Consider the following 72089-nt stretch of genomic DNA (forward strand, 5'->3'; position numbering starts at 1 on the left):
CAAATGACTCTTGCGCCAGGCTTGAAGCCACTGTTGACCCACTGATGGAAATGATGTTTCCTGCCTCTGACGTATTTCTGAATGGGATCTGTATTTCGGTGCTGGGATCATGACAGCTAGCTTCAGCTCTAAACAAACCAAGGATGGCCTAGCAAAAGTGCCCTCAAATCCCTCTAGGAGGCACATTGATTTCATGGAACTGCAGAGGCTTTCAGTATTTGTTCAATACAAGTAATTTACAATTGAGGGAAGCCCAGATTATTTGCCTACAAGAAACGTGGCGAAAACTGCTGCCGGTTTATGAAGGATTCGAAGTGATGATAAACCCAGCAGAGAAGGGACGTAGTGGACGACCATACTCCGGCCTGCTCATCTTGATCAAACAAATAGTATCTGTCAGTGTTGGAATATGACACTCCAAATCCATACATAATGTGGACAATTTTACAAACCTCAAAAGAAAAGTTCAAGACATCACCAGTGCTGGTGGTTATTAATGTCTATTGGAATCATATGAAATCAAAGGGGAAAGAGATGCAAGACACAATCTCATTAATAATTGACAATGCACAAGTCCAATACAAGAGCCTAATGTTATTAATTTGTGGAGATCTGAACATGAAATGCTTAGACACTGATGGGCGGTCGTTCAGAAAGTCTGCAGTTACGGGAAATGGAACTCTAGCATCCTGGATGAGTGCAATGAAATCAAGAAACTTGTATATGCTAAATGGGCATATGGAAGGAGATATTCCAGGTAAATCTACATGGTCCAATAGACCCCAAGGTTACATTATTGACTATATATGGACCTCGAGGAATCATCTCGACAAAATAGGAAGACTGGACGTATTACCATAAGATCTTGAAAGTAGCTTGGAACTTAACCTGTGGGTATGGTGCAAAATCTGATAACCAAGATGTCAAAATAAATCAAGGCTGGCTTTCAAAAAAAGACATAACACATCTAAAGGACAGGGATTCGGATACAACAAACTTAAGACACACAGATCCCTCATATGATTCTCTTCTTGAAGCCTATAAGACTGAGAACTGGATTGAAACAACTACTACTGATTCCAAGATACACATTCAGTAGTGTGGTTGTAGAACAACGAAAACGCCTAAGGAAAGCTATCAGAACAATTAAGAAATATTATTTAAAAAATGACGAAGATGAAATAAAGCATTTGATTAATGCCAGAAAACAACGCTATTATTGAAATTGGCTATAGGCTTCAGAATGACCTGTGTACAAGAACAGGGGGAAGCAATGCTAAAAGCCAGGTCAAGTTCAAACTCACGCAAGCATCAACAGTCAGAAAATGTCAGCAAAATTACGATCTCTGAATTGCCCAGAGGAGCTGCTAGGACTCATCAAAGCTTTACATCGAGATACAACTTTGTGTGTGAGGTTAGACAACAAAGGGACCTACACAGCAGCATTTAAGATTAACAAAGGAGTTAAACAGGGGTGTCCCCTAGCAGTGACGTTGTTCAAATTATATATAACAGACTTACCTAAAGACCTTCAACTTATACCTCATTTTCCTTCAAAGATGGAACAACACAGAAGTTCCCGTAATCACATAGGCCGATGATTTAGTGATCATGGATCAAACACAAATCGATCTACGCAGCGCCTACTGGACAAGTTACAGCTATACATGAGTGAAAATGACCTAACCATAAATAGTGTTAAAACAAAGGTAATGATGATTGGGGCCCATCAAGGGAAAAGATCCAAATCCTTCAAATGAGGATTGTGGAAGATTTGCTTGAGAAGGTAACTGCAACACGCTACCTGGGAATAAACTTTAACACATTCATCACCAAGAAGCCAAGAGTCGATGAATTGTATCAGAATGTATCACAGCTAGCATCTCAAGGTGCGGTCCTGCATGTGCGATATGGGAAATTCTCAATGGTGCCCCTGCGAACAATCTACTTAAGCAAGGTGATTCCCATATTGACGTACGGTGGAGAAGTGACATTAAACTTCTTCCGGAAGATATGGAAAATCCTTGAAAGAACATTTCGGAAGACCACATTGAGAATACCCAAGAGCCTTCCCATGGTGGCAATTCGTGCAGAACTTGGGCTGCAATCGATGCAGTCAATAGTTCTTTGGAAAAACCCTTTGCCTTTCACGAAAACTTTCAGAAGAACACCCGGCTCAAGGCTACGCAGTGCTAAAGCAAGAAGGGACAGGGAAAGGGTCTAGAACATTGAGAGAGTGGAAAGTAAAGTGCTAAGTACATCTGACATACTTAAATTCTTCTCTAACATATTCTTCTCTAACACAGTTGATCGAAAATCCTGACAGGGTAAAAGAGAAGGTAAAGCAAATGGACTGGATCCATACATTGGAAGGAAAAATGAAATTACCATGCCAGGAAACATTAGTGGTTTACACAGGAAGAGAAATACAATTCCACGCTATCTGCAGAAGTTTCCAAGTCAATTACATCGAGACTTATTGTTGAGAATAAGACTAAACGTATATTCAACCAATGAATATCGTTACAGGACTCGAAGACGTGGAGAGAATAATGGGCACTGCAGGCTGTGTAACAACTACCAATGTACTGCCAAAAAGTAACTCACGTGAGAACAATGTTTATTGGAAAGCATATGGGCCACTACCGAACCTTAACATCTTGTGAATGTTGGTTGACATTTTTGGAAGGTCATAAATATGCAATGGTATGTGCGGGTATTGATTTCTTGGAGAAACTAAGAAAAGAGCTTGGCAATCCAGAGGAAAGCAAATTAGGTTGATTGATCAACCTCTGCTTGACTAATGAAGAATGGGACAAAAGTGGGCTAATGGCTCAATCCTAAAATAGGGACATTGGAAAGGTAATTGTATTCTTTTTCTTTATCCTTTCTTTCCTTTTCCCTCCTTCTCCTTTTTTTGTTGTTGAGAAATGTGTGTAAAAAGTTTGATAAACTAAACTACACAATAAAAAATTAAAAAAAATAAAGACTGGAGGGGGTTTATCTGCACTCCTGCCCTCGATATGGCAGACTAGAAGCATAGAGCACCACAGCCAAGGTTCTTTATAGGGTAGCAATGGACGAGCAACCAAGGCTTAAGCTCTCAGGAGGTGATGCAGGCTGGTCCTTAAGTACAGTGTAGTCCCCAAGGCCCCCACAAAGTAATGTCCACACACTGGGCCTCATTCCAAGGCTGGCGCAAAGGGATTACCGGCACCGGTAAGGACACCAGTGCCGGTAATCCCTTTGTGCCCTATTCCGAGGTCCCTTTGCGGGTCCCGCTAAGGCCGCCTGGTTTTACCAGGCGGCCTTAGCGGGAGGCGCGAAGGGTCCTGGGAGCAAATAACGGTACCGCAAATTGCAGTTCGTTATTTGCACCCTCCCCATTCCCATTCGAGCCCCATAGGGGCTCGAATGGGAATGGGGAATGGTATTTTCAATGGGGACTTACCGGTCCTGCAAAGGTCCGACTAGACCAGTAAGTCCCCATTGAATGAGGGCGGACTCGATACCATTATTGGAGGTGCCATGGCGCTATTAGCGCCATGGCTACCTCCAATCTCGGAATGAGGCCCACTGTGTTATGTGCTAACACAGTTCTTTATATATAAATAAGGTTCAAGATATATACATCAATAAATAACACACTTTGATCTCTGGCGATTCTAATATGGCAAATATATACAATGGGCCTCATTCCGAGTATGGCGGTAAGAAATACATATTACCGCCATGGCGTAAACACCATGTACGATGTGGTTGGAAGGCGCTATTTCCACCATATTCCGACTTCACGTGCACGAGTATTCCGCCATGGCGGTAAACTCCCTTGCGGCATAGCGCAGAAGGTCCCGTCAAACCCCTTACCGCCATAAACCTAGACGTATTTAACACCATCGCCTTCGATGGAATCCGTAAATAGCGGAGACCGTAATTTACGCTAACCGTAAATTACGGCCACCGTTAAAAACCGGAAACGGAAATAACGTCATCGCACAGGAACGGGAAGCATCACGGCGGCCATATTTAAAATCACAATCCATTGCAATCCTCTCCATACAGGACATACAGGACTCCATACAGGACTCTGATCGACCAAATATACTTCAGAGACCAGCATCATGCCTAAAGTACTGAAAAGGGCGCTGCACGCATCCGAAAAGAAAAATTCACCCAGGATGAGTTACAGGTCCTGGTCGACACTCTGCATGAACATGCAGATATCGTATTCTTCAGCGACATGCGTAGGCCCACCATCCTCAGAAAGAAGGAGATATGGGAGTTGGTCGCACAGAGGGTGAGCGCCGTTGAGAACACCCCCCGCAGCACAACGCATTGCCGCAAACGCTGGGATGACCTCCGTCTCAGGGTGCGGGCCATCCTCTCAGCAAACCGTCAGCAGGCCCTGGAGACAGGAGGAGGCCCAGGCTCACCCATTAAAATGATGCCCTGGGAGGAAACATGTGCGGAGATGATGGGCACAGAAGCCATCGAAGGTGTTGGCGAAATGGATTGCGGTGATCCCTCATCCGCTGATGCAGGTGAGTGTCATGAGTCTAAACAGTACATGCATCCCTAATGTAATTCACCGCAAAGGGCCGGCCAAAGAGTCACATCATGTTTGCTTCGTAGACCCCCCCCCCCTGCAATCATGTCGTAACAAGTGGGACCAGGATGATGTCAGGTGCAAGGCTGACACCCATATTGGCCATGCCACACAGAAAGCTGGTCAATGTCACTCACCACAGTACTCCGCCAACATGATTGACCCCGCCAACAGTATGCTTTTACCATCCAAGCCAAGTTCACTCACCGACCAAATGTCACCAAGACGCTGCTCTCCCAATGTGTTACCATAGGCTTGAAGTCATGATGACACCCAGATCATTGCTCATGCTGTCTCTCTCTTGCCCCCCACAGGTAGCGGTCATGAAAGTGAGGAGCAGGAAGGCTGCCGGCCAAGTACCTCCCGGGGCAGGGGCAGGGTACAGCGCATACCTGCTGGCAGACATAAGGCCCATACTACACCACCTGCTCCAGCAACCCCCATGGAGGGTACACAACCCCCACCCACGCACCTGGACATGCCTGCAGTTCCGCCGGTAACATGCCCCACGCTGCACCCTGAGGAATCCAGCATGTCAGGGGAGAATGCTGCCATGTGCCTCCTTAGTGTGCCAGACAGCCCCACATCCAATTCCGTGGTCAACGTGGAGGAGACCAATGACTACAGCCCTGAGTCACCATCGTACAGCCAGGTTGCACACAGGGACTCCGGGTCGAGTGATGGGCCAGGTCTCACAGGCGAAGGGGTAACACCTGTCTCACATCAGCCCACTTCCCCTGCCGAAACACCTGAGAGGCCTGCAGGCCCAATACCAAGCCTGCCAACCACATCCCCCACATCGGCCGCAGAAGCTGTGCACTCCCAGAACCTCACGGCCATGATAGAGGAGTTTCTCCGGGACAACCGGGAATCAGGGTTGGTGCATCACAATGACCTGCAGGCTCTGGGCGAGGTCATCACTACATGCACAAACCGGCTCTGTGAGGTGCTCGGCAGGATTGCTGATGCCCTGGAGGCAGCAACCCCCAGACCTCAGCCCCAGCAGGAGGAACCACCCTCCCAGTGCTCCTCCACGCAGACCAGCCCGGTCCGCAGGTCACAATGCTCAATGCGAAAATGATACCCCAGGCTCGGGGAGTGCCCATTGACTATGAAGCCACACACATGTGGCCTATGTAGTATTGATGGGACCATTGTGGGGCTGTTGTGGGGGGAGTGTGAGGGGGTGAGGGTGTGCGTGGGAGTTGGGGGGAGGAGGGGGAGGGTGTGCGTGGGAGTTGGGGGGGGGAGGGTGTGCGTGGGAGTTGGGGGGGAGCGGGGTGAGGGTGTGCGTGGGAGTTGGAGGGGAGGGGGGTGAGGGTGTGCGTGGGAGTTGGGGGGGAGGGGGGTGAGGGTGGATGATTATTTGTACACGTTTTCACATGATTATACAATACACAGTTTGGTCTATCCTGGAAAACAGAGTGGACATTGATCATTGCGCATGTGTCTTTTAATGTCTCACAGTGCATGTAGTACATGTATCCCCACACCCAGTGCCCAATGTCCTGTCATCCTCACCCCCTCAGCTGACTTGTGACTCAGAAATATTGGTCAATCAATGCTTGTCGCACGTGATGTCCCTCCTGTGCATCGGCCCTGTGATGCTGTCCTGCCATTCCTTCCTCCTCCTCTTCCTCCTCCTCCTCATCTGGTGGTAGCAGACCCACGTCAGGGGGCAGTGGCACGTTCCGATGGATGCACATGTTGTGCAGCATTGCACATGCCATGGTGATCTTGGCCACCTTCTCGTGGCTGTAGATAAGGGCCCCACCTGACCGGCTGAGGCAACGAAATCGTGCCTTCAAAAGGCCGAAGGTCTGCTCTATCACCACCCGTGTACGGGTATGAGATCTATTGTAGTCCTCCTCGTGCCTGTTTTGTGGGTTGCGGACCGGGGTCATGAGCCACGGCTTCAATGGGTAGCCAGCATCACCTGCATGAGAGTGGAATGAAGGTAAGTGTTCGTGCAATCATGGTGGAGAACTGTGCTAATATAACATTGCAGCAGGTGTTCACTGGCCATGCACACATGTCCCAGGATACAGTCACCCCATTACATCGTACAATGGCGTTGACTGTCCCACCCGTATGCATCTCTCTACCCCCCCTTTACCACCCGGGTGGAGCATGCTGTCAACCTACTCACAGCCCCAATGGCCTGCCATGGCCCATTCCGGTTACTCGCCAAGCAGCCAGGTACGTCGTTCAGCATGTCGCTCCATGTAGCGTGGTAGTGTAGAGTTCCGCAGGACCAAGGAGTCATGAGTTGATCCGGGGTATCGGGCATTGCATTGTGTGATGGCTTTACTGGCATTACACACCATCTGGACGTTGATGGAGTGATATTGCTTGCGGTTGCGATACGGCACCTCCATGGCATGGGGAACCACCAATTCTACGTGGGTGCAGTTGATGGCACCTATGCAATTTGGCATGCCTGCAAGTGCATGGAAGGCAGCTTTGGTATCATATGTCTCCTGGGGAGTCCAGGGGAGGCATATGTAGTCCCTTCTGTGCTTGAGGAGGGCATCGAGCACTTGGTTGAGTATCCGGGAAAATATGGGCTGTGAAATGCCATGCATGTGTCCCACTGTATGCTGGTAGGTCCCTGTGGCAAGGAAGTGGAGCACAGACACTACCTTTAGTTGAGGGGGGATGGCAGTGCTGATTTCTATTAGGCTCACTATGTCGTTATGTATCAGGGCCACTATGGAGGTTATGGTGTCCCGGTCAAGCCGATACAGGGTGTGTATCTGCTCTGGTGTGAGGTTGAAGGGGGTGGGTCTGATGCGTGGAATTGGGGGCTGACGGCGTGGTAATGGTGGCTGCACCGGTAGGGCATGCTGGGCCTGTCTCCGCCCTTCTTCTCCTCCTGTGTATCCTCTGTGGTGGGGGCTGTGGTTGCTGTGGTTGCTGTTGTTGATGTTGTCGTAGTTGCTGCCTTGCAAGCAGGGCCTCCAGCTCCATGAATGCTGCGAGAATTGGTATCATCTTGGTGTGGGAGAGGGTGTGGTGTGTGGGTGTGCTCCTATTGTGCTGTGCCTGACTCTATGGACTCCACCTGTGCTGATTGGGTGCACCTGTTCCTCTTTCTGGCACTGTTCAGGGTTGTTAACACCTTCTCTACGATGCCGGTAATTACGCCATGGCGTTAAGGTACTTTGCGCCCTTGTGGAGCCCGTTTTTACCGTGTCCGCTTTACTTGGGATCAGCACTGGTTAACGCCTTAGCGTTATTTCCGACGTGGTGTCTCGGGCGCGCGACACTGGTCCGCTATTTACGCCGTCGTACTTTACGGCGGCGGTAATTACGGTGTGATGGGTCGGAATAGTCCACGGCGGAAAAGGATGTCGGTATTACTTTACCGCCATCGTTTTTCCATTACCGCCGGACTCGGAATGAGGCCCAATGTCTATGCGGTACCACACTTAGCTATTGACTCCTTTAAAATGGATAAACTGCTGACAGTTCTAATGGCATACAAATCAAACAGTAATGTGGATCAGCATAGGACATAGGAAGGAAGACAAAATAGTTTAAACAATGGCAGAATACTTTGTCCAACTACCAAGACACAGTTCTGTGTGAGGATCCCCACATTGGCAACCTGTAATAAAGAGCACTAACAAGCTCAGTTCATTAATGTTAAAATAGACTTGTTTCCTGGTCAAAATGTTCAACTACCCCAATGTACCTGAGTAAGAAGAGCTTCTTTGACGGTTCGGTGATGGATCCCTCAAGAGTGGATTCCCTTTAAAGCAGGAGCCACAGGGCATTGGGATTCCTCAAAGAAATGTGAATACTGTCATCGAGATGGCAGCTTTGACCTTTGTGGTTTTCTTCGACGATTGATCGTGGAAGTCCTGTGAAGATGAGGCGTGCAGTCCACCGCATGCAAGAGTTTGGTGCTGCAAAGAAGACTTGGTGAAGAACGCAGGCCCAGCAGTGGGTGTCGCGATAGCTTTGGCGATCGGGACTCAACCTCAGGCTGGATTTGAGATCTTCACTTGTCGGTGTCTTTGTGGAATTCGGGTGGTGGGAAACCCACCTACAGATTCTCCTTGGTCGTCTATGACCTCAACCTTCTCAGGCGGGACAAAGCGGTTGACGGTGATGGCAAGGGCGTCCTTCGTTCAACATGTTCTTTAGGCAAAAGGTGGGGCATTGCAGCTCCAGTCATCAAGCAGCACAGCATCAAGCTGTCCCTGCTTCTGGGCACCACACAACTCGATGGGCTTCCAACGATTACAGAAAAACCTCCAAACCTCGGTCAACGGCAATGGACTTTGCCGGCCTCAATGTCCTTGTGCTTTAGTTCAAGATTTCTCGGCGGACCCCATCTCCAGTCGACAGCCTTTCAGGACTGACTTCCAGTGTGCCTCAATGAAGATCAGCTTCTGCACGATGTTCCCTCTTAGCTCGGGGAGAAGTCTCCTAGCCAGGTCCTCTCTTGGATCAGTCCTCGACAGGCTCAACAGCTTTTATATTGGATCGAAGGAAAGCAGCAGAAATTCTTCTTCTTCAAGCTGGGCTTCAAGAATAACAGCTTCAAGTTTCAACTTCAGCTTCTGAACAAATTGGCAAGTGAGAGGTCCCCAGATACACACATCTGTACCTCATTCATACTGCTGAGCCAAGCTCAGTCAGCCAATCAGACAGAAGGGCATTCTTGCAGGAAGGCAGCCAATCAGGTCACAGTTCACTCAGGCCATTCACACCCACCCAGTCAGCCATAACAAGGAATGTGGATTGGGGCAAGCACCCAGCCTTTCAGCACACCATACTGCATTCATATCAGTTTCAGGAAGGGCTGTCTCATTCATTGTGTCACACACACAGAAATCAGACACCCATAACATGGAATGCATATTGGCCACACACTCCATTCACCCAGGTCCCACCCTAAGGGTGTAGCCCCCAACATACAGTCACTGGGAAGGCTTCAGCCAGTCTGGCCTGGACTTACCCACAATACCATATATGGTTCTTCCACCCAACAGCCAGTCAGGGGAAGTGACAGAGTCAGGGCTTCCCAGGATTTTCGGAAAACAAGATAAGAGGTAATAGAAACCAAGAGGCCACAGGGGCCATCTTGCCTTCTATCATGAATCCACTGATTCCTATGGCAGGGCCTTGGTATCCCAAAATGGAGGATGTCAAATTCAGCATAGAGCTGCCACCAGCCCATAACCTGCTCTGTAGAACACACACAGGTGCCGAAAAACATGCACTAGGGATACAGGGTTGTACCCCCACCCATGGGTGCCATAAGGGTATCCCAAGTGTCTCTGTTCACCACAACCAAAAAGAGGAAGGGCTGCACAGCCAGGAGTCCCACATGGACTCCTGTGCAGAGAACAACACAGAACACACATGATAAGGGAGTACAGGACAAGGACATGGAGGCCCTGTCCCCCCAATGCATTTCCACATCACAGTTAGAACATTTACATTTCTTTCCCACTTCATTCCCTCTGTTAACATACGGTTCTATGTGAAAAGACCTCATTATAAAGGTCTCAAGAGAAAAAGACCGATTTACAATGCCTGATTTTCTTTTGATCGTAAAAACAGCATTGTAAAGGTATTTTTCTCTTAGTACCTTTACAATGTGTTAAAAAAAATCTTCAAGTGTTTTCACCCCCTGAGCCCTCCATTGTTCTTCCTGACCCCTGTCCCCCTACTCCCCATCTCCACCCTCTCCTGCATTATTTCAGCCCCCTGCCCCCAACCCCTACCCTCTCCCACAGGATTTCAGCAGTCTTTCTAAATCTGTCTTTGTGAAAAAATATTTCAGAATAGCGTATATTACATGCCACTGCCAGCTCCCATTTGCCTAGCCTTCACTCAATTTAGCTCTTCCCTAGTCCCTACTTCAGGATGGCAGGTGTAGTGGCATGGAATGAGGAGTCTGACCAAACAGTGGCATATTGGTTGTTATGGACTTTTATTTTAAAGCATAACACAAATCTGTCTATCCCTAACTAGAGGTGGTTTTCCTACCTTAAACAAACTAAAACTCAGGCAGTCAGGAAGTCTGTTTAGTCCAAATCAAATGTTCACCATCCTAGACCAAACTCCTAGTCTATCCCTACCACTTAAACACAAATCTTTCTAAAACCATTGAGAATGAATCCCTTCCCCTGGTTATGATTCTCTCAAGGTGCAGCATTCTCAAACTCAGGAAATGTTCCAAGGTTCACAAACAAGGAAAGGTTACCACTTTCAATAATAAAGTTTCACGATTTCCAGGTGGAGCTAGGAGAATGTCTCCCTTCTCCTAGTGTGCTCCGCAGTAAGCCTCTTGCAGGCTATCTTAACTTCAATTTCTTTAACAAATCTTGCATTTTCCTCCAAGAGCCTCTTCCACTCTCTACTTTCTCTATTTTCTTTAATTTGCCCAACTGGGATGAGGAAGAATCTTGTCTATTGCTGTTTGGTCTCTTAAGACAGTATTTCTCATACTGAATAGGAACAAAGACTTCTCTTCCTTCTCATTTAGGAAATACGTGTGTCCCGTTGATTTCAAAGGGGCACTGACTCTTGGCAGGATCCAGTGTTGACGAAAACGAAAGGGAGACACCCTATTGCGCACTGTCGTGTGTCACAAAAAGGTATCCTCTGGCTCACAGGCACATGCCATGGAGGCTAGCAGTTTCCAGGCTGTACGCCAGGAGAATACTGTTCTCAACAATAATGCTCTAGAAGACCCCTGGGTCCAGGAGTTAATTTCCTTGACAACAACTTCCAAAGGAGCCACGCCTTCGATGTTTAGAGGCAATTGTTTTTGCACCAGCCCAAAGTTCAAAGTAAGTCTCTTTTGTATTTGCTTTGAATTTTGTATATGCTTTGACCATTGTATATGCTTCGACTTACATATCCCATGGCTCCCTACTGAACTTTCTCCCATTCCTGTTACCTGTTCTGGGCCGGGAAGGTTTCACTGGTTCTGCCTGGGGCTATTCTGTGATGTTTTGTTTCTTCCTTCTTTCGTTGGGGCCAGCTTGGCTTTGCAGTCCTCGGCTAAAGGCAGTTCAAGCATTCTGTACTGACCCGACCACCAAGCCCTTCCAGGTTTTGCATTTCTCACTCTTCTGGCTGTTTCTCAGGTAATCACCTATGCGGCTTCATGGTAGGCTAGTGCTGGAGATTTTGGTGTGGTGCCCGGATCGCATGATCCACCCACCACAAGTCACGCCCCCACCACACTTTCTTTTGGTTTCCATTATGCCAGCTCTCGGTCAACTTCACTATACCTTTTCTCAATAGATTCACCTTCGTATCAGCCGGTCTTCCTCACCTGGACTGGTAAGACACTGGACCGGTTTCACCTTTCCCTGATCTCTTGCTCACCCTCCCGTTTCCACCTTCTTCTTCTACAAAAACTTCTGTAGATGACCTAATGACTTTCAAGATGGTCTAAACACTTTCTGCTACTACTACTGCTACTTCCGACACTCGGCCAACATCCCTGACGTGCATGTGTGCCCTGACCATGCACCCTTCACATTGGCCTGCTTCTCTGGACCCTCTCATCCTCTCGTTCGATTCCAAACCGACCCAAATTCTTCTTTGATGTTTGGTTTAACTAGTGGGAACTGCCGCAGCGCGTAATGTCAGTTTGATTGACAACAGCTGGTCAAGCACTCTTCCTACTCGATTGTAACATGCTCGGGATCTTCTTCGTCCTTTTACTCATTACAGCGAGTTTGTCTGGCAGTTTATAACAACACAAAGTTTCAAACTGTACCATAGTTAGAAAAGGTTTGGGTGGTGTTACTACTCCATGGGGTTCAGAGCTAAAGGTGATATGTCCCAGACTCACATCCTTATCCCCAAGAAGAGAGTTCCTCCTCATGAAGTCCTGCCACATGTTACCACCCCTAGAGAGACTATTGGTTAGCGGCTGCACCTCCCTAGCCTCATGGAAAGGTTCTCCCCTCTGGGGAGAAGTTATGCCATCTGGAGGATCGTCACACAGGATACTACCCCTCCCGTTAGTAAAGTGTCCTTGGTTGCATCTGTGCTGCTCTAATCCTAATCTGTTCCTTGGCAAGACCATGTATTGAGTCCTAACTAATGTTCCCTCTAATTATGTTTGGCTGTGTTCAGGATTAGAATGCATGTGTGCACTTTTTCTTGGTCATGTATGCAACCAAGTGATGCAACCAGTGAGCTACTGCTGAGAGCAAGTGTGGCTGACGAGCAAACATTTCTAGAACCTTTCTTCATCACAATATTCTAAAATTTCAGGAGATGAGTTCTACCCACAGCATCCTAAAATATGTTTTCAAAAAATGAAAGTATCTTTCCAGCTATTTGCAATTTAAACAGGACCCTTTTCACACTAGTTTTAAACACCATCTTGAGCAAATGCCAACAACCCCTTCTCCCCATTAAACTGGTTGCTTGTCAGCCACACTTGCTCACAATAGTAGCTCATTGCATCACTCCTCATCATTAATGCCTCCCTCACTGAAGGATCTCTCCCAGACAGCCTCAAGACTTCTCTCACGCAACCTCATTAAAAAAATAAAACCAGACAACGTGGTCAAATACCAGCCCATTACAACCTCCCGTTTGTCAGCAAAATCTTGGAAAAAGTACTCACCAGAATCAAACAACTACACCTCCTAAACAACTATCAGACAGGGTTTGGTGCCAAAAGTAGCACTGAGACGATGATGCCCTCCAAATCATGGTAAAGGTGACTCATGTCTTATCCTCCTTGACCGATCCAGCTGCAATCAACACTGTTGACCATCAAATTCTTCTCTCCCCCCTTACCAACAGGATAGGATTCTCAGGCACTGTCCTGAACTGGTTCACCTATTTCTCAAGCAGACACCAAGCTGTCCAGATGACATGTTGCATTCTAACCAACTCCAAATGTCCTGCAAAGTCTCCCAAGGATCCAGACTCTTACTGATCCCTTTAACATTTACATGGAGCCCCTGGGCACACTCCTCTAATATCCTGATTTAGCCACCCATCTATACAGAGACAATTTGCAGTTGTAAATTAGACTAAGAAGCCCACAGGACATCGGTCGTCTACCTGATTACTTAGCCATCAATCTGTCCTGGATGGCAACTGCCTACTTTGCCCATCCAAGAACTAAGTTGTCCTCATTGGTTCTCCTGCTAACCAACATGTCTTTCAACAATGGCTTAATGATATGCACCTACACGGTTTCCATCCACAACTCTTGGATTCAGTAAAATCCTTTGGCTTCACCATCGACAGCATCTTGTACTTCCAGAAACTCTTAGCCAAGACGGCCCAATCAGCCTGGCTACAGACCTCCACCCATTCCAAAATCAAACACTTCATTCCGTCGCAGAAGCTTTGAACCGTAGTGCATGCACTTGTGGGCTCACACATCGATGGGGGAAATGGCCTCCTGAAAGGGCCCACAGCCACTACTTGGCTCCCATAAAACCAGTCCACCGTGCTGCAGCACACCTTATTACAGGTGTATGGAAATTTGGTCAAATCACCCCTGTTCTCAGCCAACTACATTGGCTTCCTGTGCAGGTCAGGATACTGTTGAAGACTGCTTATATGATGATACCCTTTGGACTAGCAAGGATGAACTGGGATTACCGGTATCCAGTGATAAATTCACCTGGGAAAAGGTTGCAGGGGGGCAACATTTCCCCAAATTTGCACTGCTAGGAAATTCAATCACTTTACCAAATATTCTAGGATAGGAGTATAAAACAGTAGTTAGCACCCTGCACGGGTGGGGGGAGCCAATCAATCAGGACACTAGGAAGGCGGGCTGATACTGCCAATCCACGCCACGTTACAAGGTGTCTGATGGCCAGTTTAACCAGCCCCCTTCAACTCACCCCACCCTCTGTTCCCTATTTTTAATGCACCCCTCCCCACTTATCTCATTGCGACAGCAGCGAGTGCCGCCGCAGCTGCTGCTCCTTCCGCTCTGTCCAGTGTGGCTGCCATGGAAATGGAAGAGGGGCTCCGTACTGAGCCCTGCCTTTCTTTTCCATGGCAGCCATGTTCATATAGCATTTTCTTTCCGTGAACGGGATTCCACAAGGTGACCCGTTCACAGAAAGAAGATAAGTTAAATTAGCCCCGTCCCAGCCCATGGGATGGGCGGTAATAGCGTTAACGACCCATTCCAAGGGCTGGAACAGGCACTAACATCCTGGGGCCCTCGTTAAATGCCCTTGCTGTGCTCAGGCTTTTAACTCGGGCCCCAGTCTGTTACCACCCATTCCAGTCCCAGGAACGGGTGGTTAACGCTTAAATAATACCCATCCTAGAATATGTGGGGGAATGCTTTTAGGGGTGCAGGAAAAAAAGTCACCTACCTGGGGACTTTTTCCCAGGCGACATTATCACATGGAACCGGACCGCCAGGGGACTTACAGACAAAAAACGACTTGTTAACATTTTGAAGGAGAACCTTTGAACTGATACCACTGAGAGGAGAGACTGTGTCGAATCTTTGGTTGAATTGTGTTCAATCAAATCCATTGCTTACCAGACACTGGCATCTGGATTCTTTTCTGATCCCCACTCGGCTATATGACACCCCACACATGAGCAATAACTTTAAAATCAAGCCCACGCTCAAGGTTCAACATAAAATATAAAATAATTGAGGGCTTCGGTGAACATTCTTCAATCAGGCTTCTATGTGGAAAATCCCACATTTTATCTTCCATTGTCCAATGTTGTCAGTCCTGTTTTGGCATTAAAATATCTTCCTATTGGCAAGTATGGGTGCTTATGCAAGGAGTGCTTAGAGAAATTAGTGTAGAATGTGATAATGGACTTCCCAGGACTAACACAATTATCCTTACAACACTACCCAAGGAGAGGAGCTGAGGAATGCTTCCTATTTTTCCTATAGCTGTAAAATGGAAAATCATGATCTCAATGTATCTCTTTGGAGCTCTATTTGTTTGGACCATGCCTAAGGCATCAATCTCTACTACCTATGACTGGCTGGAAAATGTGGTCTTCTGGGAAGGAAGGAACCAACCTGGAAGGAACTGAATCTACATTCCAAAAGATAATCTTAACCAAACCGATATTTCTCTACTAAATAGGATTCAGAGATAAGTATATTTCCAAACCTTCATAACTATCAGGACTCTCAATCAAGAAGTATGACCTCTCTCACAAAGTATGACCTCTCTCCCAAAAGAGTGGAGGTAAGGAATGCCCCGATAATACCTTAGGAGATTCATGTAAATTAGAAAGACTAACGAGTGTGAGGGGGATTCTAGTCCCCAGTTAGACTTACAGAAAGGCAACAAGCACAGCCAAAGGGGTTTTCAGAAAATATGTGAAATAAACATGTGGAAACTATGCAGAGAATGCAATCAGTAGCTCCAACATACAGTGAACCATATATGTCCCCAACTAATAATCTTCCAGCTTACTGCAAGTGAAATGAAATAGGGAAGTGGTAAAGTTATACATTTAGAACCAAGAAATGAACCAAAAAATGTGATGTTATTTCCAAGCACGAGGGTCAATGAATTAAAGTGATCAAAAGACGATGAGCATGAAGACGGGAGTCAAGGAAAACCAAAACCCCAACAAACGAAAGGGCAGGCCTGAAAAAACAAGACCATAATGTGCTATTTAAATGTAGGCCCAGGCCAACGTACACCTCCAATAGAGAGGTACAGCGAATAACCCAAAACAAATCGTCAGTGAATGCACAATTAATTTATTGTTGAGTTCGTCGTTAAGAAGAAGAGGCTCACCCAACACATGTTTTGACCTATGCAGGTCTTTCTTAAGGCTGATTTTCTGCAGTAATAAACTAAATGAATAACAAAACAGCCAAGTAATATCACAATGGTCGTACGGAATAAACATCACAAAACATGGTAAAAAAGACATAATCAATAGACAACAATAAATTGAATGGGGGCAGGGGAAAAGAGAGAAAAGTCCACAAAAATACAAGATAAATGTTATTAGTGATATGTCGTTGGGCAAATAAACTACTGATAACAGTATTGAAGATACTTTGCAGAAGCACCATCTGAGTAAATACACTGCTGTTCAGTCACCTTATCACCAATCCCAATGATTAATAAATGTGGATGACAATGCACAAAATATCCCAGTATAAAATCCATTAATGTAATCATGTGGTATCCGAAAGATGTATGCAGCGGGTTAGTTACTCCTCTAAAAGTGCAGTTAGCATGCAGTTAGAAGAAAGAAGGTTGTGGATTACAACGTGCTGCTGTAAGACTGGCCTGCTGTAAAATTATTGGAGGTGTGGGAAACTCATGGTGATCACAAGTAAGACAGACGTAAGTTATCACAGTTCTAGGGTGTTTATTAAACAATGAAAATAGTTTACAGGTTGGGAAAATGCCTAATCTAAACCTAAATCGAAAATATAAAATGGGAACAAACGTTGACCATCAAATGAAAAATAAGGCAGCCCTGGTGATGTCAAGTCAAAATAAAAGGGCCTATTCTAAGAAAACCTATTGCCAATGCCTTATGCTAAATACAAAGGGTGTTGGAATGAGTTTTAAGAAAGAAAGAAGTGTTCTTAAATAATAAGTCAGTATGCAGTGGCTTGGGTCCCCCTTCCCTATGTTTTGATCACCGGGTAAGGTTGGACCCTGGAGCTTGGAGCACAGTATGGTCTCGGGCTTCACTAGCACGGGATGACCGTTCCAATGGTAGAGGATCTCAGGCTTCACCAGCACGAGACGACAGTTACAATGGTAGTTCTTAAGGCATTGATGGACAATTCTCATTTCCTTAGAAAGTCTCTTGCCTTTGGGCCTGAAGTGTTCAAACAATAAAACATAAAAGTTCCTTTGCCAAATGAAAGTTTGTTTTCCAAAACTCAATGGGGGGGGGGGGATTGGTTTCACCCCGGGGCCCCCTCTTCCGGGCTGACCCTGCTTATATCTATAATCCTCTGTTTCGAATGGAGTAACAACTTCACCCCTGGGTTCCCTCTTCCGGGCTGACCCCCTTTTATGTTGTGTTTTCACAATTTCAGATAGGTTGATGGTTTGACCCCTGGAACCCCCTCTTCTGGGGCTGACCCTTACTCAATCAAATCTTTTGATGATAGCTTAACTCCTTGGATATCCTCATTCGGTCTCAGACCCCTCCCAACTGTCAGCCCTTCAGTGACAACTTCACCTCCAGGTCTCCCTCGTGTCAGGCTCGGACCTCTCTCGACTGTCAGTGTTGGAGTTTTAGCTTCACCCCTCCTTCGGCATCCCACCTCCGGGTTCAATATTACCTTCTCTTTATTGCTTTCAACGTAGTTCAAATGTTCACAGGATTCACGTCCCTTTCTCTCATTCACCATGTGGGATAGACTTCCCTTATTTCTAGCCAATCCTCCGGATCAAAGTCTTTGGATTGTACGGGGCTTTGGCTCGACCCTAACGTATGACCACTTTGCTCCCTTTGGAGGCCTTCCTATGGCCTTCTGGTTTCTATAGTTTCTCAATATGGGGCTGGAGCAGAGTCTCTTGAGTTAACACCCACGTGGTGTCAGTTTCCCTCTGTAGCTGGTCTCCCCTTCACATTTTCAACAGTTCAATTATAGTTCACTTGTTTTAATTCAAACTTGCCTTTTTACGATTCTCTCTCAACCCAATTCAGTGCTTATCGGTTCTCCCCACGACTCACCAGCTGTAGGGTTAATCCCTTGGCTTCTCCTTCTGGAGTCAAGGCCAGTACCATGGGCGCGGGAGCTTCCCTCACTGCTGCCTATCGTCATAGGCTGGGCCCATGTACCGTTGACATCTGGTGCAGGACAGTAATGCTATTGTTCACGGTCTTTCCTCAATGAAGTTTCTGCGGGCTTCAGAAGAAAAGGGAAAGTTCACTTCTCTCCTCACACCCCTCTCCACTTTGTCTGCCTATCTCCTTTGCTTAAACTGCTGCTTGGTAGCCGTCTTGTCGTGCTGTCTGCTGTACTCACCTTCACCTTGCTCTGCATGTGCTCGCCGGCTCCACCTTTTATCCCTGTGGGGAAGAGGAAAGGCCATCAGGCGTGTGTGTAATTAGATTTAATTGCCTGATTTTGCCTGAACTTTGTGTCGGGACATATCAGGTAAACAGCTTCATTGCAAAGTCCAGAAAACAGAGTTCATATTTTATTGTCCTACGGGATAAGATGGGGAAACAGGGCTGTTGTAAGGAGGGGTTTGATTGGTTGATGGAGAAGAACGGAATGGATAGGGTTTGTGAAATGGACGAAAATGACCAGGGTGTAGAACCTAACATAGAGGATTGTGGAAATGATGGCATTCTATCCCAGTAGATTGGGGTTTTGGAAAATGATAATCAGAATGACAGGTTTGGTAGGATTTGAGGGGTAAACAGGAATAGCTGGGATTGAGGAACTAACAGAGGGGATTGTGGAAATCGTAGTGACCAAATGGCTGTGGAAAAGATTTCTGCGGGAAAGAATAATCAAAAGGATAGAAAGAGGAATGCTTGGGAGTATTGGAATAGTGAACCGGGGAGAGGGCTTTTGGGAGAGACAGTTTCTGAACCTGACAGGGTTTGAGAGCCTATGGGATCGTTTCTGCCTGGAGGGTTTAATGGATTTGGATAGGAGAGGTTTACTGGGAGGAGGTGAGGCAGGTGTAGTGTAGCCTATAAAAGCCTCTGAGATCTCGTACGCCTCTCCTTCCTCAGCATAATACTGCGTCTCACGTGGGGCATTCCCCTGAACATAGCCCCAGGGCCCCTCACCCAGGTGATGCTCCCTTGCTCGTCCATCCACAGGGTTGGGATCTGAGAGCGCCAGCCCTCCCCTGGCCAACTGAATGTGGGTTTCCCGAGGTCTACCTGGGAGAATACCCTCAGGTTTCAAACAGAGTAGAGTGGAGGCGGGTCAAAGCTACTCAAATCCCAGCTAGAGAAATCGCTAGTGAAGCACAGTTAGCGTGAAGTTGTTTTCAGGAGGTGAACGGCGCAGCTTTGGGATAGTTGCTTGGATTGCCTAGCATGACTGCTAGTGATCTAGCTATATTCCAGCAGTTTATTTAGGCTATTGTCTCCCCATTAAAGAAGAAATGGCAAGTCGCAAGACGAAGGGGAATGCTGTAAAACATTCTCTTCCCCATCCATATGTCTTTCGAAGTAGTGTGAATATTAAATTGGTGGGGAGCCGGACTACTAAATAGTCAGGTCAAGGGATGCCAAAGGCGAGCTGTAAGAGACTTTGTAATCAAGTGAAAATGGGACAGGCAGAGCAAGCCGAGATAATTAGAAATCTATTTTCTTTTTACAGCAAACCCATTACAATCACATCAACGGATAGCTCAGCTGTGAGACATCCACCAAGGAACTCGCCTATCATTACAGCTGGGCTCGATAATAGCAATTCATTATTAAATCATTGCCTCATACTTCAAAGAGAGTTGCTGAGTGGTGCACAACTGGGCTTCCAGTGAGAGGGGGTGCCTGGGTTAAATCCAATTATGAGCACTAATCTATCAGCATCACCTAATTTAGAACAGATTGCTGGTGAATTGGCGATGGAATCAGAAAACCACTTCAGTGGCAAGGATATCTCCTTTAATTCAGAGAATTGGAGAATTAGAGAAACACTGTTTAATCCCAGTTTAAACACTGTAGCAGTGACGGTGGATGCAATGTGTGGCCTTTGCTCTTCGCTGGCGCAAGAACAGTTAGCTATGAAGCACATTTTAGCCCATGTGGTAGATATGATTTTACTAAACAGCCAAGAAGTAAATTGCAAAAATTGAATGGATATAAGTAAAATGAGTTTATGTACTTTGAGTCTGAATTAACTGGATGAGACTACTTCCCCAAGCAATATGGTAAAAACCCAGGTAAATGCTGCTTGACAGAGGCTTTGAGAGATAAGAGAGCTCCTGATGTGAGGAAGCAGTACCCATCATGGTAGAACCAGACGTGGAACCTCCCAGCTTGAATTGTTAAGAAGCAAGAAAGTCAGTCAGTAAATACATTTTATTCAGATACAAAATACATTAAAAACACACAAACAAAAACAATTACAACACTAAAAAGATTACCCTTTTTTCATTATAAAAATCATTTAAAACTAAGAATATTGTTAAAACTTCATAATATTTATAGCCTGAATCTGTTGATTAAGAATATTATTAAAATGCCATAATACCTATGGTGTGAATCTATTAACCACTTCCAACCCCAACTTAATAAAACGGGCGAAATCGTATATAAAAATTCCACATGATCACAGTACAGAACATAAGACAGACTGTCCCTACTTGTTTGCATGAGATTCACCATTAAATTGGGTCTAATCCACTGATACCTCATCTGGATTAAAAATCTAGCATGAAAGGACAAACAGAGTAAACGAAAAAAGAAAAACAAAGCTCAAAATAATCAGGCATCCAAGTCTGTTGCTAAACAAAGTGCTAATGCATTGGCTCTGGCTGAAACAAATACAGTGGATATAATATGCATCGATAAGGAGAATAGTTATGAGAGACACACTAAAGATAATTGGTGTGAGTCTCAGAGAATCAACAAACACCATACACATGGGACATTAGACAAATGGCTGCAAGTCCCGCAGGTTGATGTGGATGGGAGACACCCAGTAGACAAACCTCTGAAGGATAATGCATCCATAGACCATCAGAAGGTTTTGGAGAGGGATGTGGTAAAGACAAACGACCAGCAAAATGCGGGAACTAAATGGGAAACTTTCCCACAACAGGTCAGTGCAGCGGACTTCAGGCCGGCTCATGGCCCACACATGACATCGGTACCGGTAGGATGGAGACAGGGGTGGAAAGAACCATCGCGCCCCTTATAGCATGGTCTTCAGCCTGATATGTTTGGAAGGACATTGTAATTGATGGAAATAGCTCCCACAGATGAGAGTCCCTTTTCTTAATTGGTCTTGGCTACTAAATGTATTACATCATGTCCCGGTGCTGAGAATTATCACCACTACGGACATAGAAAGTATAGAACTTCCAGAATTAATTAATAGCTCTCACTGGACCATAGCTACATTTCAGTGTCTCTAGTGATAATCAAAAAGATTTGTCAATTTGATATCCAATTGCACAATCTTGTATTTGAAGTGATGGCTTTCTGCAGGACACAAAAGACTGCTCTAAATTGTAGGCCTTTGTACACCCTCAATGGTAAAAAAGGAGAATTGGGAGGCATGCAAGCATAAAGACACACTTGGGGAAACAAGTGACCCGAAACCTGAGAATTCCTTGTCTCCCAGGAAGGGAACTGTAATGGCAGAGGGGTTCTGGGTACAACCCAATGCAGCAATACAACAACATTAACAAAAGAATCAGGTGGGTGTGATCCATTTAATAGCTTGGAATACACGTGGACAAAGATCCTTTCTGAGTAATCCTGTTGGATTACATTCTTTAATATCAGCAGATTTGCTTTGTCGCCAAGAAACATGGCTCTTAAATGATTATATTTCGGCAGGAGAGTTGGCAATCTATGGCAGTCTCCCCTTTGAATCTACCTCGATTGCTGTTGAGATCTGTTCTTTGTGTTTTTGACTGTGAGGAGGAGCCAGACCTTAAAACCTGCCTGCCGCTGCGGAGCAGCCACGGAGTTCGGCAGGAGAGTTGGCAGTCTATGGCGGTCTGCCCTTTGAATCTACCTCGTTTGCTGTTGAGGTCTGTTCTTTGTGTCTTGTGCCAGACCTTAAAACCTGCCTGCTGCCGCGGAGCGGCCGTGGAGTTCGGCAGGAGAGTTGGCAGTCTACGACAGTCCACAGCGGGAGATGGCAACAGTACGGAACTACGAAGAAGAAGGAAGGCATCTACACAGTCAGCGACATTGTGTGGAAGAAAACGGATTGGAAAATTGCAGCCCAGTGAAACAAGTGTTCTACAGCGGGAAACCCACGAAAAGAGGTAAGACCTCTGTAGATTAACTTTCCTTGCCAACTGAACGGTATGATCAGCATCTCCTTTTGTCCCTCCCTTTGCCCCAAGAATTGATCCAACTAACTGTAACCGACACATACACTGTGGACTCAAATTCTGATTGCCGAGCATGTCCGCCACAGCCGAGCAGGAGTCTGGCCGGGGAGAGACTGAGGGGGGAGCGTAGAGGAGGACTGCAGCATTGAGAGCCCGGGTGTTGGAGGGGGCCGGTGGTCTTGGACTCTCATTTGGCGGATACCGAGGCAGGGCAGAGTTGTGAACTTGTGCCTCAGCTGAACCTATGTTCGAACTTTTGGGCAGGTGGAGGCAATTATGATAAATTAAAACAGACCCCTCCAATAAATGAGGAGCGGGATCAAACTCAAATGGTGCCTACCGATTGGAACGTTTTATCGGCACCTATATTGGAATCAGAAATGGAAATCCCTAGGGGTAACAACTTGCCAATTGAAATAGACATCCATCCAAGGTCAGAATCTGAAAATCTTCAAAGTCCGCCCTTGAGGGTTAACATGAACATCTCCCAAAACGAGGAAACGTCAGGGCTCTTACAAATTCAAACAGAAGCACTGAATGTGACAGACAGTGTTTTGTGCCCCGACGACGACTTGGATCAAACGAAAGAAAGGGAAAATCCCCTAAACTGAACAACAAGGTAACTCAAAAGAGTCAAAAAATAAAGTCATTACTCAGAAGAAACCGAAATTAAAGAAAAAAAGACCTCAAAACTTTTGAAAAAGAATAGCTCGATACAATCTTTGACATTTTCAAAGAAAAAAGGGGCTCTTCAGAAACTAAATGGCAAGGATGACAAAACAAAGCGAAAATATATAAAGATCAATCCAGTGAATACAACCGGTACACCAGGTCAATGTATCTTCTCACAGTTCTTTTTCAAAAAGCAACAAAAAACAAATTCTACTCTGGGTGAACTGTCGGATGCAGAAATTCTGCAAGGGGCGGACATAGCTCCAGTGATACAGCTCCCAGGACTTCAAGTGTTTTCATTGGTTGCCTGTCCTTAGAAGTAAATAAACAACGTGCCGAGCAGGATTCTCTCCATCAGTGTGAACACACAGATTTTCAATTAACGGGTTCGACATTGCCGCCCTTGGACAGAGGTAAGGGCGAATCCAACATGACGATACAAACTGAGGGTGAGATGCCTCTCACACCAATACCCCCAGCGATGGGAGGCTGTGATTCCCGAAGAGACAATATGAACGTAGCTCAGGAAAAGGGTAGAGACCTCAAGTCGATACCGCAAACCAAGAACAGGGTTTAGATGGTGGAAGTAACTTGACCAAAGAACAGCAGGGAGGCGGACCCGAGTATATACAAGGCGCAGCGTTGGATGCAATTGAGGAAAACAAACTCTGACATACATCTGTCAAAAGAGTGTCCAATCACCGAGAAAAACTTAAAAGGCCATGAGGCTTAACTCCAACAGTGGCAATTAACAGCAAGAACTTATTTCTGCTACTGAATTAAATGATATAAGTTTAAAGGGCTCAGACAACAGGGAAGCGGAACAGGTCCCATTTCATTCACCTGTAAGAAGGCGAACGGCAACAAGACTCGTGGAAAACTTGCAAAAGGACACACCTGGAAAAAAACCAGACCTGATGGCAATCATGTCCACTATAACAATCGCGCTAGCACCTTTTTCAAAACTTTATGAGGAGCTAAACGACACACTTAAGGACCATACCTCATTGCTTGCCATGAAGTATACTAAGATGACTTTTCCGGAGGGCTTTATTAGTGCCGCACGTAAATTATAGTTCTCAAACATCTCCGCTGAAAGGAGGGCAAAAGGACGTACTAAGCTTACCAAGTAGACCTCAGGTAGAAGAGGGTTCCATAAGAAAGAAAGGCCAAAATGAGATGGCAATAACCACCTCTAACTTATGTCAAAAGCAACTTCGTCAAGTTGTGAATCAGGATCAAGAAAAAACCAAAAGGTTTGAGAAGGGAAAGAATTCCAATCAGCAAGTGACTGCAAAGAAATCCTGAAACGGATGTGTCCTCATGGAATTACATACGGCAATTGAGAAAAGGACTCACCAAGAACCACCACCCCTGCCACGCCAAATCACTCTAAACTTTAAGGAAGATCTGTACCCAGTGTTTTTTCAACCAACGGGTAAGAAAACTAACGAGAGAAGGCTGGTAATATTCGAAGGAACAGAACTTCAGCCAGAGGTAAACACAGGTTTTGAAGACGAGGTGGATGAGGAAGCAGCTCTTTCTGTGCTAGCTGAAAGGGTGTCTTCCAAGCATCCTTTTCAAGAACTGGTAGTTAGAGCTGAGGCTCTCAAACCGTGAAGTCCATCCATGAGTAAGAGAATTGTGATTGTCGATTCAGGAGAAAAAAATGATTTGATGGATTTATCTCAATACTCTACAGAGGAGGTAGACTCAGAGCTCTACTGTATTGAAGAGAACAACCAACAGTTGCAAAATACTTGCATTAAGAACACTAATGGTAGTATTAATGATCAATCTCCAACGTTTATGTCGCTGGCTGACAGATGGGAAAAAATTGAAAACGATCGAAGGGGTCTACCCGACTGTTAGAAATTACATGGGAGTCCCACTCAGAGAGAACTAAGAAACCTGCAAATTACAAATGGACAATTAAATAAACAGTACAAAAAAAACAGAAGAGTGTACTCTAGAGATGATAAAGTCAATAGAGCAACACAGGAAAAAGGGACAAACAATGGTGAAGAAAATTTGAGACACTTACCAGCCTCTAGAAAGCTAGAAGTGAGAGAAAATTCTAAACGGGATGAAAGAGTCACTTATAAGGTTAAGATAAAAAGTGACAGAAATTTTCATCTCGAAGTAATAGGAAACTCTGACGGCTCAATTTTGAACTCAAAAAATGTGATGATATTGTTTCAATGAATACCTACTCTAAGATCAATCAAAACGGCCAATATCAAAATTGTTGAATTCGGAGTGAGAGGAAAACTAGATAGTATTTACCTACATGTCCCTTCCCATGTTGTGAGGGTGATGATAGCACAAGTTGTCGAAAGCTTTCTAATTCTGGGTTATGAACTATGCAATTACCGAGACGCCAACCAGAAGTGAGAGGAGAAACTCTGATACAGAATTAAGGTGACAAAATCGGGGGAATTGTTGAGGAACAAACAAACAAAAACACGAACAAGAGAAAGAGAAGCAGTCAACAAAGAAGACAGAACTCAGGAAACCATCCAACCTGAAAATACTGTGGAAGTAATCCTTAATAAGGAGATTGGCGGGGTGGGACGAGCACACGCGTTTGACAAAAGTCAAGAAGATGTCTCGCCTTTATCATCACAGAAAGAAACAAGGGGAACCTTCAAAGACCCCTTGGGGGTGGGTCGAATTCCTAAAGGCCCGGTATCGAAACTAAAGATAACAATTACTCCGAAAGAATGTGAGAGAGAAGAACCAACCCCCCCAAATAACAAAAAAGAACAGAACCCATCAAAAGAAGGACACAAATGGCGATGGATCTCAAAGGCATTGAACCACAGTAAACGAAGTTAGCAAATCCAGAGAGAAGCAGTCAAAGATGATCCTTCTAAGGAATCCCTGGGGAATCTAACCTCTCTGAAATTTGGCTCATGGAACACAAGAGGTTTTGTACAACTATAAACAAGTAGCAATGTCTGCGTAGGAGATTTTGATGTACTGTGTCTCCAAGAAACTTGGTTAAGAGACCAACCAGCTATGGATGGCTACGAGACATATCTTTCACCGGCATCGAAAGGTTCTTCTGGCGTCCCTCATCGGTTCTATTGATTATGATTCAATCAAACAAAGAATTACGAGTAACAAAGGTGTTAGAATCATCTCTATACTTCCAAGTTTTACAACTAAAGTGAGAAGGGAGCCAGCAAAAATCAGTAAAACTAAAAGCTGAAGACCTGATAATAATCTATTCCTATTGGAATCCGCTGGTGTTAAGTGATAATCAGTCAAAATCATGAACAGAATCTCGTCAGATCATCAACTTGGTCACCTCATAATATGTGGAGACCTAAACTTAGTGTACCAAAAAGTACAACGGAGTAACATGAGCTCTACTCTAAAGACTCCCACAGTAAAAAAGAGGTTTAAAATGGGCAAAATTAATGAAAGCAAGAGACTTATATAACCTCCACTTCTTGAAAGATGACAACGACAATTTCATACCGACTTGGGGAAAGAATTCCATCTCAGCTACTTTAGCTCACATCTTTGTAACACACAAGTTCCTTATGTACACCACTAAATTTCAGGTTATTTGTACTAAGAACAGTGATCACAATTTGCTCGAATTTGACTGGAAATCTCACCACGAAATACGAAAAATGATGAGAATGGAGATCGAAGAAGCAGGTGGAAGAATAAGACTCAGAGTTAACGCAGAAGAGGTTAAGATTCTAACTGAGACATATACCAAGAGAACTACAAACCAAAGCGAGGTTGTGGCTGATTATGACCAATGTTTAAATATCTATCGACATAAGATCAAGAACCCATTGAGAAACCCTAATGGAAACAAACACATTTATGACAAAACTCTGGTTGAAGAAAGGAAGAAAGTGAGAAAGGCAGTGCGATTAGCAAACAAAACTGTTGATAAAAAGGATATGAAAGCAGCACTTGGGATAAAAAAAAATCGTACAAGAACTGGCTAAGATCTTATAAGGCATGTATGTATCAAGAAGATGCAGAATATATGCCAAAACTAACAAATGGGCGATACTCGAGAAAATTCTGGTCAGTGATTAAGACGCTATCACGTACCTCTCCTAACGTGCTTCATAATTGTGTAGGAGAAGAGAAGTGGAAAGATCACTTTACAATGCTCTTCAAAAACCCAAACACAGGGAATATAAGAACGCACAATCTGACTAAAGTAAAATGGGATCTGCCCAAGGATATAACATCTATCATAATGAAAAATAAAAAACTGAATAGTTCCAGGGCCCTGGGCCCGATGGTTTGACTAATGCCAACTTAAAACAAGCACCGGAGGAATGGGCATTTTTTATTAGTTAAGTATTTAGTACCATCATTAAAACAAAAACAATCCAAAAATCCACTGTAGTCCTGATGTATAAAAATGAACCCAGACAACACCCGAAGAATTACCGGCCAATAGTGCTATTAGATGTTATTAGCAAGGTCTATGGCTCAACTCTATTGGAGCTGTTTCAAAAGTGGGCAACTAATAAGGACTTAACGGACCAGTTCCAGTCTGGTTTTGTAAAGAACGTAGGAACTTTGCCTAATATATACCTGATTAACATCTTAAAATGTAGGACCAAGGAAGGAAGACATGGCCTTTATATGGCTTTTATTGACCCGGTCCAAGCCTTTGACCAGGTCAACCAGGGGCTCTTATTGGACAAATTGCAAGCTAAAGACTGTCCTAGAACTATATTAGAACAAATTCAAGCTCTACATACCGAGACGTCCATTTCAGTATGCCTGAACCAGCAGGGTATGCTGTTGAAGTCCATACAAACATCAGGAGGGGTCAAGCAGGGGTGCCCCCTGGCTCCCACCTTCTCTAACGCTTACTTATGGGATATCAAGGACTCAGAGAACTTAGTGAGATCATATCCACCAAAAATGGGAGGAGAGGTGATATCCCGCTTGCTGTATGCAGACGATCTAATTCTGTTAGACCAAACACTGATAGGTCTGCAAAGACAGTTGGAAAATTTGAGCCTGTACATTGGAAAGAACAATCTGGAAATTAACACAACTAAAAGAAAGATAATGTCTCTCCAAAAAACCACTAGACCTAATATGACCTTTACGTGGCATTTGGAGTGTGAGAAAATCCAGATGGTTTCCAATTTCAAATATCTGGGAGTCATTATGAGTAATGATCCAACAGAATCAAATATGCAACAACATATATGGGATAAAGTCAAGAAGTTGACATCTCAAGCTAAGGATATTGAGAGGAAATTCTGTCGGTACTCATTGAAAGCAATTCTCCAATACTATTGGACTATTGAGGCTGAAACTGGAAAGCTATTTTTGGAGACAGTTATTACCATCTTGAACCCCAATGGCTCTAATAAGAAGGGAACTATGTATTGGATCTTTACAAGCTATTGTCAAGAGGAACAGATTGATGCTCTTTAGAAAAGTGATTGTGCCATAGCAATCAAACATATTTAATATCATTCATAAAGAAATCCACTTCTCAAATTCTAAAGCATTAAAAGTTTGGCAACAGAAAATTACTGTAACATTGGAGGAAATAGGATCCTCAGAAGCCGAATTAATGAATAATCCAACAAAAGTGGCCACAAAATTGCAACCCTTAGATTGGGTAAAGACACAAGATATAGCTGGGTCATACAAAATGGCAGCCCACATAACACCAGTAAGCAGAAAACTAAATGATACACAGCGGTTTCTGAGGCTCTCCCCAAATAAACAATATCGATAAACTTTTATGAGAGCATGTTTCAATATCTTGACAATGAATTAAATAAGGGCAATCAGAGGAAACTCAATTACAAACAGATGTAGATTCTGTGAGAGGATTGACCTTAAGGAGACCTTGAGACATCTCCTTTTGAACTGTATAGGCCTCGTGAAGGAAAGAACTATCCATATATTCACCTATTTAAGGACCTTCACTCCTATGAAGAAGAGGTCTAGTGGAATTGCATAATGGAGGGTGAAAGGACAAGCAAAACCATTGCAGTGATGCAATTTTTGCAACATACCGATCTTGCAAAATTATAAACTGAAGATGGAGCAGTTATATATCAATAAACCTTTTGGATTAAGGCTGATGTATCTGTTCAAGGCGTTCTCGCCCGTCTTTTTGGCTTCCAATTTTATCTATCTGTGCCTTTCCCCAGGCCCCTATTTTAGCATATGTATTTGATGCTTTTTTTCATGTGGAGTATGGGGAGGGACTTTTTGCCGTGCTATTTTACTTACTTTCCAAATGTAGTAAAAAATTATGAGATGGATTTGGAACTCAGACAGAAATTGTAAAAAAATGTGTGAACATTTTAAATCAATAAAAATATTTTTTCAAAAAATATATATTTTGGACGGCTATAGGATAATATCCCAACGGGCAGAGGGTGGCTATGTTTGGGAGTAAGAGCACATTTAAATTTGAAGGAATTTACATTGGGAAATCCTCACTCTAATTATGTGTGTGGAGATAGAAAATCTTCTGGGAACGAATACTAAAGTTCTTTTAATTACATTATACAACCCCCCTGATAGTGGATCCACAGAGCAATTGGTGACTAACATATATAGAATATTATTGGACTGGAAGATATATGCCACACATGGGGGTGTTATAGTGGCGAGAGATTTCAATGCCAATTTTGAATGTTTTTTAGAAAAGGGATGATTGTATGATGTAGATGGTGAGAGGGCAACTATAATGGAGGCAAGTAGGGGTTTGTATCAGAGCAATTGAAATAGGAAAGGTCAACAGTGGATGGAGATGCTAATTAAATACGATTTGCTACTGAAGGATTGGGGGAAAAACTAATAACTCCTTTCTTGCCTCTGCACATGGACGAATTGGAAGATCTTTTCCCGCCCTGATTATATATTCGCTAGCGGGAATATGCACAGGCACATTCTTGAGTATTGTTCAAACTTTACTACGTTGAGCAACCATGTAATGTTATGTAAAGTGATTCAGGCCAGAAAGCCCCTGGTTAAAAAAAACTCCCTGCCCCAAGTTATCTATAAATGCGCAGGGAGATCACATCATCTGGTATGAAACTAACATACTCTACGTAAATCGATTTTTATCGAATAGCGGATACTGACCGGAGGCTCATCTACATTGCTTTGAATGGAACATTCAAACCATATTGAACAACTTCTGGCCCATTCAGGGAAGAAATGTGGTGGTCTGTTTAGATAAAAAGACACATTCTTCTTTGTTTGATTTCGGAATACATAAGAAAAAAAGATAATTGAGAGCAATAGTAAGAAAAATCAAAAAAGAGAAAAGACTATGGGCCTCATCACCAGCTGGGCGGTATCCCAGCTGTAATACCACCTGACTGTCATAGCCTTAGCACCCACCAGTCTGGCGGTATTACTGCCGGATCATGGATCGGGCGTTAACGTTAAGTCCCCATTCCCCATTGGGTCCATTGGATCCAATGGGGCATTTTCGGCACTAATACTGCGGTCTAATACAGCTGGTGGTAATACCACCAAAAATAGGGCGCTAAATGGGATTTTCGCCTCCAGAAAAAAGCTGGAGGTAAAACAACCCATTTAGCGTCCAACTCGTGATAGGGCCAGCCCTTAAATGCGGTGGTAATACCATTACTGCCTCATTTAAGGGCCACAGCCCAACTCGTGATGAGGCCCTATGTCTATCGATGACAGCAGTAAAAGTATCATGGCGTATCGCACCATTTATAAAAATTATATATGAAGCCATAAATATAGTCTGAAGAATGTTCATTGGAAGATGATTTACGGGGTACTAAAGACCCATAATACCAAGATGTTCTGGGATCTATAACGTAGGTTTATGGCTGATGTGTCCCCTAAAGAGATTTGCGACATCTCGGAACATAGATGAGTACTTAGAGAAAGCTTGCGTAGGCTAAGGGCACATTGTTGTGCAGCGCAGGGCCGCAGGAGATGCTGGTCGATTGATACGTAGCATGTTGCACTATTCCCATGCAGCGTATCCTTTTACAAACTGAGGATCAGACTCTCCGTGGCAAAGCCTGCACAGGCTAAGGGCACGGTGTTGTGTGGCGCAGAACCACAGGAGACGCTGCCCGATTGATACTATGCCCAAGCAGCATATCCTTTATGAACCATGGATCTGACCCTCCGTGGCAAAGCCATCGTAGGCTAAGGGTGCAGCCTTGTGTGATGCAGGACCATAGGAGAGGCTGGCCGATTGATACTATGCCCAAGCAGCGTATCCTTTACAAACCGAGGATCGGACCCTCCGTGGCAAAGACTGCATAGGCTAAGGACGCAGTGTTTTTGTAACACAGGACCACAGGAGACTCTGGCCGATTGATACATAGCACATTGCGCTACACCCACACAGCATATCCTTTAAGAACCAAGGATCTGACCCTCCGTGGCAAAGCCTGCATGGGCTGCGGTGTTGTGCAACGCAGGACCACAGGAGACGCTGAACGATTGATACGTAGTACGTTGCACTATGCCCACACAGCGTATCCTTTAAGAATTGGGGATTGGACCCTCCGTGGCAAAGCCTGCGTGGGCTAAGGGCACGGTGTTGTGCAATGCAGGACTGCAGGAGACTGTAAAGATACCGGTGAGGGGTGCCTGTACTTCCGCTCTCTATATGGTAGAGGAGAGGCACAGAGGACGCCAGCCAAGATTCTCTATTGTGGTAGCAATGGACGAGCAATCAAGGCCTAGCTTCTCAGGAGGTGATGCAGGCTGGTTCTTAAGTACAGTGTAGTCCCCGAACCCCCACAAAGGAATGTCCACACACTGTATTACTGAAAACACAGTCTTTATATAATTAATATTCAAAGGTATGTACACGATCACAATAACGCACTTGTACTCGGAAATCAACAATGATAAATATATACAATTCTAAAGTGGTACCACCAATGTTATCAAATCTCATTGAAGTGCATCAACTGTACGGTTAAAATGTCACACAGATCAATAACGAGGAAACCAGCAAAAGAGATAGGAAGGAAAGCAAGATGGTTGAAACAATAGGCAGAGTACTGGCCTCTACCCTTAAGCACAGTTCTGTGTGGAGAGCCCCCCACCTGGGCAACCTATAAAATAAAGATATATAGCACAAGCCCATTCCATATATTGTTCACTAGTCTTATTCCCTCCTATAAGGTTTTACCCCCCCAATGTACCTAGTGGAGTAGAGTTCTTCGAAGACGCTTCGAAGGATCCTTCTTGAGTGACTCCCTTTAAAGCAGGAGCCACGGATCGTCGAGAGGCGTCGAAGATGGTGAACTTGTCGTTGACGGCAGCAATGAGAAGTTCAAGGGTGCCGAGACCACGGCGTCGATCCAGGCGGTGCTCATCAGTGACGTCCTGCGAGGATGAGGTGTGCGGGGCACCTCGGCGATTGATTGTTCAGGACCGCAAAGAGTTTCAGAAGAACTGTGGCCCAACAAGGGCGTCGAGTCGTCGAAGTCTTTGTGGACTTCAGGTGGCGGGAAACCCACCAGCGGATTCTCCTCGGCACGTTGGTTGTCCTCGACTTTCTCTGGCGGGACAAAGCGGTCAACTTTAAGGACAAGGGAGTCCTTCTCTCAAATGTTCTTAGGCAAAGGAGCGGGCGGCTCCGGTCGTCGGCGGCACGGCGTCAAGTGGTCCCCACGGCTGGGCAACACAACTTCGACGGGCCTCCAGCGGTTACACAAACCTGGGAACCCTGGTTGATGGCAATGGACTTCGACAGCGGCGAAGTCTGGGTGCTTTGCTTCGTTCTCCTCAGCGGTCCCGTCTCGGGTCGGCAGCCTTTCGAGGGTCTGACTTCCAGGGAGCTTCGGCGAAGGTTAGCGGTGCTCGATGGTCCCTCGGAGCACAGGAAGAGGGCGCCTTACCAGGTCCTCTCTCGGATCAGTCCTTGACGAGTTCGTCAGCTTTCAGATCAGGTCGAAGCAAATACAACAGCAAGTCTTCGTCTTCCAGCTGGGCGTCGAGGATCAACAGTTTCAGTTACTCTTCAAGTGTAGACACAGCTTCTGAACAATTTCCAGTGGTGAGAGGTCCCCAGATATACTATCCTGTCTCTCATCCATACTGCTGGGCGAAGCCCCACAGCCAATCATACAGAAGGTCATTCATGCAGTCAGTCAGCCAATCAGGCACACAGTGCATTCAGGCCATCCTCCTCCCTCTCAGGCACTCACAACAAGGAATGTGGATTGGGACAAGTACCCAGCCATTCAACACTACACACTGCATTCAGGCCAGTTTCGGGCAGGGCTATCTCAGTGTTTGTCTCTCATACCAGAAACCAGACAGCCACAAAAAGAAGTGCATATTGGTCACACACTCCATTCACCCAGATCCCACCCACAGGGCGTACCACAACATGCAGTCACTGGGAAGGCTCCAGCCAGTCTGGACTGGACTTCACAACAACACCATATATGGAACTTCCACCCAATAGCCAGTCAGGGGGACGGGACAGAGTCAGGGCTTCCCAGGACTTTGGGAAAACAAGGTAACAGGCAATAGAAAGCAAGAGGCCACAGGGGCCATCTTGTTTTCCATCAGGAATCAACTGATTCCAATGGCAGGGCCTGGGTATCCCAAAATGGAGGATACTCAGAGCACCTATCAAATTCAGCATGCAGCTGCCACCAGCACATACCCTGCTCTGCGGGCCACCCACAGGTGCCCAAAAAAAACATACACTAGGGGCACAGGGTTGTACCCCCACCCATGGGCGCTGTAAGGGTATCCCATGGGTCTGTTCACCAAACCAAAAGAGAGAGAGCTGCACCGCCAGGAGTCCCACATGAACTCCTGCACGGAAAACACAACAGAACACACGATAAAAAGGCAGTAAAGGACAAGGATACGGAGGCCCTGTCCCTCCGATGCATTTCCAGCATCACAGAGACGCTGGCCAATTGATACATGGCACGTTGCGCTACGCCAATGCAGCATATCCTTTAAGAACCGAGGATCAGACCCTCCATGGCAAAGCCTACATGGGGTAAGATGCAGTGTTGTGTTTGGCAACAAAGAGGTTGAGACCGAGAGTGCGAGCGTGCAGCACAGCCATCGACCAGCAGCGACCGCAAGGTGAGAAAGGCCCTTCCTCACGCGTTCTACTATTGTTAAAAGTGTTGCACCTTGCATTGTCTCTGCGCATCCTTTAAGTGTCCCCCTCTCGGGGAGCCATACTTTGTGGTTTCTGTTGCTGTTTATCTTGCATTTCCCATCTAAGTGATTCGTCCCTGCTCGCACATGTTACCCTGCATATCGTTGCATGCACTAGGCCTCTCTCCCCCCCCCCGCTCTACGTTGTCTCTGATCGCTGTTCATTCTCCTCTTGTTACTGCTGTGTCTACTTGGCTTTCTCCCCATTACAGGTTGTACTGAGATCTGTCTCACTACACTTGTTCATAGTTTTTGTCCACCAGGCTTTAGCCCTCTCAAAGTCTAGCTCTGTTGGCTTCCTTTGGTCCATCCACTTCTGTCTGTGTTCCCCATCGTTGATCTGTAGCTTTTTCACCCCTGCTGTGCCTATTGCCTCTGTTGTTGCTTGCTTGTTGCCCTGCTGTTGCTTGCCCCCACTTTTTCTTTATGTCTCCTGTGATCCCCCCCTTTGACCTCACCCTGTACATCCTGTGTGGTGTTGCTCTGTGCTGTGCTTCTTTCTTTTTATTCTCCCTTAGCACCTCTTTCCTCACTTGCGCCCTTTATGGTGCTCTTGATCCCTCCCATCTTCTTTAATTGCTATTCTAAATCCTATCCTACCACTCACATTTAGACTGAAAGGAAAAGGCTCAAGGACACCCTGGTCTCCAACCCAGGCTGGCCATCGCTGTCACCTATGCCAGGGCCTCCTCCAGACACACTCTCGCCAACATCCTCTTTGTCGTTCCCTCTCCCGACCTATGGAGCCTTCACATGGTCACAGTTCTCTCTCCTTCCAGTCTCTCGCATTAATGGTGGCACCCGGTGGGAGGTCCTCATGGCCTCCTTCCCCTCCTCCAAAGTCATCATTAATGTCTGTCTAAATGGCACTGTCATGGCCCAGGGCCCTCAGCTCAAACTCCACCCCTTTGACAGGTGTCTCCCTCATCTCATCAACTTCCTCCCTTTCCGTGCTACTCCCTCTACCTTCCCTCTGGCTCCTCTGCCGCCTCCTTCCTCCTCTGTTCCGGCTCCTCTGCCACATCCAATGGGTGCACCTCTCTCCTGTACCCCCCAGGCCCCGGAAGTCTTTCAAAAGAGGCAACCTGCTCCACGTCGCTACTCTCAACTCTCGCTCTGTCAACAAACACTCCTCTGACATCTGCCACCTCCTGGAACACCTGCACCTGGATGTTCTTGCTCTCACAAGACATGCTTCAAGGCCAGCTCTGTCACAAGTTTTGGCACTCTCCTCCCTGAGGGCTTCAAGATCCTCTCCTATCCCAGGCCCAATAGGGCCAGAGGGGGAGTGGCCCTAATCTTTCCTGAGTGGATTCCTGCTTCTATCATTCCCATTCAGGCCTATTCCTCCTTTGAATGCCTGGTCTGCAGGCTCTCTATCTCTCCAGTCTTCTCTCTGAGTCTGGCCACCATCTACAGGTCACCTGGCCACGTCACCATCTTCCTCTCTGAATAGGCTGACCTCACCTCCTCTCTCCTCACCTCTACCTCTCAGCTTCTCCTCCTCTGGGATCTCGCAATCCACCTGGACTCCCCTGACCCCTCTGAGGATCTGTCTGAAGCCTGCCGCCAAATGCAACTCTTGGTATGACTCCAACCTGGGAGCACTGAAACGCAAGTACAGAGCTGCTGAATTGAAGTGGGGGACATTGGCACACCCTCTGGCAAACTGGCCTTATGCCTGCTCCAAAGGCAATGCAGACTTTTCATTTTCTCTAGAAGAGGGTCCACCTGGTGCCTTCCTGCTTGCCGCTCTTTTTCACCACTTAGCAAGCCCCGCCCACCTGGTGCCTTCCTGCTTCCCGCTCTTTTTCACCACTTATCAAGCCCCGACCACCTGGTGCCTTCCTGCTTCCGGCTCTTTTTCACCACTCCCACCCCCACGCCCACCTGGTGCCTTCCTGCTTGCCGCTCTGTTTCCCTACTTAAGGAGCCCTCCAGCTTCTTTTCCTTTGCAGATGGGGAGCAGGTGCAAGTGGATCTAGGTCACCTGGCCTAAGCCCCGCCCACCTGGTGCCTTCCTGCCTGCCGCTCTTTTTCACCACTTAGCAAGCCCCGCCCAATTGGTGCCTTCCTGCTTGCTGCTCTTTTTCACCACTTAGCAAGCCCCACCCACCTGGTGCCTTCCTGCTTCCCGCTCTTTTTCACCACTTAGCAAACCACACCGACCTGGTGCCTTCCTGCTTGCTGCTCTGTTTCCCTACTTAAGGAGCCCTCCAGCTTCTTTTCCTTTGCAGATGGGGAGCAGGTGCAAGTAGATCTAGGTCACCTGGCCTAAGCCCCGCCCACCTGGTACCTTCCTGCCTGCTGCTCTTTTTCACCACTTAGCAAGCCCCGCCCACCTGGTGCCTTCCTTCACCATCACTGTCTTGTGGCCAATGCTGGATTTGACTTTTAGGGACTTCATTCATTCACGGTGCGTCACTCTTTCTCAACTCTCATGCTGGACTTCCTTTGCATCTTGTACTCATGGTGGCCCTGAATCATGCTGTTCCCATCTTCATCTTGTATCCTGGCTTGCAAAATTATGTGTTACTAATGACTTCTGCAATTGTATTCGCTCTCCACTCTTACTTCTCCACTCTTTTTGACTGCTTACTCTCTTTTCTCTCCTCCTTTCCCTTCTCCCTTTTCCTATCTCCTCCCCTTACTTTCTTCTATGCACTTACTCTATCAGAATTGTCCCTGGACCTAATATGATAGCAACCTCGTCTGTTTCCTCCATCCTCCCATTACTGTTTTTTTCCTCCCCACCACGCCTCCAGCACTATCTGAAATGTCGTCAGGCCTAGTATGATAGTCGCTTGTTTTGTTCTTCCCCTCCCTTTCTGCGCCCCTCTCCCTCACCTTTTGTTTTTCTCCGGCTCTATCAGAAATGTCGTCAGGCCTAGTATGGTAGTCACCTGTCTGTTTCCCTTTCCTTCCCACTCTCCCCCTCCCTTCCTTATCTATGTCTTAGCTCTTGCACTATCTGAAATGTCGTCAGGCCGAGTACGATAGTTAATTTCACATCCTTACTGTTCATGGCCTGTAAGAATGTGGTTGTATTTTCCCTTGTTCCCTCCCTTGCCTTGAAGCGCTTTGAAACACATTGTGTATAGGCGCTATATAAATAAACGATCATATCATATCATATCACATTCAAGCCTGCATCTCTGCGGCCTCTAACAATACGGCCAAACTATTCAAAATCTGGAAGGAGCTTGCCAATCCTTCTGCAGTCTCCACCTCTTCTATACCCAACCAGGCCCTCTGTACGGCTCCGGCTTCTCATTTCACTACTAAAACCCAGGACCTTCTGTCCTCACTTTTCTCTTCACCCTCATCTGTCTCACTCTTTCAGGCCCCCTTTGGCTGCCCCCCCCTACTCTCCTCCTCTCCTCCCTCTCGCCTATAACACCAGATGTTTCTAGACAAGTCCAATCCATGAAAGCTTCATCCAAACAGGTGCTCCGCTGCTCCTCCAGAACCATTAAGGACAACATTGTTTCTCTTGCTCCATCCTTGGCCGATTTCTGTAATCCCCTTCTGTGCCACTGGATCTTTCCCATATCTTCTCAAGCACTCCCTTGTGAACTTTCTCCTGAAAAAGCCTTCTGCTGACCCCTCCTGTCCGGCAAACTATTGCCCGATCTCTATCACTCCTTTCCTGGACAAACTACTAGAGAAGGTAGAGCAGCTGGCTATCTCCCAGCTTACCCTCCACTCTGAATCTGTTGGTTATCTCCATGACCATCAGTCTGGCTTCAGGGCTGCCAGAGGCATAGACACTGCTCTCCTAAACACCTGTGAAGATCTGCTCTCTAATCTTGACGCCAGTTCTCTTTCTGTCCTCATCCTCCTGGAACTTTCCTCTGTTTTTGACACAGTCAATCATGCCATCCTGATTAATCGACTCTACGAGAACCTGAGCATCATGGAGAATCAGATGCCGCAGTGATAGTGGGGAGTCGGCGGCACATGCAGAAATGTGCCACCGTAAAGGTAAATGGGGGCGGGAGCGGGTATGGCAATGTGGGCCTGGCAATGCAGGCGAAGTGATCTATCTGATCACTGCGCCACGCCGTAATATGTGTCAAACACTGGCGTAACAGGGGCCCCCACAGCCCCCGCGGTGCGGGCAGCCCCGCCAGCAGATGTCCTGGGAGGGGCCCCCACTCGTAGAAAAAAAATATATAATTTTGCAAAGAAATCTTTTTTTTTTCTTTTTGAATTCCCTCTGCATTTATAAAGAAATTATTTCTGTAACAGAAATTATTTCTTTATGAAGTCAGAGTGACTTCAAAAAGAAACAATGGGCCAGACCCGAAACAACAGTGCCGGTGAGCTTACCAGCACCGTTGTTTACAGTCCGGCATAGTCGTAATGAGGCCCAATTTCTTTTTTAAGTGTTAAGAATGAACACTTAAATGTATGGATGGCTGGGTGTGCGTGTGTGTATATGATGAATGGTGTGTGTGCTTGCATTCAGGGGCGCAACAAAACCTACATTTCGGGGGCTAAACCTTCAAATGTTGGGAGGGGCAAACTTATTTGTTTGGGTCATCTAATTTCTTTATGCATTTTTATGAGACTATTCTAGTGCAGTTTCATTGTTAAAGCAGTTAACTCTCTCCTTTAAGGTTTAAAGCACCCACTTATGGACTACTGTGAGAATGAGTGGTCTCCTGTTCCCTCTCTACCCTTCCAATCACTCCCCTGGCATGCAAGTATTAAACCCACATCACGATTTCAATTGCCTTAAAAATGTGGCATTTGAATGCAGGTACTAACAGTGAATTGCTTTATGTTAGTAATTGGTGGGTTCTTGTTAACAGAGAAACCCAGGTGCCGTTTAACATCTGTGTCCTTTTCTGTCTGGCAACTGCTCTGAAGGTCAGCCAGGTCTAGTCAACATAGCCCAACATTTCAGAGGGGGGGGAGTGCTGAATCCCAGCCAACTCAATGGTGTTGCACCAATACTTGTGTTTAATGCCTGGATTACTTATTGGTAATCTTCATTACTCCTAGCCCTATTCTTCCTCGTCCCAGTGTGTATGCGACAGTACTTGTGTATAAGGCACTCTGCCTCATACACAAGTACTGGGATGAGGTAGAGGTACATGGAAGTAATGCTTGATTTAGCTACCTGTAATCTACATTACTTATAGTCCCACTCTTCCTGATACCAGTACTTACCTATGAGGCAAGGAGCCTCAACCGTAAGCTCTGGGGCAAGGAAGAGGGACGTGGAGGTAATTCTGGGCCAAGGAGCTGATTTTGGAGGTTGGGGTGGGAGGGAGAGGGGATGTGTGGGGGGAGGCAGGATTATATGACAAATTATAATGGCTGTCCATGTCCAGGCTAAGCAGGCATGATAGTGGCTAGAGAGGCATTTTGGTGCAGCCAGTCTAGTCATTCCTCAGTTTGGTATGACTTTTTTTTTAATGGGGCATTTATGATAAAGCAGTCCTGCTAAGTGAATTACCTGGCTAGACTGCCATTTGGGTGCTGCCAGTCAGCAGTTTCCTACTGCAGCATTGTATATTTTTCTGGACATCTGTGATCAAATGATATGATATAAGTCATTTATAACGCACCTGCACACAAGTGTTTCTAGGCGCGACAAGACAAGGGATGGAAGATAGAGGGAGGACAAGACAAACGATCTTACTAGGCCTTGTGTCATTCAGATCGTGCAAGTGCGATAACGGGAAGCGCAAGGGGAAAGGGACGGGGCAAGTGCAAGGGAGAGGGGAGGGGAAAGACAGGGCAGCAATGCTCTGAGTAAGTGCTGTCAGGGCAGCACAGCTCTGGGTAGTACAAGGAGAACAAGGGACTGTAGGGTTACAGTTACAGCCCCTAAGTGCATGGTAGGACCAGAGGCAGTGCAAGGGTGACTGATCAAGAAAGAGTCTCGACTCAGTGAGACTCTGAAGGTAGCCAAGCAACCAGTCGGTACAGCAGACAGGTACCTATATAATGAGGTAGGTCAGGTAGGCCAGCAGGGGAGGGAGAGAGAGAAAGCAGAGGAGAAGAGGAACGTTTTGAGCTGCTTCCAGAACCTCAGGTGGTCTGCTAAAGCTTGAGAGGGGCAGAGAGGCTATTACAGAGGGAGGCACCTGTAGAGGAGAGAGATCTACCCCCACTCTCTTCCTGGAGAAGCGTCTAACCCTTAGAGAGTTGTAGATAGCTGAGCGAAGGTCTTGAGAAGGAAGATATTTTGGAAGAGAGCGTTGGATGTAGTGCGGGCCCCAGGCCCAGAAAGCCTTGTGGACAATGCAAAGGGTCTTGAACTTGATACTTGCAGCAACTGGGAGCCAGTGGAGAGAGTTCAGGGCTGGAGAGATACGATCCCTGTGCTTGAGGCCAAGGATAAGTCTTGCAGTCCTTTTCTGGATTAGTTGCAGGGGCTGGATAGTAGAGGAAGGCAGATTGAGAAAAAGGCTGTTGCAGTAGTCTAGTCTAGAGAGAACCAGGGCTCTGCAGACAGTGAGCTTCTGGGGGAAAGTGAGAAAGGGAAGAGTCCCTTTGAGGAGGAGCAGCTGGTAGTGGGACTTCTTGGCAACGTCTGAGATGTGATGAGAGAAAGAGAGTGGAGTCAGAGATGACACCAGTGTTGTTTGCCTCACAAGAAGGCGAAGGAAGAGGGCCCAACGCGGGCGGCCAGAGTGAGAGAGGGAAAGCAGGGGCAGGAGTCCAAATGAGAAGGATCTCCATCTTACTGACATTAAGGCAGAGATAGTTGGAGGCACACCAATCCTGAATCGCGGATAGACAGTCGGGAATGAGCGAGAGATGAGAAGAGTCTGAGGGGAGCCTGAAGGAAAGCGGAGTGTCATCCGCATAACACTGAAAGTTAGAGGAGAATGTAGAGATCAGGTGGGTCAAAGTGGCCACATAGAGGTTGAAAAACTAGAGTGAGAGGATGGAGCGGGGAGAAAGGGACCAAGTTGGACCTGGGAGGGGCAGTCCAAGAGGAAGGAGGTCAGTCACTCAAGGGCCTGATCCGTGATGCCCAGGTTCTCATGGAGTCGATTGATCAGGATTGATCAGGATGGCATGGTTGACCATGTCGAAAGCACAGGAAAGATCAAGGAGGATGAGGACAGAAGGAATGCTGGAATCAAGGTTAGAGAGCAGAACTTCACAGGTGTTCAGGACAGCAGTTTCCGTGTCTCTGGCACTGAAGCCAGACTGATGGTCATGGAGACAACCAACAGATTCCGTGTGGAGAGTAAGCTGGGAGATGGCCAGCTTTTTCAACAGTTTGCCCAGGAAAGGGGTGATGGAGATTGGGCGATAGTTTGCCGGGTAGGCAGGATCGGCAGAAAGCTTCTTGAGGAGTGGGTGCATAAGGGAGTGCTTAATGGGGGAGGGGAAAGAGTGATTACAGAAATCGGTCAAGGCTGGAGCGAGGCTGTCAATAGGGTTCTTGATGGTTCTGGTGGAGCAAGAGTGCACCTGTTTGAATGACACTTTCATAGATCGGACTTGTCTAGAAACCTCGTCAGGTGTTTTCAGAGAGAAAGAGGAGAAAGGAGGAAGAGAGGTAGAGATGGCGAAAGGGGGGCCGAGAGATGAAGAGGGAGAGGAAGAGGAGATGGAGGTCAGGATGTCTTGAGTTTTAGCGTAGACATGAAATGACAGAGCCATACAGAGGGCCTGGGAGGGAACAGGAGATGTAAAGACCTCAACAGGATTGACCAGTTCTTTTCAGATTTTAAAGAGTTTGGCCGTGTTGTTAGAGGCCACAGAGACACAGGCTTGAATGTGTGTTCTATTCTTGATGAATGTTATTGCTTCGACTGCCATTTTGGTGCAACCAGTCTAGATATGTCTAAATGTGGCCTGGCAAGCTTTACTATATTGTTATTACATGTCGACACTGGTCTACCTCGTGCAGCCAGTTGGACATGTTTTCATTGTGGCATGGAATTTTTAATAGCAAAGCTTTAATGTTCCTGTGCTCTGTTGGTGACTTGCATCTATTGGATTGGTGTTACCCTACAAAACAATTGCAAACACTCTGGCTTTTTAGCACATTTTTCTCAGACAGTGTGCTGTATGTTATATTAAAACACATATCTATATCTTTCTCCTAGTGCAGTGTGCGGCATATCCATTCAGCAGCACGTTTGTGCGTATTGCGCAAGTGTGATAGTCTAGGCTGGCCCAGAGTGTGGCGCAACCCTTGATTTGTTGCTGAGTTGGGGGGCCCCCTCAGCATGGCTCGCAGGGGGGCCCCCACATCTTGCGTTACGCCACTGGCGTCAACATTTTCATCGTCGCCATTACGGGTGGTGCAGTGATCACATAGCTCCCTTTAAATTTGGGTAAAGTCAGAAAATCTAATCAAACGCCAACAAACCAGCCTCAAAAGGGTGTGTAACACAATTCATAGCATATGGACCTTACAAATCCTCATGACTAAAGTCTCAAAATGTCATGACCGCCACCTTTATCTCTGCTTTGTAGATTAAAAAGCGCCATTTAACTGTGTATCGAGGCCGCTGTAATGGCATGAATTAGAACAATGGGGAATTGATCCTCTTCTTTCATTAAGTGCTTTATAGCGATACCTGTGTACCGTTTAACCCATAAATGACATATATCTACGCTCTTTTCTACTAACATAGGTCCAAAGCAAGGATGCGTGTTGTCACCCCTGCTTTTTAACTTGTATGTCGTGGATATGAATGAGACGCTGCAGGCCTGTCGAAATGTTCCCCCTAAACTTGGCAGTGAGAGCATTATATGGCTCTCGTATGCCAATGATACAGTGCTCTTAGATCACACACCTTTGGGCCTAGAGCAATCTATTGATGCATTACATTCTTATGCAAATAGAAACAAGTTAAAGATAAAACAGAAAAAAACCAAAATTATGGCAATAGATAATAAGGCAGGTTGCAAGAGGAGGTTTAAGTGGCATATGGGAAAGGGGGTACTTAAAGTTGTTGAAACGTACATATATATAAGGGTAGCAATAAAGAATAGGCCAACTATTTTATTTTACGATACCCTCCCATGGAAAACAATGAGGAAGTGGCAGGTAGTTAAGAGGAGATGACTCCATGGAGGGATTATTGGAAATATATAAGAAGGGTGTTATCCCTGGAATAATGTAGTGGTGCTCCCTGAGCACCCTATAATATGGCTGGATAGAGTGGAAAGAAAAGTGCTCCGATCGTTACTGGGTTTGCCCTCTGCGGAACCAGTAGAAGTCCTGAGACTGGAGCTAGGCTTAGCCTCTCTCAAGGCATCCAGGAAAATAGCAAGATGCAAACGAATGGCAAAGATAACTTGGGCAGGGGCAGAACATTGTTCATGGCTGGGCCTTGCATTGGAGCATGAGGGTGTTAACACAGGTAATCGAGCATATGGAGATCTAATGCACATGGCGGGGGAACATCTAGAAGCTATCATCTTGGTTATACCATTTGAGAATCATTTTCCAGTAAATTGAAGAAGACCTGGGTCTGGGATCGTTCGTAATATTTCCAGACTAGAGTACATTATGCAAAGTTGTGCAGTTAACTGTCCATGCAGTTACCTCACAAAACGATGTGATGCTGATATGCGCCAATTTACCCTTTACCTGCGTTTTAACTCCCTGCCAGTGTAGGAATATATTGAAGCTTGGGATGCTGTCCCCAGATAGGAAAGATTAGGCCGTCTTTGTGGAGAATGTGTTGAGACCTGGAGACACATTTTAACTGGCTGTCAGCGATTATAGGAATTATATTTCAAAGGGTATGGAACACGTTTGAGCACTCCTTTGAGCTTGTGTACAGACCGGTTCCGGGTTGCAATATATTTGGCAGAATCACTAGTTTACATGGCACTTGGGTATAATATTTGGAAAACGTATTAGATCAATTCCTAGGAGGAGACATGTGCTGGATGATTGAGAAATGTCAGACTGGCTGGGTGCGTGGTCTAGTAATAATAGCAAGGGTACAGTACCTATTAGAACTAAGGTAGCTGTTAGGGAGAATTCTCTTATAAGGCTAATTTCCCAAACCTAGTGAGTCCCCCAGCAGCTTTGCTGGATTTTTGTGGTTTGTTTTTTCTCCTGCTAAGAGTGAGACTATTTTCCTCCCACTCTTAGGCATGATTTGAGGTATGTCTTTGACTTTTTGTGTGCTTATGGGGTAGGGGGTATCATCTGTTTTAATGTATGTGTTTCACAGCACCCTCAGTGCAGTAACACAGGGGCGTCATAGTGACCCCCAAACATAGACTCCAAACCCTGGGACTGACTACTGTCTCCCAGGGCATGTAAAGTCACCATTGGCTTTACTAGTCCAAAATTGTGAACAGAACCAGTACAAACCATCATATTGTGGAAGTACTGGAAGGGGTTAATTAGCTTGCCCCTGGGTCTGTTTCCAAGGGGGCATTGTCCAGTCCCCCCTTGTCGAGTTTCTGGCTGGTGGCAGTGGTTACCACGCAAAATATTCCACCGGAATATTTCCTATGGGATTTTCCCATTGATTTTAAACGCACCACTTTTTGGTGCAATGTTAAAGATACCGCCGGTTTATTTATTTAATATTAATATATCAGAATCCAGCTGAATTCGTCGAGTATTGAACAAACATTTTCAATACTCGATGACTTCAGCTGGATTCTGATACAACATCTGTCCTGTGTCAAAGTCTTGTCTTGTCTTGTTTCCTGATGAAATTCGCAAGCAAAAATGTATTGTAAAAAATCTTATTTGATTAAACAATTAAAAAAAAAAAGGGTTGTGTCCGTCTCTGTAACTCCAACCAAGGTCAGGCCCTTTGTTCCACTTTTTGGCGGGCTTCTCCACAGAAGCCCTCCAACTGGTGCCCCTCTGTCTGGGTTCAACAGGATGTGTGGGTGGGGGAATTGGCACCCTGGACTGCGTTGCCTTAGCAACTCAAGTCGCACTCTGTTCTGATTGGCCCAGTGGTGAGTCGCCCGGCTCACCACTTAGCATGTATGAGTGACAGCTAGGCTGTTGAATGGGGGTTTTTCTGCATAAAAGCAGGGCTTTAGGGACTGGAACTTCAGAAGTCACCACGTGACATAAGAAATCCGAAGAGGGGAGAAGCTGAGCCATCTGCAATGACGACACCATCAGTGGAGCCCTGCTGCAACAACCTCACCACTTTCCCAACGACAAGAGAAGATCTTCTGCTGAAAGAGTATTCTTCCTCAGAGCTGGTGGGATCAACCAGTTCGCCATTTCGCCTTCCAGGAAGTCTCTTGGTCGAATTGCCCATGCCAAGCAACCCGGCGGCCGGATAGCCAAGCTTCACCACTGTGACCGCAAATACCAGGAACGCACCTTTTAACCGACGAACTCCGCGGCTGGTTTCTTCCCTGGGCAGTGCAACGACTCCAAGTTTCCTCCTCAACGAGATCTTCTCTTCCACTGGTCGAAACCACGAACTGCACCCGCTGCCAGGAACAACTGCCACCGCTGAAGCTTCCACAACTTTAAAGGTACTGTGTTCTTTCGAATTAGATTGTATGGATTCTGTCTCTGACCAATCAAATACCTATATAGAAAACAAACTTGGCTAAACTTCACTTGATACAAAAAAAGTCATCCAAACTCCTTTCTACTGTTTGTAGTCATTCAAAAAGTGAAGTGGACTCAAAATAAAGGTACTCACGAGCAGACCTGCCCAACCTCTGGGTATTTCCCAGAGCCTCTGGGTTTTAATGCTTTTCTCCAGGTCTCCAGAGAAGAGCATGAAACCGCTGGAATTGTTACGGCTGCATCAAAATGCTGCACGGTGGCTGCCTTCCCTCTGCCGTGATCAAAGAATGCCTCCGAGAGACAAGCTAAGAACTGAGGCTTGCATTAGCTATTTTGCATCAGAATGCCCAAAAAAATCTCCACATAAATATCCAAGTCTGGGACTTATTTGAAGGCAAAAACATGGAAATTGGGCCTCATTACAGGTCCGTCGGTAACTGTGCCGGTGCTACGGGCGGGTTGCCGCCAGGCCCATAAAAAAATACCAGCGCCAGACTTCCCGGTTCCACCGGGCTATTCCAAGCCCGGTGGCAGGGAAGTCAGGCGCCGGAAATGTTGTTACTCCCCATTCCCATCCCATAGGACTCTATGGGAGTGGGGACACAGAAGCACCGGCACCGTTATTTACAGTGCCGGTGCTTCTGTGACGGCTTTGTCTACCGTGACCGATGTGCCCGGCAGGTTCAGACCTGTTGGGCACAGCGGCTCTGGCAGGCAAACCCGTAGTTTGCGGGTCTGGAAACAACGGTACCAGTAAGCTTACTGGCACCATTGTTTCCGGACCGGCAAACTTAGAATGAGGCCCATTGTCTCTCATTTCCTTATGCCTTCTTACTAAGACCCAAAAAAGAGGGTTTGCATTTAGGCAGAATTTAACATTTTCATTACACTACACACAAATAAGGATGCCTGGGTTAACAACTAAGCATGCAAACCTATCACAGTATCCTTTGTTTTGGGACTTTAAATGTTGAGCGCACATTTGACAAACTTAAAAGTAATGTTTTAAGCTTGCATTACTTTGCATTCTGAAACTTGTATTTCTCTTAAGCGGTAAGAGGGGCTACAGTTATAGTGTTTTTGCTTAACACATTTCTATAAAGATTAATATTTGTCATGCTGTTTTATTATGATTTCTGTTCTGCTGATCATTTTTATTGAACAGAAAATTCTTAAAAGCCAAACATTAACACATACCCCTAACAACTCATCTGAGAAGATACGCAGTGAAGTGCTTAAATTGCAGACTGGTCTCAACTCCCAGCTTCATCATTTAGCTAAAGTGCTCGTTCTTGGATAAATAATGTGTTCCCACTGTGCCTTAGCTACAGCTTTTAATGAAAACGTGTAAATCCTGCTTTTGTCCTAAACAGATGAATATTTAAACAGAACACAGGTGTGCAATTGGTTTTAATTACCAAAACAGGCATAATTAAATTTACTCAGGTGGAAATAAATTGGAGGACACGGTGAGTGAGGGACTTATGGGTGCTGCAAGTTGTGGGCGCACTGCACACAGCATTAATCTCAGGGTTTTTGATTTTCAAATGTAGGTAGGTCTGCTCATGCGCATAAGCTGTGTTTGTTAGGCTCAGCTGGCACGCAGTGTGCTCAAATGGCGTGCTGCGTGTTCCCAGGTGCCATCTTGAACGTACCTATCATAACATCACACACAAGCCAGTGGCGTCCTCACCTTGATATACGTGCCGCTGGAAGGTGCCACAAACAAAACATTGATGTGCTAGAGACTGTTACATGGGGCCTGCTATGGACATCCAGCAGGCCCCATGATGCTACGGACATCAGCACTCTGGAGGCCCAGTGCCTCTGGGGGTTGGGGACTGCTGTGGACATCTAGCAGACCCCTCGTGCTATGGGTCACCAGCACCATCTGGAGTGGGAGCAGAGCGAGCCATGCCCCTGACCATGCAGACCTCTGCCACCGTACTGGCACAAGCGTCCCACGGCATATGGGCATGCAGGCCTGTGCTTCCATGTGTAGTCCTGCAGGCCTACATAAATGAGGCACGGGGGTCATTACGAGGTTGGAGGTAGCCATGGTGCTATTAGCGGCATGGCTACCCCCATACCGCATACCGGGTCCGGGTTCCCTGAATGAGGAATTACCGGGCTGTTCCAACCTTGGAGGACCCAGTATTTCCCCATTCAGGGAACCTGGACCCGGTACTTCCCCATTCCCATTCGAGCCCCCATAGGGCTGAATGGGAACGGGGACCATGCTAATAACGGGCCCGTTATTAGCGTGCTGGTCCTTTAGCGGCTCCCACTAAGAGTGCCTGGTAACACCAGCCGCCCTTGGCAGGACCCGCTAAAGGACCTCGTAATGCGGCGGTAAGGGCTTAACGGCATCGGCACCTTTACCGGCGCCGTTAACCCCTTACCGCCAAGGTCGTAATGACCCCCATGGAATCAGTCGTTTCTCTTTAGGAGTCTGCAGCCGTTCTGGTGCATGTGTCTGCAGAGGCTCCTTTTCATAGCCTATGTTAAAAGGGAAATACACAGAGAAGGGACACAGTGCCTTAAAGGAGCAACACACTTGGGAGGGTAACACACCACAGAGACCTTTCACAATGTATTTCTGGCCATACTTTACTGCATTGGAATGCTTTGCGTTAAGACCTAGGAATTAATAGAATTTTGTAATCTGCCTTTACATTTTACACCAGCATTGAATGAGGGGGCCTTCATATCGTTGTGTGTGTGTGTTATATTAAATTGTGTGTCAGCGGTTTGGTTTTTGACATGTTTATTTTAGGGCTAACGCTGCATTCCTAGTAAGTTATTTTTTATCATGCACCTCCGTTTATTTCTTTACAAATCAGTAAGTTAACGATGTGTATTTTCTTTCTTCTTTCGGTGTACGGAGTGATATTTTGAGTGGGTTGTTTATTTTCCACTAGATGGCACCATTTGATTAACATACAGTTGCTTGCTATGAATATTTCCACCAATAGACATCGCAAAACCGTTGCTGCCATAAATTGTTTGTGCAAATGACCACACACCGGTTGAAAAAACGGATTCAATTTCAAGCATTAAACAAAAAGTGGTTTCAGGGACTTTTGACCTTTTATTATCTTAGTGATTTTGAATGTCAGTTGCACCGCAATTGGTGTTCGATGCATGGTTGTACCAGGTTTTCATTTCAATTGTGAGTACAAGTGTACATTTTCCAGACGCGTAGGAAATACTCTTCTGAATGTATGGAAACCACAGCATACTCGCTGCTTTACATCAGAAACATTCAAAAATGGTAAATCATTGCAAGGTGCATATCATTAATAATGAAGATTACCCCTGCTAATAGCGCAGGGAGTCTTGATTCTATTAAAGACAAGAAGGTGAGCATTATGCTTCAACTTCTATTGTATTCCTCTCTTCAGCAGTTTCAACAAAAAATCAATTTCTTTAAAATTATTTTGTAAACTACATTTCCCTTTTAACACAGTTCCTCTTGTAGTCCACCTCATTTCCTGGCATGTGCTCCTAGTCCTTCCTGTTCCCTTGCTCCACCTCTTCTTTGAATGCTCTGAACTGCACTCCGAACTTGTAACTGGAAGAATCCCAACTCAATGAAACAAAGAGATCCGTCAACAAACTTCTCAGTTGCCCTGTAACTGTTCTTCTCTTGGGTCCAGCTGCTCTGCCAACTCTTTAAGCCTGTTTCTCCAGTCTCAGATCAATTGTTCTTCTGCTCTTCTTTCAGGATAGAAATATAGTTTTAGGGTGGAGAATGCACTGCCCTATTTGTATAGGAAAAAAAAGTCCATGCTTTATTACACATGCCAACATATACGACTGCAGTGCATACTTTGGGTGGGAGAGTAATGCTCGCCTCCTTGTCTTTAATGGAATCAAGACTCCCTGCGCTATTCGCAGGGGTAATCTTCATTGAAGACCGGAGACGAGCATTATGCTTGTTCAAAGCTTCCCATTACTGCCCTTGCTACTGATTGGATAGGCTTAAAATAAAAGGTCCTAACAGTGCTATCGCTTGCCCAGTCAGCTGCTTGCATGATGCCCTGTAGCCTTGCTCCCTTTGCTAAAGCTTTAGAGGCCATTGCCCCTCTCACTGAATGTGCCCCAAACTTAACCTGGTCTATCCCTGCTAATTGCATGACCGTGCGCACCCACCTGGCTATGGTGGCTGTTGCTACTGCTACTGCTTTGTATAGTTTTCTCTGCGCTATCAGTAATTGTGTCGTCCCTGCCAGGCGCATCTCTGCTGTACTGCTTTCATATTCTCTCATGCATGCTGCTACGCACCACTTTGGGTGGTTGTGTAAACAGGGGTACGAGGTACATGAGGACCCTATCTTTGTCCTTTTGACAAGGGTGAAGGTAAGCCCCTCTGGTCCGAAAGTTTTCCTATCTACGTCTAGCACGTCCGCTACTCTCCTGCATGACACTAGGCATAGGAGCATGGTTAGCATGCCAGATAATTGTTTCAAAGATAGGTATCTGTTTGCTGGCCAGCTACCCAGGAGCTTCAGCACCACTGTTAAATTCATAAGTGTATGTATTTCAGTTCTGGTGGTTTTCTAAAACGTACTCCCTTTATGAGCCTCAAAAATGCTTTGCTCTCCTCCATTCCTCCATGGCGAGATGACCCACTGAAATCGCGGATATGTACACTCCTATTGTTTGGAATGCTTTTCCGTCTTGCAACAGTTCTGCTAGGAAATTTAGGATTTCTTCTACAGGGGCAGAAACAGGATGAACATTTCTCCTTCTGTACCACTGCAACCATTTGCTCCAAGCTGCGCTGTAGCTCTGCCTTGCGGATGGCACCCACTACTCTGCGATGAGCTGTGCAGCTTGCTCCGAAATACCTGGCAGAGCCGAGCATCTCCTGCTATCCTGCACGCCATTAATGGGAGAGTCCCTTTCACTCTCATAGGATGAAATGGGCCACCTGGGTCTGTGAGCAGGTGTTCTCCTGCTGATGAGATACTCTGGAATTCTATAAGTAATTCCATAAGCGCCAGAAACCATACTTGTGATTTCCATATTGGCGCTATCACAATCAGATTCGCCCCTTCCCTGCGCGTCTTTGGCAACACTCTGTTCAGCATCATAAAAGGCATGAAAGGCGTAGTGCAGGTTCTTGCCCCAGTCTTGTAGAAAGGTGTCTGCTACACTCGCTGTCGGATCTAGCCTCCACCTGAAGTAGCTGCTCTTCTGTGCGTTCAACATGGAAGCAAATAGGTCTGTGCAAACTTGGCCCCACAGTTGTTCTATTTGCTGAAATATCTCCACATTTAGTTTCCAATCACTGGAATCCGACAAGTGTCGGAGTCCCACTCTGCTACTATGTTGAGCACTCCCAGGAGGTACTCTGCTGTCACTGAGGCCCCTGACTGGAAGCAGTAGTGCCAGAAGTCTTTGGCTAGTTCCGCTATGAGCTTGGATTTTGTGGAGATTGGTATATTTGACTGCTGAGATGTTGTCCATCTTCAACAGAATACATGAATTCACTTTGTTCTTTGTGAAAGCTTTGATCGCGAAGGATCCTGTTAACAGCTCTGGGCAATTTATGTGTAGCTGGAGCTCCTCGGAGCTCCATTTCCCTCCTGTCTCCAGTGTCCCGCACCAGGCTCTGAAGCCTGCTGTGTTGGCATCTGATTCTATCACCAGGTCGGGACGGTCCCAAATATGGCTTCCCCATTCCAAACGTCCATATTCCGACACCACCATTCTAGTTCCATTTTGGCTTCAAGATCCAGGGGTACTGCTTAATGGTATTTCAGCCCTTGCTGTAAGTATCTTACCTTTAGCCTCTGCAGGGCCCGATAGTGTAAGGATCCTGGAAATATGGCTTGAATGGACGATGCTAATAGCCCTACTATCCTCGCCAGTGTTCTCAAGGATACTACGTCCTTGTCGAGACATCCCCTTATCTCTCTCTTGATGTCTCTTACCTTCCTGGCTGGAAATTCTAGAGTCGCTGTCTTCGTGTCTGCTATGAATCCGAGGAAGTCTATCCTGTTTGTCAGGGTAGTGTCGGACTGGACAAGACTAGTTTTTGTACCCATTCTGTCTGATATCAGAGAGTTTCTTTGCTGTCTGCTAGTAGCAGGATGTTGTCCAGGTAGATTATCATCCGATCCCTCTCTCCCTCATCGCTGCTGCTATCGGTCTCATGAGTTCCGTAAATCCTCAATGCGCTGATACTAGGCCAAAGGGCATTGTCATAAATTGACAGTATTGTTCATCCCCGATGAATGCTAGAAAGGGTTGGTACTGTTATTGGATGGGTACTATGAGGTACGTGTCTTTGCGATCGATCTTTGTGAGCCAGCCCCCTTATCTTAGAGTGTCCCTCAACTGTTGAATTCCTTCCATCTTGAAGTGGAGGTAAGTCACCAAGCTGTTCAGTTCTTTCCAGTTCATCACTGGTCTCACTTTCTCTTTCCTGTGGCCCAGGAACATGTTGCTTATGAACTTTTGTGGTGTTTTGCAAGGCTCAATGGCCCTCTTCTGCGCTAGGTGTTGTAGTTCGCTGTGTAGGCTTTCCCTCTCTGTTTGAGCTATGTGTAGGCGTAGTGGGAGGTGCTCCTGATGCGATTCTTGCATGAACTCTAGGCACAGGCCCTTGGCAGTCTGCAGCACCCATGCGCCAGTGGAAATTTTGCCAATATGGCTGTGTCCTCCCTCCACTGGTGGGTATGTGGTGTGTTTCACCTGCGTGGAAGTTCTGTTCTCTTCCTGGTTCTCTTCCTCGACGGCCTCTAGGGAATCAACCCCTGTCGGAGAAGAAGGCGTCTGGTTGTTTATTTTCCCAGTACTGGGCTTTGTTATTCTGAAGCCTCCTCGTGCCTTGATAACAACCGGTCGCCCAACCTTGATAGTGACTGGTCCCACCGAAACCTTGCTAGGAAATATCTTCCTGATTGAAGCTTTAGACTTTTCCGCGGAGGTGTATGTCTGCACAAATCTCCCCATTTCCTTCCCGATGGTCTCCGCAAAGAGAAGGACTTGGGCTGCTTCACCTGCTTTTTAAGAGGCTAGGTCTCCTAATTTGGAATCTATTTTTAGTAAGAGCCCCCGCCTCCTTTCTGAGGAGATGGCGCAGTTTGCGTTCCCTAGGAGGCACACTGCGCTCTGCGCCCAATTCGTGAGAATCTATGGGTCTATTTCTTCCCCGGTGTCTCTGGACCATTCGGCTAGATCCATGTTCTTGGCTAGGCGCCCTGTGAGGTCCAGCACCTTTTCTTGACAGCTCCTCTATGCTCTGTCAATTCCTTTCCGGGGGTCTCTAAACGTTTTGGATACAAAAGACAGCATTTTTGGGTCCAGTTCAGGAGCCTCCGTACCTTTCACTGTAACTCTGGCCTTGGACACTCCGCTCTCATACGTTGTCTTGCTTCGTTTTTGATCACTTTTCTCAGTCTTTGCATCATGTATTTGCCCACCCAAGGGGACGACTGCCAGTTCGAGGATCTGGGATTTCTTATATTCTCTGGTTCGAACATGTCTGAGATTTCTTCACTATCTTCTAGGTGTTTCTCTTTTCTTAATCTCTTACTTACGGGGGGGTTCTATGTCCCTCTCTTCTGATCTCTCCTCCTCTCCCTGCGAAGAGTGTGGGGTCTCTGGTGACTCCTCTTCTGAGTCTATCCCCTCATTTCCCATATTATTCTCCCCTGGGTCGGGGTCGTGAGGCTTGGCATGACCGACTTGTGTAGGAATGCTTCTCTGAGCTTGTTGAAAGCATCGGTAGCCGCTGGGGTCTTCTCATCTGCCCCGTAGCATGGGGGTCAGAAGAGGCCTTCCTCTTCCGGGTCTCGGTACACCCCTGTGTTTCCTCTTGCAGGGCTCTCGTGGACTTGCTCTCTCTTTCTTTGGTGCACTTTTGCTTTTGACTTTAGAAGGTTTCTATAGTAGTCAGCTTGTCTTGCAGGGATCTTACCTCCTGGGCCACTTCTTCCACCAGCGAGTTTCCCAGCACCTCTCTAAAACTGTGAGCTAGGTCTTCTGTCTGCTTTTCCTCACTCCATTCAAATTCTGACATCATCTTTCTGGGGTGCTTGTGCATATACCTGTGCTCAGGTTGTGAGGTTGTGTGGCACATCCACTGATACTCTGTGGAGCTGCTGTGTGTGGCCAGCACCTTTCACTTTCCTGAAGCTTGTTCCCCCGAGTTAGGAGGGTGAATGCTGCTCCTACTCTTGCAAGGATGAATTAATGTAGCGTGCTCGGCGCTGAACATGTATTTCTGCTGGGTTTTTTTGTGAAGCTGTGCATAAAGCTAGCGTGCATTTGCGACCTCTCCCGTTGGGAGTTTAGAATGTGACTAGGGTTGTTAATTAGCAGCGGATTGCACACTGCTCTCTGTGCGGCTGCCTGTTATGTATCGAGCGCTGTGTCGCTTTATTCCGGAGTCTCCCTCATGACGATCGCTCCTGTAGCCCTGCCCCTCTGAGTGAGGGGCTGTTGCATTCCTGAGGCTCCGCCCTGTTGAGAGAGGGGCTGTTGCTTCGATTTGGCAGCCCCCTCCGCCTCTTTACTCATGCGCACTCATCTGCAAATACCAGTGCTTAATTTGTAAAAAAATAAGTGCCAGTGCCCAAAAAATATTTGCCCCATAATGCCACGCGGGGCGCTGCCTGCAGTGCTGGCGCGCGGCCCATGCCAGTTCAGTGCTAGACCTAGATCAGCCCACTACCAGCCCATCACATTGCTGCTGCTCCATGTCACATGTTTGGTGCTGCAGCAACTGCTGGCACAGGCTAGTAGTAGGATGTATGGGGAACGGCACACATGGGTTGAGAAAGTATAATGCTTTAAAATTGAAAAACACTTCTTGATTGTCGGAGAATTAGGCTGTTTCCCTCACCCCCCCATGCCTTTAAGCCTGAGATAGGGGATAGCCTAGACCACTCCCCCAACGCCCCTTTTGCACCTCCCTGCTCCCTCCCTTCTCCTGTCTTCTTGTGCCATCCAGTCTGGGGAGGTCCCCCCACCCCTGATCCCCCCATCCTGTGGTTGGAGGGAGACGGGGTACATGGGCCTGGGTGTGTCCGGCTGCGTGTAGCGGCTATGATGGTGTCTGCTACTTTCCTCCTTGCACTCGGCACATCACCGTGCTTAGCCGCAACACCCCACACCGGCCTTCCACGGGCCCTGCATTTGATTTACCTGGTTTATAAATTCACTTTGGTTCCACCTGCGGCCCTCCACACATTTCCCTTTTCCCATAACCTCCCCCAAAACCCCCCCAGAAATAATACTCTGACTCGGTTTGTGGATGTACAGGCCGCAGTTGCTTTATTAGCAGGAGGTATCTTGCATGTGCTCCCTTACTTCTTACTTGGAAATACAGCATCAGGTTAGTCTGCTCTGAGCTGCACACCCTTACACTCCCCACTCGGTGGCCAGCAGTATCCGCTGATCGGAAGTTACGCTGTTACTTTTCCACTTTAATTTGTATAAACTCAAACTTGAGGGTAGGAAAAAGAGAGCATAGGACACAGTGGGCCAAATCTGTAGGTATTGCAAGTGAGACATTTTACTAACAGGGCAAAGTTTCTATGGCAAGGTATACTTAACATGTTACACACTGCACAATATTTTATTGACCTTCATCACAGCACCCACAGACATATGTTTGACTTGCACTTGCCTTCAAAAATGCAGAGGGGAAGAAGGGGGTAGAGTGACACCCTTTGCAGTTGAAGTCAGGGTGAGACTACATTATTTTCCCAGGATCACACACTTATGCTGAACAGCGAAGCAGGGATTTTAACCCAATTTGGGAACAGAACAGCCACCTTCTTCCATGCTTTACATGGAACAAATATTTCAGTTTTGGCTGTCAACAAGACCTACAATACTGTTCTATAGTTTACTTGCAAAATATACAAATTGCATAAAAGCTTCATGACAACATGTAAATCCTTATAGCAGCATCTTGGGCCAAAATAATATCAGTGTACCTTTATTTTCCACATCCTGGATGGAAAACTATAAGATGCAAAAGGCAAAATATTTATTTACCCACTTTATTTTCATCACTTTAAGACGCACAATGAAATAAATTGTGTCATAAACTTAGGTTTGGTCTATACTGATTGCTCTAGCTCTCTGGCTACGTGTGCCAAAGAAGACAAAGTCCTCACTGGCGCATACAAGAGCGTTCTTTTTTCAGATCTTGTTCTTGCCATCTTTTCCAGGGTTGGAGGTAGGTATCCATTGTGTACTCCCATCAAGTAAAGGTCCCTTTTCACTGCTGCATTGCAATTATTGTCCCGGGACTCAGGATAGCTCAGCGACAATGTGCTCCACTTGGAAGCAAGACTGCACGAAGCAACACAGCTTCAATCCCCGACTCCTCACTTAGAAACCTCTGGTATTAAGCGCGTTATAAATACGCAACTAAGACATGCTCCTCCTCTAACTGCGCCTCAATGCCCCCGGGCTGTGTGAGCGCTTTAAAAATGCAAATAAATAAAAAAGCATTCTGTTTCAATCACTGTTGCACTGTATTTGTCTCTACCTCATCTGACAGTCTGTTAAAGTACACCAAGTATTGTTAATCGGTTACCTCCAGGAAGAGCACCCTCCACTCGGCCTGTTCTTCAGTCACCTCATCCAGGTGTTTTGTGTAATCAATTTACTCTCAAGCCCATATCAGTCATCACATCTCATAAATGCATCCCCCCCCTCACCCTTCCTTCAAGCATGAGCATGGCGTTGTTGGGGCATACAATTGTCTCGAGTCGGGCACCAATGAAAAAGTGGCCAAAGTTGCAAACGACAATTCATTCCTTTTGTGACAGACTAAGTAGTACCCACAGGGGAGGCTTTTTGATAAAATGTGAGGCAAAGTGTGCATTTTAAAGAGTATTTTTTCAGTGACGCTGGCCCAAACTACTAGCCGAATGGTGACGTAACTCGTCAAACTGGCCCACGTGGGACAAAAAAGCAGCCCACATGGACCAGAAAAGCTGTCCCACAGTAGCATTTTGTGTTTTTGGTTCGTGCATTGCCCTATAGGCTAGTCCGAGCCGGATGCTATCTTTGCCCTATAGGCCAGTCTGAGCCGGTGCTATCTTTTCAATGAAAACGAAACACTCAGCCCCTGCATCGCCCGAATACTTTCCGGTACTCTGCCGGGTATGCGTTTTGGGGTGAAGGAAGCAGTATGTTAGTGCGGTGGTGAGAGACATAGGTGACAAGACCATGGCTGCTCCTGCCTGCAATCAAAAGGGTGTCAAACGGGCGGACGGGGGCCCGAAGGATCAAAATTATGGAAAAGGAAATATGCAAGTGTAAAAACCTGCACATGGCTTCGTGGTGTACCGTGTGCCGCGTTGTGAAGGGGGGCTAAACGCACATCACTTGGGCCAAGGATTTCGGGACGTGCAACCCACCCCCCCAGGTTATTGCGGCTCCGCTCAGGTGATGTGGGGCATGGGGCTGGATTGCTAACTGACACAAATGAATCTGCACGCTGTGCTGTCCTGGAGGGATGTCTGTCCATGTGGTGACCTGGGGGGCTGTGCATGTGGTGACCTGGGGGGCTGTGCACGTGGGGACCTGGGGGGCTATGCATGCAGTGTCCTGCGGGGCTGTACATTAGTGATCCCTTTGGCTACCTGTGCACGTAATGTTCTGGTGGGCTGTGCTCACATTGTTTCAGGGGTCTGTGGCTGTGCTCATGGAGTCTAGAGGGGGTGGGAGGGCTGTGCTCACAATGTCCCGGGGCTGCGCTCATGGTGACCTGGGGCTGTGCACGTAGTGTCCTGGGGGGCTTTGCATGCGGTGTCCTGGGGTGACCCATCCCATGTTCAATACTCGCAACTTACCCGAGACACGAGGGCACCTGGCCACTGCCACCCCAGTCGGACTCTAATACAAAGGGGTCACAGACCCAGCAGGACTCAACCAGGGATGAGGACCACGCAGCCGCCCGTGCCCCTCCTGGTCCTGGGCCTTGCTGCCTAAGCAACCTCAATCACTTTAGGCTAACTTCCGTGGGGCCGCCTGCCACCGCGGCCATGCTGATGACAAGAATAGGTGCGCAGCGGCCCCACGGAAGGTAAGATTTTAAAAGAAAAAACATATATTTGGGCGGCTGGGGCCCATCACTTTCTAAGTATGGGCCCCAGCCGCCACTCAAAAATACTTATTTCTTTTAAAACCTACCTTCCGTGGGGCGGGGCCCCGGCCACCGGCCCCACAGAAGGTCAGGCTTTAAAAGAAAAAAGTAAAAAACGTACTTATTTGGGCACAATCCACGGGCCCGCACCGCGGCAGAGTCATCCGACTCAGCCTGCACCATGGCAGCCCTGCCTGGTGGTCACAGAAATTGGCTTGGCACTGCAGTCAGCAGCACACAGGTCACACAGACAGAAGCCCGGGTGCGGGCAGGGCCCTGGTGGGGTCCTGACTCGTGGGCAGTCAGGAACCCACCAGGGGACCATGCCGCCGCCCGGGCCCCGATCTGGGCCTTCCTTGCCTGATCACCGTGACAGGCTGAGAGCAGGCTGCTGTTTTACGGTCCAGACTTACCTGCTTTGCCGACTGGGACTTGGTCTTCTCTCCTGTCGGGGCCTCGGGGTGGGGGGCGCACACTGGCACAAATGAAAAAGCAGACAGAGGGGGGCCCCAGGAAGCAACTAGGCCGCAGTGCAGCAGGGCAGGCTCTCTCTCACACGCCACGCCTAGACACCTTAACTTCACAGTAACTCGTGAAATGAAGATGGCGCCGCGCTGCCTCCTGTAACAACAACACGTCACCATGTAATTTCACTGGCCAGAAGAACAGCCAATGAAAACTGCACATTCTGTGTTACTGTGGCTGTTGTTTGTAAATGGTTGTTCATTGCTATTGCTGGCCCCTCCCAGGCCCAGCGAGCCATGGCCTGCACCTGCAAGCATGAGAGATCACAATGACAAACGAACCCAATGATTTATAATGAAGCAAAGTGAAGTGGAAGAACAAATAAAGCAATTGACGTGTGCTGGCCCCCCCATGATTAGTTCTGGTGCCCAAAAAAGAGTGCCGGTGTTGGGCACCGGCAACCACCGCCACAAATTAAGCACTGGCAAATAAGCTAGTCTGGCCTGTCCTAAGGTAGTCACTGCTCACGCTCTAGCACTCTGTTCGATCACTGGCGCCCCTCATGTATGGTACACTTTAATTACTCGCTGCTGTAAAATTTCGATGTTAACAGCATATTCGCTCTCAGCATAGGCAAAGGGTACTTAACTGACTCAAGGGAAGGCAAAGAAGAGGGGGCGCAAGGGAACAGGAAAGACTAGGAGCACATGACAGGAAATGAGATGGACTACAAGAGGAACTGTGTTAAGAGGGAAATGTAGTTTGCAAAAAAAGAAGAGAACATTTTAAAGAAATTGAATTGATTTTTTGTTGAAATTGCTGAAGAGAGGAATAAAATAGAAGTTGAAGCATAATGCTCGCCTCTGGTCTTGAAATAGAATATACTGAGAACTGCAGGGTTGGCACCAAAGTGAGCATGTCCAAACATGGATCTGACAACCAATTATTGATGGTATAGATGTAACACCATGATGGCCCCAGATAAAGGGTGATATAAAGTTTGATGGCAAAGTTCAAACATTCACAAATCCCATGAATTGATGCATGAACATCCAAATGCGATACATTGTGACCCATGCTTTTGCAAAAGAGAACATACATCTCATGGTCTGATTTATGCACCTGAAATACCGTTCAACATTGGCAAACGTGTCTACCTCCTTGTGGTCAATGAAGTGAAGTCACAGTATTTTACAGGTTTTCAATGCCATTTAGTGTTGGCATGACTGGGTACCAATCCAAAAGTGGCGACCCATAATTACACATCGAATGAAGCTGTTAAACTGTCATGTTACTCATAAATAACTTCATGTGCAAACAAAAGAGAGAAAAGGCAGAAGCGAATGGGGAATCCCACGAGAGACATGAGTTTTTTTCGCCGACTGAATGTTCTCTGTGATGAGGAGGATGGGGAGAGTGTACGATCAAGGGTTGAAATGTCTGATAAGGTTAAGTCAAAAGAGACTGGCAAGGTTGCTGTTATCGACTTAAAGAAGATAAATGATTACACCACGGTAATGACGGTTTGGAACAAATTCAAACAAAATTTATAAACGTGATCGAGATAGAAAACAAATATATCTACCTGTATTAGAGAAGGGTCAGGGACGGGAAATATGGTATTTGAATCTATGTTTGAGGGAGATCGTGAGGTGCATCTTAATCGTTCTAGGATTCTGAACCTATTGTCCCTGGTACCTACATTTGGTGCCATCTCCAGCTCTGATTTGAAGTTTGTACATTTGTTTGACAAGTATTTCGCTGGAGGAAAGGAGCCCTGCTGTGTTGCTGCTGCTGTCTCTTTAAAAGTTTACGAAATCTGTAAGGAGGTGTAGAGCATCGGTGCAGAGTCCGATGGTGAGTCCAGTCACTCGCCAGTCAGTCGGAAGTCAGACGGTGCAGGGAGACGGCTCACGTTGTCACCTATGGAGGAGGGCCGCGGTTTAAGCCTGGAAAAGTGTCAAGGAAAGCGAGGTGGAACTACCCTTGAGCTCTGAGACTTACTGGCAAAATCGACAGGTAGAACTGCCCCCACAAACACCCCTATGGGTGCCTCCATCCCTCAGAGCGATCTAATTTTGCGTGTGGGGGAGCAGCTTGAGCCCTCTGCGTTCGCTGAGCTGACAGAGTCTACTGAGCCCATTCAGGTTTGCCTGCGCTCGGAACGATCCGATTTTCTAAAGCCCAATACAAATACAAGCATAAACGTTGGCACTGTGTAGTATAATGCTTTCAATGAAGACAGGAGCCTCTGATCTTGTGACGTTGTATTTATTAACTCACAAGCTTTATGCAGCGTGCACACAACGTGTGTGCCTTAATGCTAAGGGCCAACGGGCCTAAGGTGGCTGGGAGAATGTATGACGGAGTCTCTGTCCTAGATCTGTAAGGAGCGGGCCCCGTAGCAGGAGGGCTAAGCAGGACGCTCCTTATCGCGTCCTCCTCTCGTCCCGTAATGCGCGCGAAGAGCGCGGGGGCGGAGCTTGAGCCTGCCGCGAGATCTCGCAAGAGTGCAGGCTCTCTACACATCTCCCTTTTTCAACGCACACCGAACTCATTGTAAAACATAGTCATTATATCTCACCGGTCTTCTGTGTTCCCTTCTGGGACGGTCATCAGTTTGGGTGCGATTCTCTTGTTGCTCCTGATCGGGATCTGCACCCAGTGCTTCCGGTTCAACCTCGGTTTCAACCCTCTCTCTGTCGTCTCTTTCTGGTTCTCTTTCTTCGCCTGCTCCATAGTCTCTTTCGGTTTCCGTTTGTGATCTCTCCGGGGTCTTCGCTCTTCCTCGATTCTTCTGGTATAGTGCCACTCTTTCAAGATTCCACGCTCGCCCATCTTCCGTGCGGATGTGGTTTGCTCCTTTGTGAATCACTTTGATGGGTCAGCTAAACCGAGACCCTGTGCTTTGATCTTTCTTCCGTAACTGGATTTTAACCAAGTCACCCTTTCCGATGTCTGACGTCTGCTTGGTTCTTCTTCTCCGATCACTCCATGATTTCATGCGTGCCTTATCGCTTTCGATTCTCCAGACTACTTCTGCCATGTCCACCGCTTCATCTTCTCGTATTTTCGACAACCATGGTGGGATCAGCGTGGATGCCGCACTCCTCCCTCTCAATATTTTGAACGGGGATATTTGGGTGATCCCATTTGGTGTGAGTCTGTGGGCTGCTATGGCCTCCTTGGTGGTTTTGAGCGGGTCCATGCCCGAAGCTGTTGCCAATTGGATGGCGCCTTTTATGAACCTGTTGGCCCTCTCAACAAGCCCATTTGCTTGGGGGTGATACAGGGCCGTTTTCTTTTGTTTTATGTGATTCCTTTTTAAGAATTCCTCCATGTCTTTTGAGACTAGTTGCACCCCGTTGTCTGTGACTACCTCCTTGTGGAGGCCTTCCATCTGAAAAATTTCTGTAAGTACTTCTATAACGGTTTCCGTGGTTATGTTCGGGACGAACGCGGCCTCCACCCACTTGGATAGGTAATCGACCAGTACTATGCCGTACCGGTGTTCGGGTGCCATTGCTTCCAAAGGCCCTATGAAGTGAATGCCGACCTTTGACCACACAGCTTCTGGAATTTCTGTGGGTTTTAGGGGTGCTTGGCGGACCTTGAGTCTCTTGTCGCTGTTGAGGCATTCATGGCAACGTTCTATCATGGATCGAATTTCTTGGTCCATGGATGGCCACCAGTAGGCTTCTCTCACTCTGCGACGGGTCATGGTGTTTCCCAAGTGGCCCGCGTGGGCTCTACCTAGGATGATTCTTCTCATTCCTGTGGGAGGAATAATCTGGTCTGACTTCATGATTATCCCCTCCGTTTCTGATAGTTCGTCCGACACCTTCCAGTAGGGTCTCATGCCCTCGGGTAACGCCTTTTCACTTGGCCAGCCTTCCTTGGTCCATTTGCGGATCATGGCCATGGTGGGGTCTCTCCCATCTTCCGCTTCCCAGTGTCTCTCACTGAGTTCCAGGTAATCTGGCGCTCTCAAGTGCATAATGGATGCAACTATGCATTCTCCGTGGAGGAACGTGGTGGCTTTATCCTTACCCTCCGGCAGTCTCGACATGCAGTCGGCTTGTGAATTTTTCCAGCCTGAGATATGCTGGATCTCAAACGTGTACTCTTGCAGCTTGGCTGCAATGCGTGCCAATCTGGGCATGGATACTTTTGTGCCTCCCGGGCTAAGCATATGGATAAGGGGCTTATGATCAGTCACCAACTTGAATTTGGTGCCCCATACATAGGTCCTGAAATGTTCCACCGCCCATGCGCAGGCCAACATTTCTTTTTCAATGGTGGAATAGTTCTGTTCCGCCTCCGATAATGCCTTCGATGCAAAGGCCACAACGTGTTCAGTGTCGCCTTTCTTTTGTGTTAGCACTGCTCCCAGTCCATAAGAACTGGCGTCGGTGGTGACGACTGTTACCCACGCCGGATTAAACGGTTGAAGGCATGGTGCATCTATGATATGCTGTTTTATCTTCACCATCGCTGTCTTTTGGGGTTCTTGCCATACAAATTCCGAGCCCTTTTTGAGTACATCGCGAAGGGGTGCCGTGGTTTCGGAAAACTTCGGTATGAACTTCGCATAGTACTCAGCCAGCCCCAGAAATGACCTTACTTCCTCTTTGCTGATTGGTTCCGGTGCTTTAATGATTGCTTGCATGAGATTCTGTTTGGGACTGATCCCTTTTTCTGAAATCTTATATCCTAAGTATTCAACTTCTTTCACTCTGAACAGGCATTTTTCATAGCGTAACCGCACCCCTGCTTCTTGTAACTTGTTTAGGACAATTCTTAACGTGGCGTCGTGCGTTTGTTCATCCTCCGCATACACGAGGATGTCATCCTGGAAGTACACCACGTTTTTAACTTTCTTCAGCAAGACATTCATCATGCGTTGGAACGCCGACGCTGCTGATGACAACCCGAATGGCATCTTGGTGAATTGGTATGTGCCAAATGGAGTGATGAATGCCGTAAGGGGTTTCGATTCGTCATGTAGCTGTATTTGGTGATATGCATTCCTCATGTCCAGTTTTGAAAATATCCTGGCTTCTTTCATTAACAGAATGAGTTCATTTATGCTTGGAAGGGGGTAGTTATCTGTGATGACTTCCAAGTTTAAGCTGCGTAGGTCTAAGCATACCCTGAGTTCCTGTGATTGGGGTTTCTTTATGAGCACGACAGGGCTCAGCCATTCAGATGCTTCGATTTCTTCTATGACGCCCTCCATTTTCATCTTTTCCAACTGACTTCTAAGGATGTCCCTTGCCGTGGCTGGTACTGCCCTCACTCGGTGCTTTACAGGGACCGCATTCCTTTTGAGTATTATTTTGTGCAGAAAACCCTTGATGTGCCCCGGCTCCTCGGAGAAAAGTGTTGGGTAGTCGCTTTTGATAACAGGTCCTCCCGTCACCCTGACCGACAGGACTTGTTCTTCGGTGCTGGGATCCAGTCTGATTTTCAGCTTGTCTTGGTCGTCCCACCCTAGCACTGCTGGGCCTTCGTGACTGAAATAGACCCTGGTCGTGGTTTCCCTTCCTTTGAATTCAACTTTGGCTTTGATATATCCTAGCAGTTCGACTGACGCCCCTCCAAACAGCGTGGGTTTGTGCTTCGTTATTAGCACTTGCACCTTTTCCTTCCCCACCATGTCCTTATACGTGCGAAGGGGAATGATCGTTAGATCGGACCCTGAATCTGCCATGACCTTAGTTTCTTTGCCATCAATCTTGATCACGCAATGAGGCTTCTCTCTCCTCGCTCTTGTGCTGTTAACCATGATGACAGTGGGTCTACCTTCATCTTCTGAGGATGACTATTTCTCCGTATTGCGATCTGCATTGAGGCTGGAGACTTTCTTGTTCCTCCACCAACACACAATGGAGAAATGGCCAATGCGTTTGCAAATGGAGCACTCCTTGTCTCTGGACGGGCACTCCCTGTCAAACGCCAGGTGTTTCGTGCTGGTGCACCTGTGACACTTTAGGGGTTCTTTTCTGTTCCCTCTCCCTTCTTTCGTGTCAGCAGCCAGCCTCTCTTTTCTTGCATGGAAACCCACTGCTTGTATTTCTGCAGAACTCTGGGCCCCAGTAAGCTCCTTACGTCTTCCCGCCGTTTCCTCGACTGCCCTGGCGATCTCAATCGCTTTCTCCGACTGCAGTTCCTTTTCGACAATAAACTTATCTTGGACTTTCCGGCTGTTAGTGTGGACGACCAACATGTCACATATGAGACTCTCCGCGTTGTTGCCAAAATTACACAGCGCCGCTAATTCCCTCAGCTTGGTGACGTAATCGTCAACTGGTTCAGATATTTCTTGCCTTCGTGTGTAAAAGCGTATTCGGTGGAGCACTGTGTTCTCTTTACTGGCAAACCTTTTTATGATTCTCCTGACAGCCTCCTTGAAAACATCGTCATTGTCGCCAGCCACCGGTATCGGGGTGAGACTCTCGAATATTCTCTGTCCTTCCACTCCCAGGGCATTTAGTAGCATGGCCCTGCGCCTCGCCGCTGAAAACCCCGCCCCACCTAGGGCCTCCACATATGTCGTGAATAGGGGCTGCCATTGTGGCCATGGAATGGCAGGCCTACCTGGAGTTTGGAGAAATGGTGGCGGTGGCGTTGCTCCTTGCATGTTCCTCTGTGGGTCACGGTGGTGATCCTCGTCGCCAATTTATGTAGTATAATGCTTTCAATGAAGACAGGAGCCTCTGATCTTGTGACGTTGTATTTATTAACTCACAAGCTTTATGCAGCGTGCACACAACGTGTGTGCCTTAATGCTAAGGGCCAACGGGCCTAAGGTGGCTGGGAGAATGTATGACGGAGTCTCTGTCCTAGATCTGTAAGGAGCGGGCCCCGTAGCAGGAGGGCTAAGCAGGACGCTCCTTATCGCGTCCTCCTCTCGTCCCGTAATGCGTGCGAAGCGCGCGGGGGCGGAGCTTAAGCCTGCCACGAGATCTCGCGAGAGCGCAGGCTCTCGCGATGTCTCTACACACTGACATTGACTTTGAGGCTTTGAGAGCTCTGAGAGTGGTTGCCCGAGCCCAGGCTGAGCAGGGTTTTAATTCTCCACAAGAGCAAAAGCAAGAGAGAGCGTATGTGAAAACAGATCTACCGACAACACCGGACCTGGCCTGGAACCCAAAAACAGTGATTTATGGATGTCGGAGGAGTGGAGAAGTAAAAAGAATTAGGAGCGGAGTGGGGCTCGACGCCGGCTGCGGCCGCAGATGGGGAAGTGGGGACAGAGGTATAAGATTAGATTTCAGCACAAGTTAAAGAACACTGGCCGCCAGGTCTGTAGAGGGTTGGGGCCCCGACAATGGCAACTACACAAGCCATTGTTCATGAAGACAGTTCAAGCACACTCAGCTCATTGGTAAACCTCCATTTAAACCCCCAAATGGCTCGGACAGTGTCAATAACAAACCTATCAAGACATTCTAAAAAGAATCGGATCTGGGGCTGAGTGAGGAAGTGAACAATCTGAATGATTTGAAGAGGTGGAGAGAAAATGTGCTTGGCCCAATATCTGGCAAGTGGACAAGAATTTGTCTCGCACAGAGTTTGTAAAGGTTCAGGGCGGCACTTCAAAGCCAAATTCAAAGTCTGTAGAGGCTACAAATCAGGATAGGGGGTAAATAACATTGTTTCTCCCAATAAAAATAGCAATCAGCAGGATTGGCAAAATGCCCTGGGTGAAGTAACTGATGTAGTAATATTGGAGGGGCCGGTAGAGTTGATGGAGTCAGCCCCCACCGTAACAACTTCACATTGGACAAAGGGCCAGTTCCTGTATTTGTGGCAAATCTTCATCAGCTATTGTTAAGGCCTGTGTGCTACAAATTGCCCATGAAATAATTAGTACTTTGAAGGGGGTTTTCAGGGTTCTCCCAGATATTCAGACTAGCATCCTAGTCATATAGCATTCTCTGAGGTAAAAGCGAGTGAAAGGGCAGTTGAAACCTCATTAAGGTATGACATTGCCACAATAAAGAAATTATCAAAATGTTCCATTCTGGACACCTGTCGTTCTTGGATAATCAAATTGAACAGAGCCCACAAGATGGCACAAGTTTATTACACAATTAACTGTTGAAAGAGTGCATTCCAAGGTGGTCCAGGAGTTATTTGAGAAAACCCTGGGGGACCTTGGGAAAGATCTACCCCCCATCAGACAAGCGGATAGGGTAGATGAAGAGGTGGTGGCACCCCTTCAGTAAATTCATCAATAATGGCAGAGTCAACTGACTCCTCATATTCAACACAAGATGGGTCGAGGGGGAACAGACACAAAAATGGCCTTACTCTGAGTGAGGCCCTCACCATACTGGACCTTTGCAGTTCTATGTCGATGTTGACTATTGCTTTGGCCCCACTCTTAAAACATTATGAAGCAATTAACAATAACATCCAGGATCAGGCAACGTTGCTTGCCATGTTACATTCTAAAGTTTTATTTATTGAGGGCTATATTACAGTTGTTAAGGAGACTGGAAACTGTGGCCAAAAAGAAAAGGTAAGAAGCCCAAATGATCAAGGGGAAGTTATCACACAAAGAGGCTTCCTGGGTGACCATCAGGGGAGTGTTAGAATCAATACATTACGGCAAGAAGAAAGACACATTCTGAACTGTGTGGACCATGAACAACAAGGTCCTCTTAAAACAGGGGCCCTGGAAGAAATTGAACATTTGCATGTGGTATGCCTGGAGGTAGTGTTGGATGCCCGAGTGTCAGCATTAGCTGCCCCACGGTGCCCATTGGTCCCCACAAACATCATATCAGACTTGCACAGCATACAATGAAATGAGACACAGAATGATGGTGGAGGGTGAACTTGGACATATCAAGACTCTATCCTATATTCGGGCGGACACGAAGGAAAAAGGTTGGAAGAGTCATGCTGGCTGGGAAGTCGAAGAAATAAAAATCATAGCCTTTGATAAGGTCAAATTATTCAAGAAAATTCGTGAGAAACCTCTCAAACCCGCTTTTGATAACTGGGCGTGGTGCACAAATCTCAAAGATAGCTAATTAAAGAATATATTGGACACGGCCAGACAGGGCTAGGAGCCTTCGGCAGAGGTGGATAGAGTAGAAAATGATGTGGAGTGTGCAGCCCAAAGTTCCAAAATGAATTGGTTGGTTTACTCAATTGCAAATGAGGAGATGATTCAGGTACGGGAATGTGATCCTGGGGTGGAGAGTGTGGATGCGCAGGCCCCAAGTCAATAAGGGGTGGCCGAGGAGCAACAGGTAAGGTTTCAAACCCAGCAGAAAAGCGATTGGAGGCAGATACTAGATTTCTGCTGAGTCAGACAACCATTATTAAAAAATAAGGCCTCTGAAGTGCACCTATGGACGCTAATAATTTTAAAATACAAGTCAAACACTCATCTATTCAAAATGATAGAGAGTTAAGGGTTGCAATCTTAGATTAAACAACAATCTGTTCCTAACCTTGGCCCAAAAGAGATTACTAGCAGAAAATTGATCTAAGAAAGAATAGTTAAACGTGGAAGGGGTTCATAAACCGATGAATATCGCTATCAAACTTGGGGCAAGGGGCTAAGGAAAAATCAACATAAAGATGAGTTTCGGTGCCAGCGTTTAGAAAGGCTGGTTGACAGGGAAGAAAACCTGATCTTGAATAGACAAAATCTCATGGCCCTCTTTCACTGCATTCCGATCCGTAGACAAATATGTTCGGATGATCTGTCAGTGATTGAATTTGTGGATGAGGTGCGTCTGGACACAGTCTTTCTTCATATCCCTTCCCCTATTATTAAATAGGTATCCAGTGATATTTTCGAATCGAAATTACTGAAAATCTTTTTCAATTAATCCAAAATACCGAAAAAAAACACCAAATTAAAATAAAAAAACATATATGGGGGTGGAGTAAGGGAGTAAAACGGGTGAGGAGGGGGTTTTGGGTGGGGCTGTAGACCTAGGGAAATGAAGGGTTTGGGGGGCAACCCCTTCAAATATAAAACATTATAATATTCGTTATTTTTTCGGTATTTAAGATGCATTAAAAATGTTTTTGATACATCATTTGACACTACTGACGGAAATCAGCGGTGAAGCAATGGAAATCGCCTGTGAAGCAATGGAAATCAATGGTGGAATGAGTGTTGAAACTCAGCTAATGGTTAAGCAACAAACACGTAATGAAGACCTCAAACCTGAGGGTTCAGAACATGCTCAAAATGGTTGTGTGGCTCAATTAATGAAGCCATCGTGGTCAAATGGATTTGCTGATTCCAAAGAGAATGTTCAACACATCAGGCAGGACTTGAGAATGACATTTTACATAAATGGAGGTCCCGAAAAATTAGAGAAAGGTTGAGATACCTAATAAAATAAACTAAGATACATCAGAAAAAGACCTATTGATGAGACCAAAGCTGCAGTAGCAGACTGTGGAGGGAAGCCCCAAACTCCTGTCACTGGCCTTATGGAATACAAAGGGGTTTTTAGTTTTGCTGAAAGAGGGAGTCGTTAAGTTGGGAGCCTTTGACCTCATATGTTTGCAAGAAACCTGGCTTCACTATAAGCCAAATTTGGATAGTTTCACTGTGCTTTTAAACCCCGCAACCAGTGATGTCAGGAATTGGGCCTGGGGCAGGAAAAAGCATGCTGTCTATGTGAAGTGACTAACAACGTGTAAATACAACATTACCCCGCAGTCTGGGGAATAGCGTGTAGTTCTGGCCGTCGCACGTCACACCAGCTGATTATGATTAAAGGGCTTACTTAATTGGGCGACCACCCATGCTCAGGTGCAGATAATTGTGGGTTTCCAGCACTGGTGGTCACTGCGGTTTGTTCGAAGTATTTTGTGGACATGAGGGACGCTGGAGGAATGCTACATTCTTTCATGCCACGGCGGTGATCAGGAATGGCTCGGCGAGTGTTCAGCCTTCATTCTTCGGGTCCGGGTTGCCCTACGGGTCTCCTGGACACACAGATAAGTGTTGGGTCACTGTTTTGCTATGACGAGGGGAAGGCTGGAACTAATGAATATGCGCTGCTCGCACTACTGTTAAGTCAGGAAGCACGGCAGCTCGCAGTCCAATGTCAGAGGTTAAGATTAATTCTAAACCTTCCAGCCATCACCTCTTTTTAGTTTTGCTTAATGACTATAACTGGTAAAAGACACAATACACACTATTTTTCGACAATTAATAAAATAATTAAAGAGGTTGACTCCTTGTGTTATTTAGATGTGACTTTCTCAGTGAAAAATGCACGGGGAAAACAAAAGAGCAGAATGAAAGATAAGGCAAGGGCATGTGTGTCCCTGATGAAATCGATTAAGTACAGGTTGTGCACTTTTTCTCTACTTCGTGAGGGATGGTCTCAATGGTGGTACTATATTAGACAGAGTTGGGTCCTTTTGAAAGAACACATTTTGACATAATTGACGGACTAACATGGAGACATGAGAAGCGAGAGCTAAGGGAGAGCAGTCTGCAGTTACTTGCATAACGCTCTGTGGAACGCTGTGCTGTTTGGCTGCTACCTCGTTTCTTTTTTTTTTTATCACAGGATTGTGTCTGGAGGCGTGTCCTGGAGGCGTATGCTGCCAATAACTTTTGTATAAAACGTCATCCTCCCGCGAAAGTGGGTCGCGAAGCAGGAGCTAAGGGAGAGCAGTCTGCAGTCCACAGTACAGAGTACCGAGAACAGGCTACGCTTTACCTATTTTACGGTCTGCCCCGCCATTAGACTCGATGTTGCTGGTAAATGTCAGCTTGACTGTGTGGAGTCTAATGAGTGAAACTAACTCAAACTATTTGAAACTCTCATCTGATGCCACTCGCAACGTTGCATGCAAATTAGTATTAATTAGCTGGCTATTTCTGTGGTGTCGCCAGTGTTTGTGTTCTGACGAAGAGTCCTCTGTTTGTTACCATTAATCAGTGTGCTGCGACGCACGTGTATGAAGGTGCGGGGCTACCGCCAGAAAGGCAGTTCGAGGCTGATGGCCGTGAAGTAAAGAAGTGTTGCACCCCAGCTCCTGTGTCGGTGTACCCTTATATGAATGAGAGTGGCTGACTAGCAGCGTGAGGAGGTCCACTTGCAAGATACTACATTTGCGACGAAGTGGACACGTATTTTCCACCGTGCCCGCCACCTCAGGTCCAAAGCGCTCGTGGTGAGCAGTGAGGCACCACTGGAGCCGCAGGACATCTTCCAGTCGAGGGTTCCCAGAGACAGCGGGTTGAAGCGAGAAGGCTCCCTGCCGTCGAAACGAGCCCCAGCGCAAGCTCAAACAAGGCTCCAACGCGCACATCCCACGCGGGTGGAGCAGCTACAGCAGCTCCCCGCTTATCATCCATCCGGGCGGGGGGGGAGGGAAAACCTTTCCCGCCAACGGCAACGACGCCGGTAGGCACATCCAATCACCTGCAGGTGGAGCAGCGGCTCCCTGTTCACATCTCCGGGCAGCTAAGGAGTATTGAGCCTCCCGCCAACGGCCACGGCGAAAAACAACACTGAGAAGAGCGGCAGGGACACGGCCTCCCAATTTGGCTCCACAAGGATAAGAGGGGTAAGATCATATACCCCAACGCGCACAAGGCTCCAGGGGGCGCCACAAAAGCTAGGCCCCACAGGCCCGTCAACACGTGGCACAGCGCTCCCCCCCCCCCCCGGCATCCCCAGAACGGCTGCACACAGGACAGCAGGTCTCGCGAGCCACACAGCTAGTACAGCGCCAGAAGATCACCCCATGAGTGGATCGGAAGGGAAGTCACTGACAATCCCAGTGACTCCAGCCAGACCAGAACCCAGAAAGATGACAGACAGCCTTTTAGCCCAACTGCCAGCAAATTTTGACCTCACTGACACCGGCACCCTCGGATCAAGATGGAAAAGGTGGTTGAGGGACTTTGAAGTATGCCTAAAAGCGACCAGCCCACTAGAGGATGAGCAAAAACTAAACCTCTTAATCCGAGCCATAGGATCTAACGTGCGAGACATCCTTGACGAAATACCTGAAATGTGGACTATGAACGGCATGTATTCCACACCACCAAGCAAAACAGAGGAGAAACCATAGACGCATTCGTCATGAGGTTAAGAGCAAAAATGAAGCACTGTGATTTCAACAACTACTCAAATGAGGAAGCCCTCAGGTTGCAGATCATAGTGGGGTGCGAAAGCACCAACTTTCGAAAACGACTACTTCAACAGCCGAGAAACCTAGAAGAAATCCTACGGCTGGCACGATCAGATGCTGCCCTACTACAATTTCTATTATTGATTTGAATTTTGCCAAATTAGAGGGGCAAGGAACCCTTCATTTCGTCTGTGCTAATATTCAGAAATTGAAAATAAGGATTTACGATTGATCTCCGGACCAGAGACTGCGGGTCGCCATTGGAGGCTTTGAAAGTGGGGATCTGATCGTATAAGGAGCGCATATTGTGAGCCATTTGAACTACACAGGTGCCTTTGTGGCGGCTGGTAATCGGCCTGGTGTATTAGTTGGATGCGCAGCTGATTGTAAAAGAAGGACCTATATACACAGTGCACGGTTGGCCGGAATTAG

The sequence above is a fragment of the Ambystoma mexicanum genome, chromosome 1p, assembly GCF_040938575.1.
Source record: "Ambystoma mexicanum isolate Mex_15411 chromosome 1p, UKY_AmexF1_1, whole genome shotgun sequence".
Lineage (NCBI taxonomy): Eukaryota > Metazoa > Chordata > Amphibia > Caudata > Ambystomatidae > Ambystoma > Ambystoma mexicanum.